The following is a 72089-nucleotide window of genomic DNA, read 5'->3' as shown; positions in this document are numbered from 1 at the left end:
CTCTTAAAAAATCTTGACTATGTACAACAGTCTGGTTACTGAGCAGGTATTTACTGAGCCAACAGCAGCAATTGCCAACCAAATGACTTTTGATTCCAAAACTGCTAACTGTATCTTCTGAAGATGACAATGTGATTTCTTTATTTTGAGTGGGGTCAGGCTGCCCCTAAACAAGCCACACAGATTCTGTGAGTTCAGATGCCAAGCTCTGCTTATTAGATTTCAGTAGAAGACAGCTCTGCTTTATCACAGAGACTAATACATCCTCTTGAACTTTATATTTCACATCAGATATATTGTAAGTAAACTTAAGTGACCTGAGATTTTAAATTCTAGAAGTCTGATCCCATGTTCGTAATATGCAAAGTAGCATGAATTTGCAATGAATATTAGCTTTTTGTGTTTAAATACTGGAGTTTTGCATCTTTTATAGTACAACTAATCACAAACAAGCCATTTTAAAAATAAAATAGTGTTTGGATGTTCAGAGGCAGATGTACACCATTAGCTCATCGCCAACTTGTGCTTGATTTATTGGAGAATCTTTTTGACAGTGCTGGGAAGAATTTAAATGAATCAGCTAGGATAATGTACTGAAGTAGTTTATTTTTCTTCAAAGCAGGTTTCTTTATCGTTTAGCCTGTAAAGCCTGCTCATTTATGTTTCAGCCTCTTACTTTGTCAAGACAGTTTTCACTCCCTTACAGATGTTTTATGGAGTAGGAGTCAATGTAAAGTCAGAATTGAAACACGAAAAGGAAGTGGAGTATATATGTATATAGAACTGATTCATTCCCAGAGATATACTCTCCCATAGATATATTTCCCTCTCAACAGACCTGGCCAATTCTTAAGCCTTGTGCACATAAAGCAGGCTTATCTGTCAAGAAGTTGGAATTAAGTATATGATTAGAAACCAATTTTCATTCTTGTATGACTAATTAGTGTATGTGAGAGACAGATGGCAATGTATGAATTTGTAAGGCATTAAGGCATATAAGGATGCTCTTAACATGTAATTTAATTAGGTCTAGTGTTATTTGTGCTGTAATAAATGGAATATTTTAAATCTCTTACAATTCATTTGGTTTATGCTATTTCAGAAATCACTTCCACTCTGCCACTCAGACTGATAATAAATAAAATTGCTGATCTTTTTTTTTTTAATGTCTTCGTTTCAATAATTAGATGCATACCATCTCTTATAGATGTTGCCATGCTTTTTAATATATTCAAGAGTCCTCCTATCTTACGTGTCTGTCCAGATAAAGAAGCAGAGAAACTGGCAGATGATCAGGAGAACTCTGAAATGCCATTCTGGGAGGTTTTCTGCTACCTCTCTGAGGTTTTTGCTTCACTGAGACTGCACATATATCTCTGCTGAGAGAAGGGAATTGATATGGTGTCAATACTTTGAAGGTCCTGTGAAACCAGCTCAGGGATCCTGGTCTTTCTTTTCTTATATAGCAGACCTTACGTGGAGCTCCTGCTGTGGCAGTGAGACTCAGGGTAATTCCCTTAGCTATTAAGGCGTATTGTAGGGTAGAAGGGAAAGGCAGTGTTCGCCACAGAGATTGATACCTGTTTCTTTTTAGGTTGAATATGTATCTTTTACATATATCAAGATACTATTTCATCACGTCCATGAAGGAATTTATACAACTTCATAAACGTGAATTTTCAATTTTCTGTTTCTTTGCAAGAGCAGCTTGCGTAGAGGAGATTAAACTCCTAAGTGCGAAACACCTGACAAATTACTGAGCAGTACATTTCATAGAAACTATATTATGCCAGGCTTCAGAATTTGGATGAAATGCCATTTACTTTACTGTCACTTGATTCATTGTAGGGTAACTTGTGATCATCTGACATTTCCTGGGTAAGAATTTGCAAAGTCATGTTTAAAGTGGTTGTTTTAAGTTTTGTAAAATTAAGAAGGTTGCTTGGTAAATCTAAATAATGTAATCAGTGAATATAACTCAGTCAAAAATAGTTCATTATTCATTTATAAGCCATATTAAATACTGATCTGATACAAAATACCTAGTTTACTTACCACATTTAATGAAACCACTAATAATTGGATGAGCATTCACTTATGTATAATTTTCCTCCAAAACTGCTTCCTTTTGAGTGTACTTATCCTACAAATCAAATATAATCCTGATACTTGCATGTAAAAATAAATTCAGAACTGCAGTGCTTTTAATAATAATAAAAAATTCTTTGCTATAATCTATTTTTAATCAATTAGTGGTATTACACTGGCTGAATTTCTGTCAATGATTTTTTGATATTCTGTACCTTTAAGATGTATGCATTTGTGTTAGTGTCAGTCCCTAATAAGAATTATGCTAATAACGGAAGTTTTAGGAAAATCAGCTTAATATGCCAGTTTTTTAAACACACTAATAAATCATACAGAAGGGTAAGAGGAGATCATGGAAAGGAAATAGAATATTTGTGTGTCTGTTGTGGGGGGAATTAGCGGCTTCCAAAACTGATTGTCCAATACATTCTACTGTACTCTGCAAAACGATGGAAATACTTCATAATTTGGGGGTTCTTAGCACAATGACAAAGGCTGCATTAACATTTTTTGCTGAATTCTGAGTTATGTTCTATGTGCAATGTATGGGAAAAGTTAGTCGCCTTAGAATAATAGAAAGATTAGCATCTGATGAATCAGTCAAATATATGCAAAAGGAAAGTAGTAGGAATGGGTGGCAGGTTGTGGGGATCTCTCTCATGGCTGTAATAAAAGACATGGCATGAGTAACATTTCCTGATGCTATATACTCTTACACAGTTAAGCATTTGTATCAGCACTGTTTTTTAAATATCAAAATAGATATTCTGTTCTCTAGTGTTCAACTCGGAATATAAGAAATTCAAAATGAAATCATTTTTTTTTCCTGCTTCAGAAAATGTTCATCTCCAAAGAGCATGCCTGAAATGAAGAGCTGCAGAACACACTGTAGTGGTCGCTTACCTCTCTAGCAGAATTTGCTGAGTTTCTAAAAGAGATTATATGACATGGTTGCCTGTGACAAACATAGAATACTAAGCTCTTTCCAGTTGTATGTTCCATTTTGCATTTAAATATTCATTGGCCCAAGTAGCAATGTACTGTGCTTTATAGTATTTGCTTAGGGCATTTACCTGTGGTGGGGGAGTTCTAAAATCCAGTCTATGTTCTGTCCTATTCCATAAAAACACAAATAGCACCTCCATTAAAATAAAAAAAAAAGAAAGAAAAAAACACAAGGGCACCTCAAAGGATAAATACCTTTTTAGACGTAGCATTAGGATGGTAATTTTTCATTTGGGGACAAATAAAAAAATCTGTCAGAAATTATGTTCAGGTCACCAAGTTCTTTCTTATTTTTTATTTTTTTTATTTTTTAATATGTTTGCAGGAAAATATACTAGCAAAACTTGAATTACCACTTTAATTACCTCTACAATTAGACATCAGTGGAGTTGGCAGTTATGAGGATCACACTGCTAGGTATTTATAGTGGGAATTGGTTAATCTTTTACATTTAATTTTATTTTATTTAATTTTTTTATTTTTTATTTTTTTTTAGAATTGTGATATGATCTTGAGTAAACCAGAACTGTTAGAAGGAAATGTCCAACTTTCTTCAATGTGAGCACATCAGGAAACACTAGAGGCTTCATATAGCAACAGCTGGGTTTTTATCAGAACACTAAAATGTAAATGAAAACAAGATCACTGGATGAGCTAAAAATGTTGAAAACAAAATGTTCTCTGTTCCCTGCATCTATTCGCTGCTTCTCCTTTGCAATTCAGCAGCTTTCTTTGATCTTGATTGAATGTCTCCAGACTGTCTCCTTGGTCCCCTCAGGAAAGTCTTCTTTCTGTGTCTGAGAATTATTTAGACTCATGCTGCATTTTCCCTACTCCTTGTATTTTTCCACATGTGCTTATTCACTTTGCAGTCGGGCTTCTCAAGATGAGTTTTCAGACTTGCTCTCAGGAAACGAGCTCCAGGCTTGTTGCACCTGACCCATAATACAGCAGCCAGGTGACATATATAAGCAGCTTTTCCTTCTGATACCCTTTAACATCCTTTTTCACAAAAAAAGAAACAAACAAAAAAACCCAACATTTGTACTGTTGTGTAATGCTTCTACCATACATTTCAGCTAGTAAGTCAGGTTGGGGTGGGATTGAAGGGTATATATATATGGAGATGAAGAAAGAGGCATCTTTTTAACCTCAGTTTAGAAGGATAGAAGATCAGGACTCATGTTTCTGAAAGCGTTTGGGATCTGAAAATAGAAATATTCATCTGGTTAGATTTTTTTTTTTCAACTGGATGAGTAACTATATGTACCTTCAGGTTGCTAGGTATCTGAAAATCTCTGTTTTAGATGCCCTTAGCACCATAGTTTCCTCTTTATTTACTTAAAAAACAATCCTTCATAAAATCTTTATAAATATTTGTAAATCTCATTCAAAGCAAATGGTTAAAACATCTTTTATTTTAATTCTAAAATGCTCTACAAGGATCCTTACTCGTAATATCGTTCAGCTTAGAAGTGATCTAGTATTGCATATAACTTAGGAATTGAAAACTGCTTCCATCTAAATAAAGTGACAGTACACTCTTTGTTCTCTCAGGCCATTTACTGTAAAGCTTTTTAACAAACCTATAGCTAATTTTAAAAGAGAGTTTACTTGAAGTTACTGGCCATCAATTGCTGATGAAATCCATCCAGTTAAGCAATAAATTTCTCTGGATTAATGTAATTGGACTTACTACAGTAAAAGAGAAACATTGTAGTGTAGTGAAAGGAAGAAGCAGGTATGTCAGTATAACTGTGTTGGACTTCAATTCCTGGCAGAAATATTGTAACTAATAACTGCAAAAGCTTTTGAAATCACAATCATTGTTTTGGATAGCAAGGAAACAGGTTACAGAGAAATAAAAGTGCTCTGTGACTTTCCAAAGGCTTCCATTTCTTGTTCTGTAGCAAACAAGTTGGTGTCATACTGAAAATGCCAGTTTGGCAAGAAGGGAGTTTCCACTGCATGCATAGAAAGAAAAACACCTGTAACTACTGTTAAAGAGCTGTCAGATTCTTGTTACTGTAACATAACATCATGACCATATGATACAAAATTATAATACAGCTTACATTGCTTTGCTGACTTACACTGAATGCAGAAGCAATTACAAAAATGTGGTTGGTTGTTAGCAAGACATGTGCAGCTAGTGCATGAAGTCTGACATGAGGAAATAGGGTTTTGCATACACATAGATCTCAAATCAAAACAAGGTAAGAACACCATACTTGCTATTGATTTCTTGCAGAATATGGATATCCACAGCATGTGGTATAAAATAGTGCTCAGCAGGTTTCTCATATGTAGGAAGGTGTGTGTTGTGAGGTCATTTGTGATCCTGTTCTCTGCACTGGAAGAGCTCGATGGTATATTTATTGAGATAGGAGGCTCCCGGACAAATTCTCAGTTCCAAGAATAGTGGAAAGTATTTTCTGCCTTTGAAAATCATCTGTCTTGTTCTGAATGCCACTGATCCAGCATCCACTGAAGACAGCAAATATTTATATATGAAAATAGAGTAGAGTTCAGTGATTTCAGATTCCTAGTCTCACCATGAAGACCATACTCTGAGTCAGGTCTTGAGGTGAAGAGAATGGAGAGGGGAAATAGGAGCCCTCCGTCATCTTATGGAAGTGGTAGTCAAAGCAGTTACTACATTCAGGAGACTGTGATGACTGCACCTTTATCTCATACCTGGGGCCTTCTGTATTGCTCCATTACCTTTCTGATTGCTAAGCATCATAACGCAAGTGTTTATAAAGGTACAAACCAATGCAATACCATCTCTGTTTCACCAAAAGACTGCATTTTGTCATCTCTCTGTCTTTAAACATTCAGGTATTGTATTCTCCTGGGAGTTTTCATTGGTTTCAAGCATTAAGATGATTTTTAAAAATAAAAGATACAAAAAAGAATAGAAGATATTAATTTTCAGATAAAATTAAACTTATTGAGTGCAAAGTCCAAAATACAATCTTCCTTTAAGAGTAATAACTTGAATTGGTACTGATAAAAAGATACTTTTTAATACTGTCTTTCCAGTATATGTATGATAGTTAAAAAGATTAGTCTAGTTTTTGACATTATATCATTCTAAAGATAGTGTACTTTATCAGAGACACTTTCTGGAAATACCCCTTACAAATGAAATTTATTAAATGGCATTTATTTGAAGTTCTCATATGGCATCTTTCGTACAGCTTATTGCAGCACTTAAGGAGATTTAAGACATTGTTTGTGGGTACATAAGTGAAATTGTCAGAAGCAGAAACTGATTATAGTAAAGGGTGAAGTGAAATGGAAAAATTGTCTTAGGAGTGCTTACTACACAGCATTTATTTTAATATTGTTCCTTGAATATTCCAAGGTCTTGTAGTAATGAGGATGGAATATTGCCCTGAAAAAGGTGTTGTCTGTTTTGTGTATTGTGTAACGTACCAGGAAAGAATCTTTCAGAATGTATTTATTTTACTCAAAAAATAATACAATTTAATAGTTATCCATGTATTTTGTTTTAAAACGGTATCAAAGCATGTATACTAAATGAGAAGTTGCTTCTTATTATACTACATGTGCCATCCGTCAAAATTTCCTGTCTCTTAAGGGCTTTAACTCCTACAAACTTCTTTAAATGCTGAAGGAGTGTCAAAAACAGTTTGGTTTTCATTTTAAATTATTTGGGGGGTGTTAGTTAAATGATATGTTCACATCCCTTCCAGAGCTGTATATCAATCATATATTAAGTAACATTGCCAAAGCTTTCCGATATCTCTGCGCAGTACAGTCACAGTAAATTCTCATGGATGAATAAGCAGCTTTTCACTCTGCAAAGTTGAAACGCTCCTCTTCCATGTGGATATGGCTAGACTGCTAAGTGACTGCTAGATTGCTATTACTGATCTTGGATGTACTCATTTCAGACTGACAGAAAACAAAGCTTAGAAGACAAGCAAGAAAATGCACAGATGAGGTAGCTGGAGAAGGATCATGTATATGCTCTTTAGAAACAGTATTATTAGCACTTTTGAGTGCCTAACTTAAATTTTGCTGTTGCTTTTGACAGTATCAGAAAAGAAGTATTCAGTTGTTACCCAGGGAAGTAGAATAGCTGCCCCTGCTGTTCCAGGCAGTATTGGCACCCTATAATAAGCAGGGGCAGGGTTTGACATCTCTCCTATGTGGAGGGTGAGTCAGACCATTTATGGTCCATAGCTGGGTTATCGTTTCTTGTACTTCTTCTCAAAAAATTAGGACTTTAGATCAGGAGCTGAAGTTTAAATGACTTCTAAATTAAATAGGTGCAAGATAGTGTGAGGAGAAAGAAGCCTGCAACAAAGTCCCATATTCCTGCTTATAACTGGGATTATTTGTTAGAAATTGTATGTGCCATCCAACTGCCTGCATCACTGAGGAGCAGAATACAACTTTTTTCTGAAACCCCATCCCCTCAAAAAATTTTTTTTGTGAGATCAGTAATATAGAAATGGTAAGATGAGGTGATTATCTTTAGCAACCTGTTGTGGTTTAGGAGATGCGCTATGACCTGGCATGCCACATCCACTGGACTTTTCTGGATAGCCAGAACTGTAATTGGAACTCAAGTATTAAAGAAAGAGTCTAATGTATCTCAAGCTATGCCAAAACCAGTTTACAGTGGAAGCTGCTGGGAATTAGGTAGATTTTTAAATTTTAGGAGACCAAGTTTCTTTATGTTTACCAGACAAGGCATCTGTTTGGATGAAAGGATTTTGATATCCTGTGATCACAGGTACTTCTAGACACAATTTATACCTGAAGAATATTTTTATACAGTTTATAAAGTTATGATATTTGATTAATTCCAATCTTTAACTTTCACCTACAAACAGAAATGAAACTGGATAATCTGTTAAGAATAGTTCTCATGAAATCCAGTTCCTTAATTCTGTATGGCTGGGTGAATTTTCATTTTCCAGCTCTTCCGATTTTCATGCATATGAAAGTCAATTATTTGGAAGTTACGCTGGTGAAATGGAATGTCTGCAAGATCAGAGACTGTATTTTCAATGCAGTTACTTCATGCTTCATTGCACAAAAGGTATACAGATTTCCTTAAGACTCTTTCTGTTGTTTGATGCCGACTATCCATTTCCTCAGATACACAGAAAATGAAAATATAGAGTATAGCTGATACTGTTATCTGCATGACACATTTCATTTCTGTAAAATCTTTGTATTTTATATATATGCTTCATAAAAAATATATTTTTTTTATTTAGCCTTGCACATGTCAAAACCAAAAAAACACATAATTAATATAAGGAACTACTAAAGAAACTGCTAAAAATCACAGGAAGAACATTTAGAGTGTGTAGTTATCCTGAATATTATTTTGAAAAATATGCTTAAGAGAAATAGTTAACACACTGAATTCCCTGTCACTATCTGTTATTTACAGAAGTGCCTATTCATGCCAATGTAACTGCTGGCAGGATAAAAGATTTAGTAAATCTAGAGTCTTTGTGCCCCTTCAGTAGCAGATGGCAGGGTAGTGTCAGTTGAGACACTTCCTGAATGCTCTAGTGGCATATACAAAAATTATAATTATTTAAAAGACTATCGTAGCATTTCTTTCTCAAAAAAGCTGAACACATGTAATAATATATAAATATACAAGTATAAACAAAAATAATTATTTCTTATCTTGTTGTGTTTAATGACAGAACAATTTCCTGTTTTTACTGAAGTCAACAGTAAACTCCAGTTGCCTTCGGTTTTACCAAGCTTTCATGCAAAGTCTATATACCAATGAAAACATTCAGAAAATTCACAAATAATATTTTCTCACATAGTCTTTACACTTAGCATCCTGTAGAATTAAGAAGTAGCCATATTTTTCTTTGTTGTATTTTTTCCACAAGATTATGAATGTTCCTCATTTATATGTGCTTACAAATATCTGTTTTTATTACACTGGTATAAATTCAGGTTTTCTTTGTTAATTTGGGCCCTCTTGCTAAAGATAACGCACTTCCGTACCTGATCGCTATTCTAAACATGTTTTCTTTTTCACATCAATCGGAGATGCTACAGATAGACAAGAGCAAGGAAGTCACCTAGTTCCCAAAGTCTCAAGGGATATTCAGAAAAGGAGAGCAGAATAAATATGCTACATTGTACATTTTGGGAGGAAAGCTTTTGGGAAGGGCAGAAGTTGGGTTTGATGTTAAGCTAAATGAACTAAGCTAAAAGTGTAGTCTGTTTCACTAATGAGAGTTGTGATAGACTTAGGCCTGTTCATTAGAAGACCATTTCCAGCCTTTGATTTTTTTCAACTGAAGTCTCCATTGATTTCGGTAGGAACTTAAGCACATGTAGATCAATGACAGGATATGTCCTAGTGGTGTAGTTGCTAAAAGCAACAGTAAGTGATGTATAGCTGGCTGTGTACTCCCAGCACTTTTGTGTATGCTTTTTCAAATTGCAGAGGCTTTAAAAAACAAAGGAAAAGAGCCTTTGAAAGAGGCACAATTGTTTGTCTAGGGAGCTAGGAGAAGGAAGCAGTAAAGAAAAAAATAGTTTTGTGGGAGGAATCTATAGGGGAATACAATAATTTTCTTGAAAATAAGAGAGGAAGTAGTAATTTCCTGAAATGCATTACTTTTAAAGGGTATGCCAAAACTTGTTTTCCATGTTTCCTACCATTTGGCAGTAAAGTTCTTTTTGTGAAAAATTTTACATTAAACATTTGCCATAAATGCCTCTACTGCATATAAAAGTTTCTGTTATGAAAGGACTTCTGTATGCTTCAGACCAACTCCAGAAAATTGATCCTTACAGAACACTTTCCCCAACTGAGTAAAATGATTGATGCTTTCTATAGCTGAACCATCATAAATACACACATACCTCTCTTTTCTATCAGTTTTCTTCCTTTTGTGTCTTCATCTGATAAATTCCCAAGTTGATTCTGGAAACAGGGTGTTCATCTGTCCTAATGAAAACTTCTCTACCTCCTTGCCTTTAATGCAGTAAAAAAAATAATTTTTTTTACAGATTAACCCAAATACCAGCCTCTCACTGCAACATTATGACAGAGGTATGTAAGATGGAGGTGTGAAGTTCTGAAGATGTAATCTCATAGCTGTAAAATCTCTAAGGGAAAAATTAATATGTATTGGCATGGGATCCCTTGAGTCATGAGCTCATTCTCCTTTCAGCTTCAAAACATTCTACATTTTTGTGGTAATGCGATGTTTATTTTAAACGCCTTTGAGCATTTTGCTGTTTTCATTTTCAGCTCAGATGCATGGACTCACATGTAATCCCCAGTTAACAAAAATTCCCATTGAAATCACAGTTACCATTCACAAAAACCAGGTAGTTCTTGCTCACAAAAAGTTACATGTGCATATGGAACACACTCATATTGAGGAGAAGATTGTCAGCTTTTTTATCAGACTACCTCTGGACTGCTTAATTTGCCACACCTGGCCTCAGATTTAAGAGACTGAGATGCAAGTATATTAAGATAATTCACAAGTAGATTTAAGATTTATATTATTGTCTAGTGCACATTGAAGAGACTGTTACTTATGCCAAGTAACACAAAGTTCATTTCCTGCCCCTCTCGTGGCATTAGAACAACCATGCAGAAAAAAAATATTTACCAAGTTAACCTTTTTCTTGCTGTATAAAGTTTGGAATCCATTTTCTGTGTGGATGCAGCAGAGAAAGTCAAGCATAAGTGATTCTAGTAACCCAAGAAGGCTTTTCATCATCTCTTTCCATGGTTTTAATAGAATTTCTGGTCCTTCTGAAAGAGGTTATAATAGAAGTCTTAGGTGAACAATTGCTAGGTGACACTATTATTGACATAAGGTATTTCAGCTTGACTGGATAACAGGGGCTTGTAATGCCAGAAGGTTTTCAAATACACTTCACAGTGTTATCAAGCTATCTAACAGATCGTTTTCTGGACAAGCATCTAGTGGGACTTTTGTCACTTCTGTGAGATATGTAAGTGAAGATGGCTGAAAGAAAACTAAATCCTCAGTGAGTGAATATTTGGAAAAGTAATTCCATTTGGCATTGCTGTTTGGGTCAAGGCCATTTATTGTAGGCAGGTTCTTTGTTTCAGTATATTCGTATTTCATTTCATTTCATTGGGTATCAAATCCAAGTGCATGAATGATGATAGTTGAGGAATGAAAAATGTTCTGATATTATTACTCTTCTTACATTTCAGATGGCAGTATATTTTCTTATTTGTAAGGCAGTATCACATGGTATAACATGAGTTATTAATCAGATATATTGATTTGAATCAAGCATCATTTGTTATATATAGCTATGCTCATACACTTTTTGTTGTACAGCTATGCCATTCCAAGCTAGTGTAGATTCTCTGTTGTGAGTTGTGTAACATTTTGATGGTTTAGATAAAGTTGTTGAGAAGACTAATCTTCACTCATAATCTGACTCTAAATTTGAATCCTTGTTTTCACAGAAGAAAATGATCTCGGCCTCTTTTTATTACTGAAATTTCAGGGGTGGAGGGAGAAATTCAAAATACTTAATTCCTCTTACATTATATAGTTAGGATGCCTCTGGGAATATCATGGTTATTGCTCTTGCACCCCATGACTACTCATCTGTAAATACATACCATCTTAGAACTAAGATTAGTATGCTCTGCAGGTTATAAAACTTTCTTGGTCAAGGGAAAAGAAAAACATTACTGTTCGTTTTAAATGCAGTTTTGTGCTATTTTCACTTGTTTGACATCATTATTATTCTAAAATACATGTACTACTGCCAGACTATGCAAAAACAAAATTTGGGAAATAGTTATAAATGGACTAGAATGGGAAATGTGAATATAGAACAGGTCAGGTTCCATTGCATGATTTGGCCATGGACCTGTTGCCTGCATGCCTGGTCCAAATTTTCCTGTTTCCACATCCATGCTCTTGCCAGCTCTGAGAGCTGAAGGCATTTGGGGAACAGAGAAGGAAGAGTGCAACCACTAAAATTGAAAGTTGTGGCCACCAACAGTCAGGGCAAAACAAATCGCTTTTTGCTGATTCCTGGTATAGCAGAATTTGCCTGCATGGCTGAAAAGACCTGAACTAGGCTGAGAGGGAACCATGAAGGTATGTGTACAGTTATTTTTTTCCTTATCTAAACCCCATTTATAGATTTCACTGATGGTTATAAATTTCCCATCTCTCTTTGGGACAAGTATGTGGGACTATTTCCTGCATGCTGTTAACCTTGTGTAATCATTCACTATAGAGCAAAATATACACCCAAAACTACTGTTCTGTTTTAGTAGCTTTTTACATTCCTACTGTGTATGAATTGACACAGTTCAGAATAACGGTCGAATAAAAGTGCATCTGTGTGTTTTTTAATGTTTTCTATGGAGAAAATAATATTTGTACATTTTAAATGGGGACTAGCTTGTGAATGAGAGGGACTACCTTGTGAATGAGATGTTAATGAGAAAATAAAGCCAATAAATGTAATTTTAATTTTTAATATCTAGTTTTAAAGCTGGGTAGTTTCTAAATAAACATTAACATTATTTTTATGATGTATCAGATTTCAAAGCTAAGATACTATCTTGCCGAAAGTAATTGTATGTGTGAGGAGAGGAATAGGAGAAGAGATGGTATTTTTTGTTCAGAAGTCGAATGCAATGTGTTCACACTCAAAAAACATAGCATTGAGTGTAAAGGTGAACTTGAAGGAAAGTAAAAATCCTCTGGAAATTTAGCTGTAAATAATGAGTTTCCTTGTACATTTGCTGATTAACAAATTAGAATGCCTGAAAATTCCCACATCATCTGAAATATTTGATAATGAGAGTTTTTGTTGGTTAAGCACCAGTACATCCAAACTAACATTAATAATCTTAAGTCATTGAAGTGAATTGGAAAATTAAAGCTGATTTATACCAACAAAGGAATGCCAAAATGTCTGCGTTAAAAAGCTGTATTGTTAAGGTGAGTCAGATGTTGAGTTCAATTTAAAATACAAGCCTACAAACATTTAAGGCATGGTATTTTTCCTACTGAAGTCAGTGATGACACAGCTCACAATCTCTTTACCAGTGTAATAGTTTGGCCTAAAAAGATGCTATTAGATTTTTGTGGTGAATCACGACCTTGCCATGATTACCGTTGATTAAGAAAATGAAGATATCATAAGAAAACTGAAGCTGTCAAAAATGCAAGACAGCTAAATAATTTATAAATTGCCATTCCTGTAGCCTTTATTATGCAATTAAATTCATAACAATAATACTGTCATCTAAGATACCACTTCTGGCTTCAAAAAGTCTAGCTCTCATGTCACATATTAGAATCCTTAACTACCTCTGTCTGTTTGCTGTTACCATTTAGGTACTCTTAATTCTTTGTCTTACTTCCGTGATGTGACAGTGTAAGTTACTTCTCTATTGCTTAACTGTTAAATGTATTCCCCATACTAGAACTGGCACATGGTTTATCATCTGTCATGTCTAAATGGAGAAAGGATCTTCCTACCATGTCTTTTTGGCTCTTTAACCTTTGTTTGGAAATCTCCGACTTTCCCTTCACACTACTAAAGAGAATGATTGAAATGTTTCTGTTGAGCTGATTGATTCTCTCTTCCCCCACCACTGTATGGGGTTCATGGGCAGCTAGCATTTGCATGCTTTGGGTATTTAATGCTAAATGTTAATCACGTAATATTTTTTCAAATGTTTTGAAGCTAACAAAATCTGAGCTCAGTATTTGCATGTCAAGGTCAGTTCATATATTTTTCTGGAGTTTTGTTGGAATTAAAAATCAAATTATTTATAGATGTATGATCTAATATTAGAAGCAACAAGCAACACTGGCTTCCTACTGATAATAGTAAGGTTAGGAGTATCTTGCTAATGAACATATCCCAATGGATTTGAAAGCACATTTTATTGCCTTTATCTTCACTACATAAAGGGCATATTATTTGGTCCAAGAGAAGGGGTCTCACACAAATCTGCTTAATTTGTTGGCTGAAGTTTGACTGATAATCTCTTTTCCACCCTAAAATTTTCTCCATGGTACTTGTTACAACCACCCTTAACTGGTGGACTACGTACTGTAAAATCACTGTTTGTGACCGTTGTGTCTCATTAAGCATATGAGTTCATTCAGCGTGTACCTGACAACACTATTATTCAAGTTGTGCTAACTTTCTGAACACCAGATCATGAAGGATGTTGGTTTTGGCTTGATTTTTCTATCCTCTTATGTGTCCCCCTATTCTCTGAGGTTCTGCTTCTAAGTTGCTAATAGCATGAGAATTGTTGTTTCCATTTAAAAAATATGAGCCAGGGTAACCCATTTGTACTTTTTCATAATTTAAGAGTGCTAAATATAGATCAGAGACACTGCCTATGGCCTCTGTCTTTGCTGGCTTTTTTTTTTTTTTTAATAACTCTTATTTCCTAACACACAGTTCGATGGAAAACATTTTCTGTCTTCCATTTTTTATTTTCATTTGCATCTTATAATTTTACATCAAAACAAACTGCTTAAAGTCCAGCCTGCCACAATGCAAGTTACATGGTATCCAGATATTACTGTATCAGCTATCAGGTATAGTTTGGTCCTAGAAAGAATGTCTGAAATTCACAGTAACTTCTTACTTCTAATGTAATACTTTATATATAATATCTGTTATAATATCTGTGGGAAATGAAAATAATAATCTAGGGCCAAGTACATAGGGTTTTTGGATTTTTTACAGAGTGTGTTGATAGTGTGTAAATATGTGCCCAGCCTTTTTTCATTTTTTAGTGGGCTCATTCAACTTTCTTGGCTTCTACTTTTATTTGTATGTTCATAATGCATATGTGTGCATACATCTTTAATACGACTTTGGAGAAGGTATAAAATGTCTCCAGCATTTTAGATTTTTCAGTGCTGAGAGGAGTTCCTTGTTAACATACATTTTTAGTGATGCCTTAGAAATTGCCATTCCTAAGTTCTTTTGGATAAAATCTCATTTACTTACTCAGTTAGTAAGAGGGGCTAGCAACATGCTGCTTGGGGCAGTCAGCACTAACAGTAACCATAATTGCTTTCGGTAGCACTTCATCCTCAGCAGTTTATGCAGCAGAAGCTCCAATTGATGAGCAGTTGGATTTTTCACCAACTTACTCGGACTTCAGTTAGGCAAATAGGCCCTAAGTGATTAAAGAATAACATGAGGTGCCAGGAGTTTGTTTAAATGCTCCCAGTGGAAGCATGGAGCATTTACAAGCCCTGCCAGAGCAGAAAATCTTTATATATGTGTGTGCCAATTTGAGAAAATTCAAGTAAAACTTCATTTTGTATCTGTACTGCGTGGGTGTCAGCATCACCAAGAGTTAAAAGATAGCCTTCTTTGCCTAAGCTGATGGTAAAGTCTTACAAACTTTAAACTTTTCAGAATTAGTTGTTGACAGAAATAAATCTATGAAACTGTAATACAGAAGTTTGAGCAGTTCATTTTATTAAAAAAATGAAATGGGCCTTATTTTAAAATCAAACAACAAAAAAGGTACAAAGGCCACAGATACTAGAATCTTCCAGGGATTTATATTTGCAGTTACTCGTAATGGACTAGGTCCTTCCAGTCACTATTTTTCTTTTCCAGGCACTCTTTGGATCACTTGGAGAAACCCAGACAGTTTATCAAATATATGTTAAAACAACTGACAAAACATAAATGAAAAAAAAATCTTTCAAGTTCATTGACATTTAATAAGGTTTTAGCTTTGCCTTATTTTGGTCAAGTGTGTTGACACAAATGAGTAATTCTTCAGTTATATATAATTGTCATTTCTGATTGCGTATGATTTAATTTTGAAACTAAGAATCAACTACATTCTTCCTGTCTTGATTGTAGAGATTATTTGTCATGTAGGTATTTCACACAGTGCTCAGTCATTCCCAGAGTGGAAATCTGTGACTGTGGTATTTGTGGCAAAATCTCTGCATTATTTAAGCATATATTCTGCTTTCTGTTAATATCCCTGGGTACAAAGTAACTGCACTAATTAGGTCCCGCATGCTCCTCCTATCTAGTTTACACATACATACTCAAAAAAAATTTTCAAGATCTTTTCCTATAATGAATTTTGATCAACAGCGTTTGTCCATGTCAAGCAGTGAATTTGAACAGGCATTATACTTGCTGATTTCCCCAGACAAAAAGTAAGAACAATCCAGAAACTAAAGAAAATTGTATACCCCAATCAGCACTTCCACTTGCATTTCTTAAACCAACACTAGAAAATCTAAAGAGATATTGTGTTAAATGTTTTGCTGAACAACACATAATTGTCACACAGTGTTGGCTCTCAGGTTCACTTATTGTGGTATCACGTTCCAACAGCAGAGAGTACTGGATTTTTAGAGGAAGAATAAGTCATATGTAGAGTGGTGTTTTCCCAACTTCCCAGCAGGAAAATCTGGGTATCTTGAACAAGAAGTTGCGTACAGTTATCTGTGTATTTAATAGCTAATGGTGGACTTATCTTCCTTGAATTTTTCTGATACCTCTTTGAACCCATATTACCTTTTATGTTCATGGCTTTACGTGGCAAGCGCATTGGTTGCATGAAAGAGTACTTGCTTTTATTTGTTCTAAACAGGCTGCCTGATGATTTCACAGAGTGAACTCCGGTTCCTGTGTTTTGAGAAGGAATATACATCCATATTCTGCCTTTCCCTAGAAACTTTCAGATCCCCATTATATTCCCCTCTGAGTCATTTCTTTAGGAAGTTGAACATTTGTAGTCTATTTAATTTCTCCTCATGTGGAAGCTATTCCATACTTGTTGCATTTGTCCATACTTTTTCTGACTCTCTATTAAACCCATTTGACAGTTCATAAAAATAAAGGGAAAGTGACTCAGAAAGTCAGGGACAGATCCAGGAATAGACTTTAGATCTCAAAACCATTCTTCCTAGATGGGTTATATGTTCAGAAGAACTGCAAAGTAGGTATTAGTGGGGGTTTTGCCTGCAGTCTTGAATCTTTAATTATGCCCTGCTGGTATAGATTAGTTGTTCTAATTTGTATTCTGATGTCTGAAGTAGATGTGCATTTCACCAGAATTTGATATTGCTGTGGCTCGGCCTCTGGTTACTCAGTGAGAAAATAAAGCAGTGAAGGTTAGAACATCCCTGGGATGATCTGCAACATCTGCTGAAGTGAGATAGATATCTAGCCCAGGTGAAAACTGACAAGATGCCCTATTATAAATAACAAGACACATTCCTAAGCTTATTATTTACACTGGTCTGATTTTTTCTTGGTGATATTTTTATGTGCTATGAAGTGATGGCATATTGTACACAAAACTCAGTAAAGGAAATAGCAGGGCCTCTAAGAAAAAGCAGATTATAGAGTGAATTGCAAACACCATACAAATATATTTTGAGGAGACTACATTGAGGTGAATTTTTTAAACTGGACTAGTTATATGTTTTCATTTAAGACATAAACTGAGGAGAATACAGCAGCCTCTGGAACCTATAAACCGGGTTGATAGCTTTAACCTATATAGCATTTCTTCATCTGAGTAGATAAATAGCTAGAATGAATTACATGAGGCAATATCACATATTTCTTGGATATCAAGACTTGCAATCTTCAGGATGAAAATATTGGTAAATGAAAAAAGATATTTTAAACAAGCTTTAGATGGTAGAATTCTCCACCAGCCAGGATGAAGGGAGGTGAAGATAGCCCCATTCTCATCTTACTTATCAGCTGCACTTGCATCACCTCTATGCGATTCTAGGCAACTACTTTCACACCTCTGTGTGGTACTGGATCTCTCAAGGCAAGGTACTCCCAGGTCAGCCGATCAAGCACTACTGAGTTCACAGTCTCTATCTTGGGCCATTCCCTTTATTCCACTGCTCAGTTCATCTTCTTGTGCTATCTTATATCAACAGGGACTTTCACAGTCTAGTTTTGTAACATCCAGTAATATTTCAATACTGAACATCACTTGGAGAAAAGGGGGTTGGATTTACATTCTCAAAACTGTTCATATACCTCCTGCACATCTGCAAGACCGGATTGCACAGTACACGTTTTGCAGACTGCCAGTTTGGCTGTACATGTTAGCTGCTTTCACTTGCAAGCTGGGTTTAGATATTACGCAAATGCGAGTTCAGTTTTCTGGGAATGCCTCTTTTTAGCTGGTTACTTCCCCAGTGAAAGATGGTATGCTAGGCATCAGCCTTTGTCATTGGCTCATTTCTTTTCACATGGATATGATTGCATCAGTTACATGGCTTGCCGTCCACTTCCAAATGACTGAAAAAAGTCAAGTGAAGCTTTACTGGAGCAATAAATACTCTATTCCATACTGCAGTAAAACTAGTCACATCTGAGTAAGATTTACTGTCCAAAAAAGTGAAAAATATAGATGTCTCCATAATTTACTATCAAACGATCTTGAAAAGGTTTAGCACACACTGTGGTGATTACCAAGTTCAGCTTGCAGAGATGAGGGATTTTGGCAGTATTGCTTTTTTACTTAAGTGGAGTGAGATGATACTCAATGTAATCTCATAGGCCGTTCTTGTTATCAGATAACCAGGCTTGATGTTACAGGTGTCAGGAAGAACAATAATTTAAATATCAGGAAAGATAACATAATTAGTTACTTACAGTATATAATATTATTGCTCTGCCTTCAAAGAATTAAAACAATTATAGAATGAAAGAAGAAAAAATATTAGTGATACCTGCTGCTCACCTTGTTGTAGTCTCTATTATACAAACTTCTCTTTCATGTGATCCTATAATTACCAAAATTGCAGCTGCAATTTACAAGTATGTACAGTCTTATTTCTACTTATATAATTCAAGTATGCATCAATGGAGTTTGTGTGTGTAAGATTTTGCTGTGAAAATTCACTGTATGTAAAGCATTTTAAGGAAAGAGACACATTTTGGTAGTGTTTGGAAGAGAAAGTGTTTCATATGAGTTTCAAACTTCTCATAGTTTATATTATGACAAATTCATGGTAAATACAGCATGTACTGCATTATTATTCTTAATAGTCTGTGCCTAAATTGACAAGGCCTATCAGTTTTATCTCTTTTTCTGTTCCATAGTTAAGAACCAGGACTAAGTGCTGTACACACACAGAAGAAGAACATGGCATTACAATTGTTAATATTAAGCACAGTGACTTAAAAGATTTTGTTTCAGGTTTCTAGATCACAGAAGCAGTGTCATCTCTCCCTGTACTTCCCAAAGAATTCACCATTATACTCCCCACGGACTGGCCAAACATATCTGAGGAAACTCCTCAGCCTTACTTTTTGCATGCTGAGTACATAGGAAGTGCTAAGCTAGTAATAATAAATCATTATTATTGCTGTTATCTGCAAGTAGAAACTCCTAGACAGTCCTCTCTTCTGCATAATTTGTTGAATTAATTTCACTGTCACAAGCATTTTCTTAAAATAGTTTTGATCCATGAGCTCCTGTCCTTCATGGGCACCTAATGTTTAATTTCTATAGCACCTGAAGACAATAAATACTTATCACAGAAAAAGATTTTTCTCCTGCTTTAGTAAGATTGAAGGAATCTTTTGAGACAGAAGAAAGTGGGTGACCTAATCTGAAAAGAAGTTGTCTAGAGATAACCTCATCCCAATTTATCTTTGCAAAACACTTTACAAGGCAGCTGACTGTTCATCTTTTGAAAAGTCAGTAGCAATTTCAAGCTAAGAAGAAAAATTACCAAGCAGAAATTCCTGTAAAGGTCAGTCAACAAACTGAAAATATTACAATGTGATTTCATTGTTCACAGGTATAGGAGGCTGGTTTAATTGCGTTTTAACTACTTCAGGGGCAGTAAAGAGATTGAATTATTAGGCACAAGTATGACTGAATGATGAAAGATTCGGCCTGATAATCTTAAAACTTCTAATTATATTTTCACACCTCTGAATTTTTAAGGTTGATTTTTTGTGGGCTGTGTCTTTTTAAACATTTGGTACATATATTCTCCTTTCCTTGCCACCCCAAGCTAACCAAATCACTGGGGTTGCTAGGGAATTTTTTTTTTTTTTAATAAATAGAAAATCTTGAAGTAGCAGTAAAACATTTAACTTAATTGTCTTCACAAATCCTACTTGATTGCTTCAATAATGACTTCCCTAGGTGCCAATGTTTCAGAGCCTATGTGCCATGGAAGAAACAATTACAGTGTATAAACCTGAGTTTTCTTACTAAAGGAATACATCTTTCATTTTTTATGTGCATATATGACAGTAGAAATATATGTGGCTGCCATATCATCACACATCCTGGAAATAACAGAAAAGGGGACTTAACTGAAAGTAGCAGCTACAAATGTTTTTTGGAGGCCCTGAACACAGTAGTGCAGCTTCATTATACTTACTTTCCAAGCCCAAATATAGGGAGTGTGCTAAAATTTTCAGATCTGTTCACCAGGTCTTCTTTAATGATTCAGTTGCTCCTGATTCTAAAGAGAAACTGACTTGGTTTAAATAGTGGGTTAAATGAGATGGATTGCCATTCATTCAAAGTGTATTTGATAAAGATCTAATTAGGAGGGATGTTGGTGTTGCTTTACAAGATACTGAAGATAATGAAAAAAACTTGAATAGTTCCACTTGGTAGGTGCTGTATCTCCCAAACCACTGCTGTATTCTCTCCTTGTCCTGCCCCTCCCTGGAGAATTCATCATTCTTATTCTTCATCAACTCAGTTTGAGTGGAGATTGCCCTGCAGCCTCTCGCAAGAGCTCTCTTTCCCAATTTTTTTTGCAAAAATGCCTCTCATGCCTTTGGTCTGAGGTGTGTTTGCCATGTGTTAAGATGATCAACGCAGAGGACAAGGAGCAGTGATGCTTCACTGTAACAGTGCTGAGGAGCATTTTACCTTACCTACCACTATATTTATTATACTATTATTATATATACTAATATTATATATACTGACGATACTAATATTGTATATACAGACATCAAAGGACCAAAGAAGGCCCAAGTGAGCTACCTGCCATAATTCTCATAATGAGGCAGGAGGCTCTTAAACAATGGACTTATTGCTCTTCTTGCAAAACTGTTGCATTTCAGAAAGCAACTGATGTAAGCCTACTATGTTCAACAGTTTGCCTGGGCGGAATCACTGATGCTGTTTCTGTACTGGAGGCAGAACGGCTGTGAGAGAGATTCATAGCTTCTTCATATTCCACAGCTATGCAGCCTGAGCACAAACACTGCAAATGTTTGGATTTGATACACAGTTAGAAATGTTCCTCCCCTTGTCACCTTTCATCAGTATGCATCAGCAAGAAAAACAATACAAAACACAACCCAACAAGAAGAGGAAACATTTTCGATTGTTGGAGGAAGGTCGTTCATTTAATAGTAAACTATTGCTTTTAGATGCATGTCAACCTGACAGCCCTCTTATTTTGTGTCTTGCAGTGAGACAGTTAATATCACAGCCTGCCATGAAGTCAAGGGAATGAGAGGGCAACAAAGGACAAAAAATGGGAGTTAGGTTATTGACACCTTTAGAAATCACTTTTTTTTTTCCTGTTATTGTGAAGGTGAAAGAGATAAGTTTCACAGGAAAGAGGCATTCTAGATTTACTCTCTTCCTTCACCCTATAGCTCTGTTCCTTGCTTCTCCCTAACTGCTTTAATAGTTGGTTTGTTGGTAGGTATTATTGGAAAAAAGGGGTAGAAAGAAAAGCATTAAAATAGTTGAACATCAATGTTAACATGGAAAAGGGATGTTCTTGCAAGGAAACAACCTTGAATTATTTGCCCTTACTTTTTTGTTGTTATGCTGTGTTTCAGATGTTAACACATTCCTATTTACAATTTAAATTCCTAATTACACATAACTACAAAAAGGAGGGCTTTGTACAGGGCTTACCAAGTGCGACTGTTGAAGCTTTTTTCATTTTATCCAGTAGTTTGCAAACCCAGGCCAAGCTGAACTTCCCAAGCTGCTATTCCCAAATGCGTGGGGCATTTGCATTATTTAAAATTCTTAGGCACTTCAGCAAGTGCAGATTTTATCTGTTAGTATGAGCCCTGAGATCCAAACTTTACACAATAAAGCTGTTTGTCTGGTACAGTACATCCAAGCCAAGCTGAGCAAGGGCACATGGTGTATATGAACTTTGCACTCTTGAATTCAGTGGAGTATAGAATCGGGACTGAGAGAGATCAGGCCTTTAATGTTTTGAGAAAACCACCTAAGTAATACAGAGTTATTTTATTCCCTCATAGCACTTTGACTTCCTGAGCATTCACATACTTCAATTCTCTTCAATGTATATAACAGTAGCTTGCATTGCCAGTGGTTCTTGATTTAAAAAAAAAAAAAAAAAAAAAAAAAAAAAAAAAAGCTTTTTCATGTCCTGTTTCAGAGTTTAAATTTAGGTTTCAAGTAGCTATAGAGCTATAGAATTCATTTTGCATTGCATGGCTTCTCTGGTCTGTCAATCCCCCTCAGATAGAAATCCAATGGGAAAAGTGTGATTTTAACTTAAATCAAATCACCACTTGATAGAGGTGTTCACCCTTCTGCCATGATACTGTTCTCCACATTCAGTCCCAGCTGCTCTGTCAGTGAAGGTCACCAAGCATGTAGAAAGAAAAAAATCTGACTTTCTTAGTTCTAAATCAAAACTTCTGGGTTCAGAACAGTCAGTTACAAATAGTGATTTCTATTCTAAACTGATTCTTTTAATAATGTATAAGAAGACAATTTTAATCACCATAAAAACAAAAAGGATAAATTTTATAATAATGTTATATTGTGAACTCTGTAGTTCAGCATCATTTAGAAGTCATGTGAAACTGTCTGTTTTAGCAGCTCAAATCTCATTTATCACCTGCTGTGTTTAGAAGACTAACAGACAATTTACTCTGAAGTTTCAGTTTAATAGTGTCTAAGAGACAAAAAATAAACAAAACTAAAAGATGCTAAGGGTTTGAAAAAAAAAAAGATTCAGTAAGGTGAATCCAAATAAACAAAATCAAAGGTCTTCATAGATTATGAAGACTTAATTTCTCATTGCATTAAACAGTTTAACAAAAAAAAGGGGGGTATTTTCAAGGACTAAGAGACTTCCTTCTTTTTATAGTCAGATGTATGTGTTACTCTGCATTTTAAGTTCAGTCAAATATTGTGACTAGTTCTAGGTTTAAACACAGATTAATCAGGGTACAGTTTCACATGTTGAATCAATAAATATATTTCTTGGAAATATATTTCTTGGAAAAAGTATGTCTTGTCTTATATTAGTATACGCCTTGCCTTTAAGTATGCATAAAATAACCATTCTTTGTATTTGCCACATCAAAGAGAAGGCTTTTATTTAAGCAGTCAGAAGTGGATAGTCTCATTAATGGAGGGCTATGCCTAAGTCAGCAAGTCCAGCTGAGAGATCATGGGTAACTGAGTGCTAACATGTCTAAATGGCTTTGGAATTGCCCATTTCCTGCCCCACTGCCTGGTTAGTAATTGACTGTATGAGACCTTAAAGACATCAGAAGTCCCTGAACCCACCTTGTTCTCTCATTTGTGCTAGTGTAAAGTGGGAATGACTTTGTCAAAGTCAGTGGAATTGTACAGGTATAGAGTTGTTAATAAGAATAACTATCTTTATCTTTTCCTATCTTTAAAATGCAAAATGTCAGAGTTAGTAAGAACATAAGAATGTGTACTTCCATGTAACTGGGAGGTTAGACGAATTCCAGCTGGTAACAGATATTTCCATTGAATTATAATCTACTCTCTGGACATGTCTTTTTAAATAAATAAGTTCATTTGAAACCCATGGGAAAAAATTTGAAAGGCAAAACTCAGTTCATCTGTCATGTTTATGGGCTATTAAAAAAAAGCTCTGACCCATTTGTTATGTATTTTTGAATGATAAAATTTGATTTTAAAAGATGACACATTAACATAGCAATTGAATATTAACATCTAATAGTATTTTCAGTTTTAGAATATCTTCCAGAGATTTTACAAATAGTATCAAATTCAGCCTAAGTATTGTCTAATCGTCTTTGCCAAGTTGTTTACAATTTTGTAGATGATTGTATTATTTACCTAAAATTAATCTGTTTCTATTTGTGTTCTTTCAGTAGTGACAGAGGGCAACTGTAGAGTCCCTTTGTTGACTCTACAGTTGTCTGTGTAAGGAAACATTGGAATTCTGGTTAGCTGTCCTGGAGGTTTATCACCCTACTAACTATTGCTTTGCTGCCACACAGTTTAATAATCATGCATTGCATTTTGCCTGTCTTTGAAAACTAAGTAATGTATTATTCCAAAATGGTTAAAGACAGGGAGTCAAGAGAGCATGCTAATAAAGTACTATGCACACAGAAAGGAATCTTAGAATAACCGTAATGCCTAAATCCCCCAAAGTAGTCAGATGTTTGACTCCTGTTGAAATAATAACCTAATATATAACCTTCTCAGTCAAACCCTTGAAATCTACAGGTGTTAAACTGTTAAACATGTCACAGATCTGGCCTTACATCCTCATGTGCTGTTGTAGGTAAGAAAACATTGTCATATGTATTTTCAGACCACAATGTATCAACAACAAGGTTTCAAGTTAGATTAGTGCAAGAAATTCTTCTGTGAATATATTCATATAAAGGTCACTACATCCAAATGTGGCAAGTTACGTTTTTTTCCAACTTTCTCTTTGTGACCTCATCACTTCTGCAAAAGTCTGCTACCTGCTTTAGTCTATGAAGAGATAAAATATTTACAGCAATTGGCATGATTAAAAACACCAAAGAAAGGACTTTGCACAATCATTCACTTTAAAAGTAGCATTTATTCTGCCCCCCTCCCCTCTTTATGTTTTGTTACTGAGCAGAGCTCAGGAAAAGAGGCAAATACATAGTGCTCAGCCAGCAGAATTGAAGGAGGGAATAACAGGCTACTTAACTGAGCTGGCTTCACTGTGGGTAGTGTGAATTTTGGTGTCATTAGCCCTGTCTGTTTTTCCTGGAAACGTGAGAATGTAAAGAAGAAAATGGTGATGGCAACCTACAGCAGTTCAGAGATGTGGAAGGAGCATTTTGTGGGTGCACTAACAGTCGTAAATACCTGATTCTGTGGAACAGCAACCAAGTGAGCTATTGTCAGAGGCTAGGAAAAACTTAGTTTGGTTGCTAGTAGCTTAAAACCAACGTGTTACATGCACCAGATTTGTATAAGAGGGGTATGGATTATGTTATTCATTGCCTTTCTCTTGCAAAACACATTATGCTGTTCAAGTAACGAAGTGCAGGTAACAGAAGTAGAAAGCAGACAGGTTAATCAAAAGACAAATGAAGTGCACACAACCAAACAAGGAGATTCAGATTTCCTGTATTTCTCCTGATGATCATAGCTCTAATGATCATACCTCAGCTCGTCTTTCCAGATGCAAGTAAAACCTTGATTTAGACCACTATGTCTATTGCTTCTTTCTTACTGCCTTCTGTCACAGAAGATACTGTCAAATTTTATGGCAAGGGAAGTGCTTGACTCCACAGAACACTGAGCTAATGAGTGGATAAAGTATTTTCTGATAGTATTTTTGGCAAGATGATGAAAAAGTCGTACAAAACCCAAGAAATGATATCACAACTTGTTAATCGATCTAGAGGCCTATTGATTTCTTTCCCTGTCTCCACCCTATGTCAATTTTTATTGACAGCTTAACTAAAGTTAGAACACCCACTGATGAAGCTAGTACATGATAAATGAGACTTATTTCAAAAAGGAAGTAAACTCAGAACAGCAAAGGAGTAGAAATTTAGGTTTGTTTGCTTGTTTTAAGTTCTTTATATTCATGCAGTGTTTTCACAGCTTTAGTCGGGGTAACAGACAAATGAACAACTATCACAGTGTCCAGGACCAACCAAGGCTAGATAATTATTAATATACTTTTCGCAAGCCAGTTGATTTGAGGTGGAAAGGTGAAGTCATAATGGGGCTTTTAGTTTGATAACTAAGTATAAATAGCTTTTCTGCTTTTAATAAAATAAAAATCCTCAGGAAAATTAATTTTGAACCAGAAACACTGGGGTTTGGGTTTGATTTAGTTTCTGGTTTAATCTTCTCTAAAATAGGGCTTTTCCTTTTTTAAAAAATACATTAATTTATAAACAAAAAGCAAGTAACTCTGTGAGCCCCCAGAGCTGACACCTGCTTTCCTATGGATTTTCATCTTCCAGGTTAACTTCACATTTAAGAAAGCACTGACATTAATTGAGACTTTTAATATTTATTTGGGGTCTTGCTTTGTGACAGAAGCCTTTTCATTAACGAGAACCATTATAAGGTTTCTTTCCTTCCCCACATCCACACATTCAGTTTTTAAGTATGGGGACTGAATTGTCTCTTTGAGACTTCGCCTTTGTCAAATTTGGTTTAAATTGCCAAAAGAATCAAAAATTAAAGCAGAATACACAAAAAATGGAGTCACACAAACCTAGTTTTCCCAAGCACCAAGCTAAAAATACACAGGTTAATTTGAAATGAAGTAAAAAATTTCAGTCTTAATTTAAGTTCAGTTTTTCACTCATTTTGACAAAAAAATGTGCTGAGGTCTAATGTCGCATATATTTTAATAGCTTATGTTGGTTTTGCCAACAACGTTTTTGGTTTTCTTATGGGAGACTGTCTTTCTTCCTAAAATTCTAAACACAGAGTCAGTTATAATCAACTGGTACAAGTGTTAAATGATTGAAAAATACAAGTTCTCGCCAGCCTAGTATTCATGCTCTCTACTGAATGCAAAGATCAGATGAGGGAGTGAAACTCCACATAGACTGGAGAAAGTTGAGAAAATTCATGCAGCGGAGGATTTTGAAAAAGAACTTCAGGCTCTGCTGCAATTCGATTATCAAAATCCTCTCCACTTCCTGTTCTTCTGCAGGTTTTTGGACTGCTGCCTCTATCTGAAAAGTTTTTAGCAATGGTTCCATTGTCTGTGCACTCAAATGATAGGAACAAAGCATAAAATGATGAAACTTCAAATAAGATCTGGTTAATACATTTACATCTATTTTTGCCCTTGCCTAATACATCTGAAAGGTTTAATTAAAACACATAGCTAATACCAGCTTTATAATAAATACAGGAAATAAGATTCCCATCATTAGTGTGAGACTCTTAAAAAAAAGATCAAAAGAAAGCGGTCTGAAAGTCTGTCTCAAAATGGAAAAACATCCTATTAATCAGTCTTACTGGGTAATGCATAGATACTTACCAGAGAAGCTTAGAAAATCCTTGCTTGTGAAAGTGCTCAGGTTGACTTTAACAGGCTTGTTTTCAGAAATAAAGTTTGCGGGTCACAGAGGACAGCTCTTACTTGTCAGTTAAGTGTATTATTCCTTGCATTATTAATTGGCATTATTACATATAGTATTCATGTAAGTCATGTACAGAGGTTTCTGTGTTGAGTATCCCTAGCCTGTTGTGACCATGATTCATGCTGTGCTTTGTGGCTTTCCTCACCTGTGTTTCTGTCTAAGATATGATAGCCTCAGTCTGATGCTTAATAAGTTTCAAGATTTGTTTGTGAATGATTAATTATTGTCTCTCTTCAGGGATTCCAGGCCAAGTATTTTTATATGCTAATGCATTCTTCACAGATATTTCTAGTCTAGTTTAAAGGTTACAGCACTAACTTTGAATATTATCGTTTCCTCAAGGGTTAAATAAGCTGAATCTACACACTTTCTCAATGTTCTGTCTTTTTTTCAGGAGAAAGACCATTCCCACCTTATCAGAAAGCAAATATGCATCACTGTGTGCAATACTTAAGACTGAATGGATAATTGCTTCAATTTAGGTGACTGTTCGATAATGTCATTTGCAGAATTGCAAATCATTTCAGTACTGAATGGGTGTTAAGAAGAAATTAGAGGTGTGATTCTCATTTGAGATGTACTCTGGGTGTATGCATGAAGCTTGATCAAACCTGTTCTGCAGAAAGGTGGTCAGTCTTTCTAATTTCAGTTTCGTGGACTTCTTCCTCAGATTTTGGAGTGGCTACAACACTGTAGAAATTGGAGTCTCTAAAACTCAGAGAAAAGGTGATGATGCATAGCGTCTCTGAATTCAGTTCCTGTAACACTATTTTTTAAAGACATTTTGGCTTAGATTGAAACATTCTCTGTTTCATTTACTGTATGAACATAACCTAATGAACAACTCCCATCTACTTCTCTGTACATCCACGTTCTTCATTCTTCCTCTGCCCTCAGGTAGCTTCTCCCTGCTTAGTTAGATCCATATCAACGCTTGCAATTGTAATCATATTCATTTCTTGACTGCAGATGTGTGCTCTTTTTGACTTACAGTTATATGATTGGGATTTAAAATCAGTTGTGTTCCTTCTCAGAAGCTGTTTAGCACTAGTAAGGTCATGTTCTTTGTGCACGATGGATGACTGAAAAAGTTGTAAGTTTTAAATAGAATTTGTCATTTGGTAACTACCAGAAAAGAACCGACCTCATATAATAATCTTTCCTCATACTCCTTTCTTTTAAAACAAGTAACTATCAGAAGCATTTAAATAATAGTTTCTTATTACTCACAGAATCAATATTGCACTAAGATGCATTTATTTAACAATTGTTTTATTCCACCATTTGTATTATGCTACAAGATCCTTATGATTAAACCCTATGCATATATATAACTGGTATGGATGCTAAGAACAATGTTACCACTTGAACAATAAAATGCTAAGAAACATCAAAGGAGCTACAGTTTTAGCCAGTGCAGTTTTCTAGTTCTGTTGCCGTACTTATACAATCACTATGTGGCAAAAAGGACTCTAGATGTAGCCATTTTAACAGGAATTTCTTTTGAGATTTTCTGTTCATATTATTCCAGCACATGTGAGAGTTTTACCAATAAAATCTGACTTACTAACTTGGAAGTTGGCCCTGTTTTGGGTAGGAGGTTGGACTGGATAACTGGCAGAGATCCCTTCCAACCAAAATGTTTCTGTGATTTTATCAGATTAAAGAATCAGCTTTCCTTACTACTACAAACACTAAAGCAAGTTCCTTCAAGTAATTAAAGAATCTCTAAACTCCTTCTCATCATAAAACAACAACAAAGAAATAAAAAACAATGTTCTTTGCAGAATTTTGAGTAATAATTTTAAGCACATGCTGCTTTTCATAATGTATAAGCATTATCTGAGATAAACTGAAATGGAGTGGCTGTTAAGGGAATCATCCAAATGATTTCCTAACCATTTGAGATACATACATGAATATATACATACATATATATATACACACACACATATGCATGTATCTCCTCATTTGTTAAAGTTAACCATTTTCTAAAGTGAAGGGTTGTTTGGAAACAAGCGCTAACTGAAGTAGATCAACACAATGAGAATTTGCTGACCAAGAAATAATAAAAGGGGGGGGGGGACTGTGTGGGCTGAGGAATTGTAGTTAGAGAAATAAAATGTTTCCCAAGATTACTATACTTAACTTTTTTTTTATACTCAGTGTAGAGAATTCCACCTCTGTTGATTTGCTGCCAACAGTGTTCTTGCCATTTCAGCATCTGGAAGGCTGGCTGTTAAATAATCAATATTTATTATTAAGTACAGGGCAGCATTTACTAAACTCCCTTGGAGAGTTTTCTAACATACCTTAGAAATCACTTTGTTAATGAAAATTCTCTGTGCTGCTTTTCAAAATTGTTCAGCATATTTGCAGAGGAAAGGGGCAGGGAAGAGACATTTCTGGTTTCATACATCTTAAAATTAGCCAGACAAAATAAATATTGCTTAGCAAGTCAACAACTTGAAATTAGTGTAAAATGTTATGATATACCTTTCTTAATGTTCTTCTACTATTTTCTTTTTTTAAAAAAAACAGTCATTTTGAGGATTGATCCAGTACCAGCTGAAGTCAGTGGGAAAATTCCCATTTCCTTTTTTTTGAGGGGTACACACTAAAGTATTTGGACTTAGATTTCAAGACATACTATGTTGTATGTGAATAGTTCTGAGTTCTTTCTCTGTTTTTTTGTTGTAGATAATTAACTATTTAAACTTGACCCACTTCTCCCTTTCTAGATACAATCTCATACTTCAGTTTTGACTGATGTTAAAAGAACTACTGTTCCTTTTAATTTCTGTACTCAAATGAAAAATTCGAGCATTTCATCTTTATTCTTGCATAAACAGATTTTATTTAGAGAAAAAATAAGCATATTCTAGCTATCTGCCACCAGAGGCAGATGACTGACTTTCTATTGTCACGGAAATATTAATCTTAACTTTTATAAAACCTCATTCCAAAACATGTCTATAATACTTGCCATGTCCATTTCTTTTATAAAACTGAAAAATAAAGGGTTGTCTGCACAGTCAAAGGAGACATTCAGAGTACGCCATGGTTGCACTGGCTCTGAAACAATTTTCTCTATCCAATTAAATATTTCACTGGTTTTGGGCAAAGTCTGGACTTGATCTTAATTATATAGGATCTTGTAATAAATGTTGCTTTAGCCTATGGAAAATACCTTTAGACTTCAGTCAAAATTTCTGTCCCTGTCTTTTGTTTACAGTTATGCAAATAAAATTATTTCCCATGTAGATACAAATTGACTTAAGGTTCTAAATTTGTAATATCTGTGAGTTAGCCCTTAGACTTGTTCTTTAACTTATGTCAGCTAGCACTGAGGCTCCTTGAGAATCCCGTTGTTTATCCCTAAATAAAAATAATTTAGGTAATTTAAGAGGAATGGATAGAGATGGAGAAGGTTGCGTGTCTGGAATTCTTGAATAAATTCCTTATTTAATCAGCACCTTTCAACTGGTTATGGTGAAGCAAATTTTCCCTTTATTGTACCTGCCTTACCCAAATAAAGCTATTCTGTGCTGTTACTTGACAGTATATGAGCAGAAGTGCTCTAAGGAATTAGCTAAAGGTAGAGCTCACTGAAGTGTGAGGAATACCACTGTGTTAATGCTGAATGTTGGAAAAACCCAACAAACAATAATTTACCTAATACTTTTTGGAGGAGAGAAGCAGCAAATTGAACCCTAGACCTTCTTCAGAATGAGTGTAATGAGAAGAATAGAGAGGAAAGAATTTTGTCCTTCGTCACAGTAAATCCTACCCATTAGTGCTTATGCACTTGGGAATTAGGCGGCCTCTTTGGTCTTCACCTGTATTACAGCAAGCCATACAGAGATAACACTGCAGAGAGCCCAACAGTCTTGCTAAATGCCTGACAGACAAGACTGACCACCTCCTGACCCATGCTTTGACTCTTTTTGCAACAAGGGAATATTTAAGGTGAGGAACGTGGCATTTGCTGTAAATCCCAGAAGGAGAAGGCCAGAAGTGTGTAATTGTGTACTTACGAAAAATCCAAAAGATTTAGTAACTTCATTGAGATCTGAAACTTTTAAGAGCTTTACTGATGCTGCAGTAGTCAAGATACCCTTTAAATCGGTCTTGTAGAACTGTGATGAGAAGCAATCAGCTAAGGCACAAAGTATGCCCACCTGTACTTTACTGAGATAGTTGATAGATTTTGAAGAAGAATAACAAATCAATAAAATCCCTGGTGTTATTTTACTTAGATCTTAAAAATGAATTATTTAGCCCAGTTGTGGGGTCAAAGAGTATTTTGCAGTATTCTTCTATGCATTTATGCAGATTTGGAGGGTTTTTTGGAAGGAGAAGTGGAGAAATTTACACTGATTTAATTGGTTAGTTGGCTTATCTTCACATGTGAGGCAGCAAGCTTCAGAATCAAGATTTTGATTAGAGGGGTCTAGCTGGGAAAACAAAGCAGTTGGGGTAGTGTAAAACTGCACTGGTAATTGTAAAGTTTTAGCAAATATAGGTCCACTTTTATGTAGGATCATGTGTTACTGTTTATGGATGGAGGTCATGGTTACTGCAGAGACATTGTTCAGTTTAAGTGCTCCATTATAGGTACATTTGCCTTCTTTCCTACTCTCAAGGGTGGAACACTGGGGCTAATCATTTTTAGCCTGCATCCTCTGGTTAAAGTCTTCTATTTTAAAAATGTGCTTACATGACAATCCCAGTTGAATTTGCCACGAGTAGGACAATTTCCACTGGGAACTTTTGTTAATTCGAGTGACTCATAACAGTTCATTCAAAACAATGGTAGTGTTTATTCACCCGAAAGAGCATACAAAGGCCTGGTCACCAGAGAGTTATGTTAACTTTCCCTGTCTTCTGAAAGTTTAGGAAGGTTCATCTTGACCCAGATACCTTAAGTTCAGGGCTCGGAGACGTAGTTTGGCTGCGTTTCTCTCTATCAAGTTTGCTTGAAAATGGCCGTGCAACCTATTCTTTCCTTCCCACTTTGGGATTTTTACATCTAGCAGTCTAATGTCCCTGCAAGATGTAGCACAATCCATTTTTGCCAACTTTGTCAAAAATAGAGAGTAATATAATTTAGGAACATATACACAATAGTTGATAAATAAGCAATCAACTTCAATTTCTTATCAGGGTATTTATCAGTAAACTAAATCTAGAATTAAGAGTCTTTAGTGAAGCTGAAAATTTTAAAAGTCTTAGACACTATTTAAATTGCTATGATTATTGTAATGACATTCATTTTAGTGAGGAGAATGTACAGACAGATGTCAGGATATTTTTCAGGTACTTTAACTAGAAACTGCTGAAATTTTCTAGACATTTTCTAATACAAATTTGTGTAACAGAAGGGCTTAGAGGGAATCAAATATCTGTTCTTTGCACAGTGTTCACTGAATTTAAAACAGATCGGCCATGAAGTTCACTGAGGGAAAGTGGCAACTGTTTTCTCATACAGAATTGATTCAAACTTCTAAGTGGGAGTCCAGCTTTGTTGCTTGTTTTATTGCCCTCTGCCCCCATCTTCTCTTTTTCTGTTTGCCTTCAGAAAGTCAAAAAAAAAAATTGGAAATGAGATTTGCCACTGATTTCTAAGAAACTAAGATATGGTCCTTTTCAAAACAGTGCAAAACTAATACTCCACTTCCCAAGATACCAAGTTAGAGTTGCCGCTCTAATAGGTCAGAGTCATGGTGCCATGTACTCAGGTGTAGTAACCCTCTCATGACTACTGCTACAGAGAGCCAGGACGCTGAAGTACTTTATTTGTGTTTTTATTCTTGGCTGTGTTTCTGGCACAAGGGACTGACATACAGAGATTTGCTATTCTGACTCGGAGCTCTTCAAAATTTTTTCAATCTGCTGGATCCACTGTTCCACAAATTTCAGTTTTGGAAATGTAATTAAACCTAATTCACAAATGCCGGGACATGTACATTCATTCAAGAGGCTCTGTGCTTCTTATCTTAAGCTACATTAGGAAGTCAGGACACCTCTGATTGATTAAGTTTTTCTCATGCTGGAACCATATTGACAGCAGTATGTGCCATGCCATCAGTTCATCTTCTACTACCACATGATCCTTTGTGCCATCCTTAATATACTTTCTTTGGCTCCATTATTACATTTGCTTTTTCTTTAATTTTGTGCCCTGAAGTATTAAAGATGCCAGATTTAAAAGTATGACTGATGATAGCAAATACAAACCTCAAAAATGTCTGTCTTGTAGGCAGCTTAGCACTTTTTTGGTGTTAAAAAAAACTAGCGCCACCACCTATTTTTCTTCCTTCTTTTGGATGAACTCAACTTTCTTTAAAAGGTGGCACTTTTAAAGTGTGGTGAATAATTTCACCATATTTTTTTGTAATAAACGAAAGTGCTTACCCCTCACCCAAATCTATCCACAACTGAAGAAAATGGGATTTCAAATATGTTGTATCTAGACTTATCTTACTGCAAAACAATACTTTCTACTTTAAGTGGTGTATTTGTTTAAGTTAACTTGATAAAAGCCAGAAGTGGTGACAAGATGATTTAATACAACTCTTGCTAACAAGGTGCAGACATTGCTAGTGTGTCAAAACAATATTGCTAGAGGCATTCTGGCATCAGACCGGACTGATAACTACAATACAGTGTCACAGCCTTTTGACATCTGTTCTTGGATGCTACTGATTAAGGGGAGCTTGAGTTAGTGGGGAATTTTTTGCTTTTTCTTTTCCAGATATTTTGATTCAAGCACCATTTTTTTTCTCCCCAAAACAAAGATACATATTTTAAAATGAATACAAATGAAAAGCTAAAAGTCTAGATCAGAACTAGATGTGGAATGGAATTTTAGATTTTTTCTTCTACAGTTGCACTGTTGCCTCTCTTTCCTGATCTGCCTCCCACCTATAATCCACACTTGTTACAGGAATTTTGGGGTATGTACCCTGTATCTTTGTCCATCTCCTTCAGGAAATGTTTACAGTATATGAGCAAAAAACACAGGACTTACATGGGAATAATTAGTCTTATCATTGCAATTGAAGTAAAATGGCATTTGCTGAATAAAAAATATCCATTTATGAAGACTCTGTGAGACTTGAATTCTGTTCCCTTGAGATTAGAAACCTATTGCACTTAACCACCAATGCTGTGCGAAACGTTCAATTTTGATCTGAAATGCATAGGGCAATTTAATTTTAAACTGTTCTTTAATCTATTTCAGTTATATTCACTGTGTTGATATTGTCCAAGGATTCCTCCTATAAACAAAGAATTTGAACCTGACTAAACCTTCTAACTTTACTTTTCATCAAGTGCTTACAGAGAATACTTTTTCAGAAAGTTGCTACTTAGTTTGTATGCTTTATATTAAGGTTTCAAAATACATAAGCATTACAAATAGAATCAGTGTTAAAAAGTTGTTTGAATGTATATGAAACTGCATGTGTTTACAGATAGCATACAGAATCATTTGAAAGAACTCTAGAAGCTGAAATTATGCAGAATTATTAAGGATTTATGCTATTAAGGATTTCTTCTTTTTCAAGTAGGATTGCTACGTTAAGTTTTTCTTTTGTTTTTTTTTTTTTTGGTGTGTGAGACTGCGAGAGAGAGAGTTGTGTTAAATGGGAAGGAAGTTTCCTGTCTGCCAGAGGTTCTGAATAAAAGCTTGAAGCCCTGAGATTCCTGAGGAATATTTGTTCTGCGTGTCGTTAGTTCTTCTCCTTCCGGGAATGGCATAGATAGGTAATAGCCAATTTCAGGAAACAGCCAGTTTCACATATGTGCTTATGTAGACATCTATTATTCCTGGTGATAAGCCCTTGCTCCTGCTGAGCTAGAACAGTAGGTGTTAGAGCTACAATGATGCCTTACATATATTAGGCTGTTCAAAGCTTTGCTTTAACATGCCAGTGCTGCTTGAAACTGAGCACAATCGCTTCTGACTAGAGCTGTTTATGCATGCCTTGTGATTCAAGTGCCAAAGTGTAGATAGCTAGTGCTGTGTCAAACACATTAGTTTAACCACAGTATCCACTATGGCCATGGCAAATATGATGTGGGAGGTCCATACTCTTCTAGAGCAACAGCTGGAGATCAGATAGGATACTTAGGTGTCTGAAGTGTCACTAGACACTTACTCTAGGCATCTGAATTATTCCTCAAAACTTGTTCAGAACTAACTCAGGAATCTGTATTAGACATGTGTAAATTATAACTCTTAACTAGCCACCTCAGTGGATAGAAATGCAAAAATTATTTTAAACCAGTGTAGACCAAAAACGATCCATGCATTGTGAAAGTCTATGAGGAAATGAAACCAGAGCGGGATTTTTTTTTTTAATTATTTCCTCAGTTGAGACATGGTGGCTGACACATGGTAGCTTTTATGTTGGTGTGGCTTATTTTCAAGTGTGGGTGGATTTATGTTTGAAATTGGTGGGATATCGGTTACAGCAGATTATCTAGTTCCAGATGTTGCATCAGTAGTCATATGTTTTAAAGGTAACTCTTGATATTGTCAAAGGGCTTATTCATCTTGGTTTGCCATGCTCATTTGTGTTTACATATATGTGAAATGTCCTATTTCAACGTGATGCTACATACTTGTATTTTAAAGCTTTGTATACATCTAATTACAGAACCAAATGCAAAAGGTGTGACAGTTGTATGGCCTAAAAAAAACAAAAGAAAGGGGCTCTTTGCTTGTACTCTTCACTTATCCATTCAAGCATTTTAACTGGCAGACTCCTTCTAATCCCCTGAGAGCACCTGGAGGGGTGCCTGTAGAAAACCAAAGGGATGGTGGGAAGATATGACACTGGGGCAAGATCTGAACACAGACAAATGAAATCTGTCAGCCAGCTCCTCAAAGGCTGCCACAGTTCTTATCACTGCTTGGTTGAGCTGGCTTGATACACAGACTTACTGTATTATTCAGCTGGTTTGATTTTCCTTTTTATGACAACCTTACCCTGGAGACCATCCATCTCTTTGCAGTCTTGGAGAACAACTATAACTGAACAATATTTCAATATAATTTATAATCCTATACTGTAAACAGAAGTGATGGTTCCTTCTAAACACTGTTAAGAATTCTAATAGGTACATTTGGACCCTTTTTTTTGGGGGGGGGGGGGCGGCTGGGAAATACTCAGGAATTGGGAATTTTTTATACCTCAGCTAAATAAGTCTTATAGCAAAATAGGTATGAAAAACCCTGACAAAAACAGGAAAATTTTCAGAATGTTTCTCGGCAGTTAATGATGCATGTGAACAACTACAGCTGCAACAAATTATTTGCCAAAAATTTAAATAGTAGTTTTTATTACCAGCTTTCTGGATAATGTCCTGGAATGAAGGGCTTAGGGGTGAAAAGTTGGGCTCAAGTGAAATACCGTAATCTAAAAGCGATCCAAGACTCCAGTAACTAAATTTGGATCCTAAAATCTACACTTTAAATAAAAGCTCCATAAAAATGTAAAGTATAATGGTTATATTACTGAAATAGCAGTTTACTTAGGATACACTGCCTTGTATTTTACTTTCTCATTTGCATCAGGAAAAAGTGAGGGTAAGTGTTAGAAAACTGCTTAGGGAACACTCCCATCAACACTCCATCCTCCTTGTTATCCAGTGGATTTGAACAAACCAGATCTGTCCTAGATAGGGAAATGGCAGACCATGTCTTCAGCATATGCTGAATTTTTTATACAATTTATGTTTCTAATACATTACATGCAGTCAATTAATTACAAGAAAAAGTCTAACATGAATAGCAGAACTATGTTGTTTTAGTTGGAAGTGAGGGAGTAGGGTTTTTATTTTATCTTTAAAATGGCAATAAACATGAAAGTGAAAATACAGACATAGTAAGACTATGCAGATGCTGAGAAATGTTATATTTGTAATCAAATTTTGGATGAATGTATGCACCAAATATCATGTGTACATTCTTTCTAGAAGTTAAAATTACTGACCCCTTTTTTAAAAGAAAAAGTGGAAAAGGCTTTTGTACTACTCTGTTTCGAACAGTTGTATATTAATTCATCTTTTGGGTGACTCCTAAATATTGAGGATTCTCCAAGGTATTGCTGCCTATAGAATGTTAAGTGTCTTCAATATTCTAATGAAGGTTGATTAATTAAAAATAGTTGTTATCTTATTTTCCACTTTATTTTCCACAGAAGATACTAAGGATTTCCTTAAAGGAACTTAAAATGTTTCGTTTGAGAAACACTGCACTAAAGTAAGTGAAAACAAATTCTTGGTGAGATTTCTATTCTGAACCAACGAATGAATTTACTATAGTCTACAGAATGTATCACAATGGATTTTAATCACTGGTTTTCATGACCCATGTCAGATTCCATTCCCCTTAGCACTTTCAGGCAGTAGAAAATACAAGACATACAAGCCCGTCTCTGTTTTTGTAACTAGCAAAAACTGGCAGCTTATACAGGTGCTGGTTGCAACAGTAAAATTAAGAACTAACCTCATCATTTTTTTCACTATGGCTGTTCCTATATATTGTCCCCAACAAACCCCGAAACACTGTACACAGTGGCCCCTGCAAAGACTGCTACTTCATGCCTAGGCATGTTTATTGTTGTAGTTTTTTCCAAAGCTGTATAATAACGCCTTAGTGAAGTATATAGTCTTCCATTTCCGAGAAGAAGACAGGTGAAGAACAACAACCCAGTTGATGAAAAAAGCATTAAATTTCCTACTTTATTTTCTAGAAGTTCTCAGAACATTAATTATTTGTTTAGTTTTACCATCCTAAATTTTATACTTATTACTAGTTCACACAAATGGAAAGTATACTGATGTGCACACTAAGTGCAAAAATACATTGCTACTGGAAAGTCACGTTAGCCCCTCCCATTCTAACAGGCATTTGCTTAAAAGTTTCTGACAGTGACATTTTGGCAGAAATTATCCCATTTAGCAGTATGGAAAACAAAGAGTTTTACAGCTTTGTGCAACCTTAACCTTGGAATTGCTTACAAATACTTGTAATTCTCTCCAGCCCAACTCCTGTTGGGCCAAGTATAGTTTGGAGAAATGGATGAGTGCTACACTGAAGATTCAAAGAACACATATTGCCCAACTTCGAGTGAGGAAAGATGATTTAGTTAGTGTAAGATTATACAGGAAATTGAGAACAGAATCAGAGAGTGCTAGGACTCTCTGCATAATCCAGCAAACAGACAATCCTGCAGTGACTAAAGAGTAGTTGGTTAAGGGTATTAGGTTTTAATCTATGTGATGCTGCTAGCTGCATGAATCCTGACTATTGTAACCATTAAGCAATGGAACTGTGAAATCCTTTGTGGTCCTGAAGACCAGCAGAGGCCACGAAATAAAGTATTAATGTTACGCATCTTAAAGGTATCCTAGAGGTAGCATCACTGCATCTTCAGTAATGATGGGAAACTGGAAGTAAGTAAGAGGACATGATCAAATTAGGTAAAGGGTCGCTTTCCTTAGTTCTTTGTCATTTTGGAGAGTCATGACTAAGCAGTAAGTAATCTGAAGGGTAGAATGATAAGTTATTGTTCAACTTAGATTTTGTCTATAATCTAGTAATTTAGCTGCTGCAAAAGGGTAGTTCTTTATATCACCCCCTCACTTCCCCAGCCTCTCTCTTTTCCTTTCTTTTTCAGCCATTTTTTTACATTTGAGGTTAGATAAAGCAGCAAGGAAAAAAAAATCGGTGGGCACACCTGAACAAGGTAAGGAGTAATCAGATTTGGCATCAAAGGCTTCCCCATTATGTGTTTCATGAATCTTTCTTTAAGTTTTGCTCCAACGTTGATAGATTCCATATGAAATAAGGCATTAATGGTATTAAATAAGGTCATTCATGTGGCAGTTATTATGACGTTATTTCTTACTTGTTTGTATCCATGGCATGGGAATAGAGATTTCATATTTTTTAAAAGAACTGTGAAGCACTATAGTGTCTGTGCGTGAATTTGATGAGGATTTGACTTCACATCGCGTGTGACACCTAATTCAGTTTACACATTTCATGTTGTAACCACTTGATATTTTACTACTACTTGCCATTCAAGAGCAGGCTTCAAAACTCACTTTCTTTTAAAGGAATAGGCTGCTTTGTACTTTTCTGTCAGCTAAGTCAGATGAACCATTTATGTGGTTGAAAATTAAATGTTAAAACCACTGAGATACATAAAAAACACTCAATCAGTTGGCACACATACACATGCACCTACTGGGAACAAACATTCTTTACAAGACATTTTTCAGAGTTTCACTTTGAAACAAAACAAGTCCAAGTATGCCTTAATTTTCCATTACTTAGAGCTTTAGCATGTTGTAGCAAAAGTAAATAAGGTCAGGTCAGTCATGGATTTGGTCAATTTTCCAAAATATATTTTGTATCATAAATACTATGCACCTTTCAGTGACTAATGATATTATTAAATTTACTGTATTGCCCCCTTAAACTTTATTTTTTTCCTGTATTTTATTCCAGAAACGCTGTTAACAAATATCTTCCTTTCATTGTCTACTGCCTCCTGGAAAATTTGGTTTCTTTGACATGTACTCAGTTAATACTCATGTAATAAATTCTGCCAGTCAGTAAACTCATGGAGCCTCAGGTCACTGAGCATAAAGCTGGACAGATCAAGTTAATTGAGACCAGAATTTGCTCCACTGGACCTTAAGTGAATGATCTCAAGAAACTCCAAATACGTAGATAGCTGCCATACAGTGAATATTTCATGTCATGAAGATTGGACAAGGTAATAAAACGAGCTACTTCTTTCAACTGGAAGAAACAAATAGTATACCGTTATTCATTTATTTTTATTATACCTTTCTCGAACTGTAGAGTGCATCGCAGAAATATAGGAAAAATAGAGGACCCTTTCAGCTCAGGTTTCTGTTCAACTTGGAACTTACCATAAGAAGGCTGGGTGTGGGTAAGGATTAGAGTAGAAGTGCTGTGTGAGACAGAAGGATGCTGTAAAGATTAGCTCAGAATAATATGATAGAATGAATGAGTTGATGTGCAGTTACTAGCAGTGGAAATCAGTATCATCTATCTGCTATTAAGAAATGTACTGCTTTAGAGGCTTGTTTAGAAAAGACAGTGTAAAGCCCTGTTGAACTGATCTATTTCCTTCCTTTCTTTGCCCCCTACACCCAAAGAATATCCCTAGAAAAGGATAATAGGGGAGTTCCTGTACCAAGAATACTTCTGAAAAATCAGACTATGGCTTAAAAAACAGCAGAGAATTGAGAAAACTGAGAAAGCAGGTACAATAAATCTTCAGAGCGTGTTTGCGTTAATCTCAAAGAAATGCAATGTGAAGGAACAGTAATGTTGACAGAGATATACTATTTGGCTCGCCTTCTGTAAAATAAGTGTAATAGCACACAATTAAGCTCACTCAAGCTCTGGAGAGTTTATCCAGAGAGGCTTCCTTTAAGAATGATGGTATGCTAGCCTGACACTTGTCGCTAGCAGTTGTCAGAACTTTCTTTAACTTCTTTCATGCTCAGCAAGATTCATTTCAGAGCAGGAGGTGCATCAACTTAAAAATACAACTGTGATTGGATAGTCTTGGCAGTATGCGACATCTCTGTAGCCTACCTCTGGGTTATGCCCATTTACTGCCAAGCAACTTTAATTTTTACTCGTGCCGGGAAGGAAGAAATGTCAGGAGGGAATCGGGTTTTCCAAATACATCATTGAGCAAATGGCCAGCTAATTTGCAGAGCTTTATATTATCAGTAACTAACTTAAGAAGCAAGATTCTGTACTCCAAAGGATCACAAGGTAAGAAATAGACACTTTCTAGAATCATAATTTCAACCCCTCTGCCTTACACACAGCTTACCTTTAGTGTTGGCCAGTCACTTCAGTTGCTTCACACTCCTCCTCTTCATCTTGGTCCTGTGCTGTTGTCTTTGCAAGGAAATATTTTTTCTTTTTTTTTTTTTCTTTAGTGCCTGCACCTAAAAAGATCTCTACTTCCTAGAACTGGAAGTCTGAGAGTCTGTTTTCACTCTGTTTACTTCTGGGTGTAGGAATCAGACTAAGCAAAATAATGATCTCTGCCATGAATTCAGCTGAGCCATCTTTTTTAACTAGATTGCATAAATAAGAGGAGAGGAAAAAAAAATATATATATATTCAGTGTTTATGTAACATTAATAATCAATAATTAAAAATACTTCTTAGCATGTGATTCACTGGAGTTTTGTTGTACCATCATTGGTTAAGCTTAATGATATTTTTGAAATATACCATATAAAATACTTAAACTAAAATGCCTTTAAAGTTTTATTTTTATTTTTAATATTATATTATGGTTACCCTTGTAAAGTACAAAGAGAGGCAATGTACAAAAATTGTTACTGACATAGAAGTGTGCAGTATAGCTCACTATGGTCACTATACTGCTATACCACTCACTATATTACTATACAATTCACTGTATTACTAGATCAATCCTATTAAGTAATTCTATTTGCTGATGCAATACAAGGCAAATCAACAATACATAGTCTTTTTTGTACACATATCAAATGGTTCAATAATAATTCAAATGCTGACAGTTGGCATTGTTCTCTGCCTGGCAAACAAAGCAACTATTTCAATGTTTGATCCATTTTTTATGGTGACTGTAAAATGACAGTGCATCAAACGTTTACAAATAATAATAGGGAAAAGTTTTTTCTATTCTATGTTCACTAGCAACTGCTGGCACATTCATGTTTAACAACAACAGCAAATCCACCAAAAATATTAGAACTAGAATACTGCCTCTCGCCAGAATCTGGTATTTTTCTCTGACCAAAGGTGAGAAGTGTATGTGTTTTCTAATTCTGTTGCTTGATCTTGCCTCTGTTGACACAAGTAGCGCACACAGCAGTGTATCTCTTCTGAGATCCCATTTCAAGTTTTTTGTCATTGGGCTTTTCTCGTATGTTACAGCAGTCCCGTATCACTTAGCACATACTCAGAATTAGTAAAGTTCCTAAAAGCCTTGTTTCTCTGATGTTAAAGGAGATTTAAAGAGAGAGATTTCTTGGGAAAGGAAGGTCACTGAATGTCACAAGCTGGTATTTCAACACCATCACAGTAGGTTATGCTTAGATGCTAGTCTTGTTCTGAAAAGTTAACCTGTTGAGGCAGACAGACCAGAAGATCTCTTTCCATTGTTTGACATTTATACTTATTTGGATGGCAAATCTTAGTTGTTAGTAACTATTACATGTCAGTGCATTTGTCTGAAGTCAGTGTAGTTCTTCTTTCCAGTCTTTTTACAAGGCCATCCTTCTCCTTGTTTTAGGCTGGATTTTCTTCCTAATTTAGTCAATCCCAACAACATGCAGACTTCAGCCAAATCAGTTGTTCCAACTACATGATTTTTGATTTAACAAGTTACATGGCAGCAAGGCAGAGTTCACCAAACAAGGATGTGCCAAGTGAGTCTTTACAAGCCTGATGTGAAAGCATGTAGCAATAACCAGATAAATATGGAGATTGAGGTTAGAGTGTTAATAACAATGATACTAAAAGTCCTTTCACATTGAAAATATGCTTATGTCTGTAGGTCTGAATAATAAGGCTCAATAGTAATAGTTGGTGTAATCTTTTTTCAGTTTAATTTAAAAAGCAGTAGTCTCAATTGATCACTTAGGGGACTGACCATTCACTCAAGTGACAGGAAGAAAATTAAAGCGTAATCTTGCCACTTGAATGTCCCAGTTAGTGCTGGGTGTGAGATTTTAGTGTTGTCTCAGACACTGAGCCCATATGTATAAGCCATGTTCCCTGTTTTTTCCAGCCTGTTCGGTGAATCATATACTAAGCATGCATAGGTGAGCTTCTCTCAATCTCTCGTGCTGAAACACTTTCACAGTTAAAATAATTAATCAGTAAGGCAGAGAAAAAGGAGATGAGATTGACAGTTTCGTAAAGGTGGTAGTTTGGGCTCAGTCTTTTCTCTTTCTCTTCCTCAGACTAAGTTTTGAGCCAAGGGTAAAATGCAACCAGTATTTCTTTAACCAGTAGTTTGAGAATATAACCTCTCTTTTTCCTTTGCTTTTCAAAGTAGTCCCTGAGACAAAGCATCTCATATGAGGTTGCACATCAAAATAAATGGAACTTCTTAAGTTCTGGATTTCGTGAGGAAGAAGTGACAAGTTTTAGTTCTAATTCGATCTGCATAATTTTTATCAGTTTTTATTGCCTGGTTCAGTGGCTGAATCAAAAAGTAAATTTTTCAAACAGCTCTAATAATACTCTTCTTCAGATTAAGCCGTACTGTTCCCTAAAGAGATACTAATAACTGTGCTGACCTAGAATGGTGATAAGACTGTCAGCACATAAATGGAAGTTAGGTATATAATGTATATTGCAAGAAAAAATAAAATGTTAAAGGGACCCTCTCCCACCTCTGTCTAATTTGACTGGAAAAGAAGAAAATCTTTTTAAAAATAAAATCATTCTTACTGCTTATCTGCCAGGACTTGACAAAAGGAAAACCCAAGTATTTAGTCTTTTCCATAAAAATCCACATATAATAAAATGTCTCCTCTGAGGAAGGCTGTTTCCATCTTGTCTAGGAGGGTGGTTGATTCTTGCATGACCATTTCCTAGCTGTGAATAAGCATAAGCTACTGTAGACTGGAGTGTTGTGAAAGCAATGTTTGTATGGGGCATAGCAAATAAATCCAATTATATGTCAGGTTTCAAGACCCTTTTTTTACAGAGTATTATTGATAAATTATGATAGCTTTATCTCTGAAACATATCTGAAACAAATCATTTTTTTATTTGGAAATCTATGATGTGAAAGGCTCTTCTTATATAGGTTATAGTAGGGAGAACACTGGGCATGTCAGGAATGTTTGGGAGGAGGACAAGCATGTAGGCACAAGACAGTCTACTCCAGGAAAGAAAGTGGGACATACATACACTCAGATATGGGAGGTAACTGGGCCTGTGCACTGACTGTAGTCTAAATTAAACTATAGATATGTGGATTGTGGGGAGAGGGCTTAAATACTGCATTTAATCAAATCTACAACCAATTCCTAACCCCTTTCCCTGAGAAAACCATGAAAGATACTGTGTGTTCATAGTTGCATGTCACCATACTTCAGTGTTAAAGTGTAAGGAAATGTTGCAGTTAAGCTGGTATTGCGAACTGAGCAAAAGCTGTGACTATTACCCTGGAGAGTGGCAAGATGCTGCAGATCTCTACACACAGAAGCTCCCATCTTCTGCTATCACAAGAACCACTGCCTCAGAAACAGGCAAGTTGCATTTTGCTGTTTCTGCAGGAACTCACCCATTATCAGAACCTGTAGTCTGAACATTCAAGAGCAGACAGAAGAAGAAGGGGCTAGTGGGAAGAAGAGTGCTATAGGGGGAAGATGGAATAGTAGGGGAGTATTGGATTGGCATGTTAATTTGAGACAGGTGAGAGGTATGGTAAAATAGCATAAATATTGGGTCCTAATTCAAAAATTAATCTTCCTAAAAATAGACCAACACACTCACTCTCTACTTTAAAATATTGAAGTTTGGAGTTTCTTTATATTAAGTAAATGTGATAAGAACTGAAAGCCATGTTTTCAAGGCTATATGGATTTAAAAAAGGCAGCAAAGTATACCTACCTTATGCCGCAGTTCCACCTTCGCTTGCTATGTAGACATGCTCACTTTTGGATTTCAGTTTCCCTCACTGATGAACATTTCCTTTCTCAGTATACAAGCATGCACCATTCTCATTTTAAATCTCTTCCCCCACAAACTTTTATTGTAATATAACTGTGAGCAACTCTTTACAGTTCAAAGAGCTTTAGCAAATTCATGCAGCTTCACTCAGCACAGGGCAGTACCACACTGTGATAGTAGCTGAGAATCCAAGAGAGGGCAGCTGCAATTTTACAGTGTGCTCCAGTAAATACACCCTGTACCCTGTACCCTTCCATGCTCTCAGAGCTCCACTGTAGTTCTGAAGCTTGACATAAGTTATCTTGGACATCTCAGCTCTGGATATCACTTTGACTGATAAGCAGCCAACACGCTTTCCTTCCTGCCTACCCCATCATAAAATCCTCTCTGTCCTCTGAGACCTTGAGTTAGTTTTGTCCTCTTTTTCTCTCTTTAGATTTTAAATTTTTGAGGCAGCATTATCCGTTTCTCTAGTACTCTTCTCTTTCCTTCCTTTCCCTCCCCAAAACTGAGAATACTGTCAGAACATTAAAAAAGAGTAAGAAGAAAGAATGCAGTAGCAAATACTCCCTTTTCAAATAGAATCATTACCATAGCACAGTTATCCTTCAGCTACTAGCAGCTGCAAATGGAACAAGGAAATGTTAGTGTTCACTTCTACTGATCTTATTATACAAACCACTAAGAGGAGCAAGGGAATACATTTGGAGAGCTTTCATGTGGTTAAAACGACAGGGAAAATTCATTCTTTGATATCCCCTTGTTCAGTGTATCTGCCACACTTTGTGCCTGCCCCCTCAAAAGGCATTGCTGTAAAAATATTAGAGGATCATTGAAAGGGATTGGGAAAATGAAAAAAAGCTCTAATTAAAAGGACAAAAATATACTTGGAACGTGTTTCTCAGTGTTTTTAAGTTGAAAACCAGACCACCTATCCAAACCATCTCATTAAAAGTCAGATTCAATTTTCACACAGAAAGCTTGGTACATGGTTTCTACCATCTAGACAAATACTTACGGTTTTGATTTCTGTACTCTCAAGGTGATTAACAACCACTGATTAATACGTGTGTATGTGACGTAATGATCTTTGTAGGGAATGGTCAGCATCCCCATTTATTAAGTTGCAAATGAAAGCTCAGAGCTTGAGAGATTTGTCCACTATCGCATGGAATGCAGGACACAGTATCTGTCTCTGGAAGTCCATGTCACATATAAAGCCAACTTTCTACAGCTTTTTTGCATTTTAATTTGAGCACAGAAGTCTCTCTGCCTTGCTGACTCACTCTCCTGTTGGCAGTACCTTAATGTTGCATAAGAACTCTCGGCAATTTAGGATGGAAAGCAAAGCTAATACTATCCAAACTTATTTGTATTTTTTGGGTAGATGTGGTAGATAAAGTCATGGTAGAGCTTGAGTAAAAAAGTAACAAATCCTGACAGGATATACCCTGGAGTCCAGATAAATAGGTGTCAGAAAGTAACAGTGGCTATGTATAATTCATTGCCTTTCTGAGTATGACAGTGTATATAGCGTAGTGTATCAAGATGAAATGTAGCCCTTCTACATTTCAGACTACTGGAGAAAAATATTTTCTTTGGCTTTTGTTTTCATTCTCCATTAGAAATTGTAGTTTGTTCAGTCCCTGCGCAGCTGATTCTTGCTCTTTGGAGAATTCATCTGCACAGTCCTTACTTCTACAATGTTTCCAACCTAAGGGGATATATGGAAGTCTGACAGTAGAAAGAGATATGTGCATGGCCACTTTGATGGGAACTCCAAATTATCATCATAAATAGCTATGTCGTTCCCTTAAGAATTTAACTAGTCATTTCACTTAAATTATTCACTTGGAAAAAGATCGTGCACTGGATAGCTTTTAATCTAATTAGGCTATTATCTAGTAGAAGATGAACATCTCCAAATAGAAGATGAACATTATATTTCAGTCAATAGGAGTACTAGTCTTTGAGGTAATACAAGTGGCTTTGTACTGCTCCTGCTAGCCATTAAAACAGAGTAATCATAAAAAAAAAAACCCTGGGGTTATACTATACTTTGTGGAATTTAGTTACCTGTTGTAAAATTGAGTGACAAATCATATATAAGGAGGAACTGACCTGTAAAGGTAAGAATGTGTTTGTTTGTTTGTTTGTTTTACCACTGCCTGGTAAAACTTTCTCTAAATATGGTATAATTGTTAGCCATCACATGGTAAAAATAAGTAACAACTGTTTGAAAATACTGTGATAAATGTAATAATGAGGCTATACTTTAATCTTACTGAATTATTGGAAATAGTTGTACAGATTTATTTCACAGAACAAAAGCATTTAAGCAGGAGTTTATATTACTGTTATACATCAGTGATGGTAACACTGGGACCTCAGCCTGCGTTACTACAATGATTAATTAAAGGCCTTGTTCAGGATGAGTGAACATCATTATTGTTTTTAAATAGGAAAGGCAGATAACCATTACTGATTATTCCTCAGTTCCCAGTCTCACTTGTGAAAGACTAAAGAATACTAAAGTAGTTTGTGTAGTTTCCATGAAGCTATAAAGTGGAGCCTAAAATAATATGATTAATATGCAACACATGCAAAGAAAAAGAATGAGAGCTGGATTAGTTTAAAGATTAAAGTTACAGAAATGATGCACTCCTGTAAGTGCAAATAACACTGTCATTTTTATTAATTTGTTAAAAACAAATTTAGGATATAACATACATTTAAACAATTTTTTGTAATTGCACAAGAATTTTTAGAATGCATACACATATGCAGTAGAATTATTTAAAGCATATATGCAAACCAAAACTAGCTAGCTTCCCATAAGAAAAAATATGAACATAGATATTCTGTAATCTTTGCTAATTTTAGTATGTAAGAACACTGAAATTTAAACCTGTCTGCTAATTAAATGACCATTAGAGATGACACACTTGCATATTGTTTAAAATCAAAAATGACTGAGAAGTGCTGTTGTTGACTTGGCTGAAGGCAAGGCTTGCAGCCACAGGAAGTTTATACTAAGGCTTCCAGTGGGCAAAATCATAGCATTCTGGAGAGATATGCAAGCAGAGCTCAAGAAAGTTTTTATATTAATTTTGCAGAGGGCACTTTATTTTGCACCTGTGAATGGTTGGCTTTGGTTTCCAGGTTGGAGAATAGAGTGTATTTCTTAGATCAGTCAGCTGCATAATCAAGTGCAAATGGTGCTCACAGAATGGTTGAGGTTGGAAAGGAGCTCTGGAGATCATCTATTCCAGTCCCCCTGCTCAAGCAGGGTCACCTAGAGCATGTTGCAGAGGATCATGTCCAGGTGGGTTTTGAATATCTCCAGAGAAGGAGACTCCACAAGCTCTCTGGGCAACCTCTTCCAGTGCTCTGTCACCCTCACAGTAAAGAATTCAGATTCATATTCAGATGGAACTGCCTGTGTTTCAGTTTGTGCCCGTTGCCTCTTGTCCTGTCACTGGGCACCACTGAAAAGAGTCTGGCCCCATTCTCTTGACACCGTCCCTTTAGACATTTGTAGACATTGATAAGAACCCCTCTCAGTCTTCTCTTCTCCAGGCTGAACAGGCCCAGCTCTCTCAGCCTTTCCTCATAGGAGAGATGCTCCAGTCCCCCAGTCACCTTCATAGCTCTACGCTGGACCCTCTCCAGTAGCGCCATGTCTCTCTTGTACTGGGGAGCCCAGAATTGGACACAGTACTCCAGGTGTGGCCTCACCAAGGCTGAATAGAGGGGGAGGATCACCTCCCTTGACCTACTGGCAGCACTCTTCCTAATGCAACCTAGGATAGCATTGGCCTTCTTGGCCACAAGGGCACATTGCTGGCTTTTGGTTAGCTTGTTGTCCACCAGGACTCCCAGGTCTTTCTCCGCTTGCTCGCCTTACAATTCAGAGAAAAATATATGTGCTATGGACAAAACTTCTAATCCCATGATGCCGATAATGGAATTAGGAAGACTTGTATAGGCACCTGTGCAATTGCAGTGAGTAGAAATTTATGCCATGGAATAGGATTCAAATCAGTCAGATCAAAGCTGATTTAACCATTAGAGAAATTACAAAGATGGGAAATTTTACGTTTTTTTTGTGAGAGGCCTCATGCAAGGCTATAGAGTCTTGCTCAGGATCTATAGGTGCAAATGCTTTACTAAAGAAGGTATCTATCTCTTTCTTTCAGAGAGGAATCATGGAGAAGGTAATATTCATTCTAGTTTTTATTATAGTCTGTGGTCAGAGCATCAGACACCGTAATTGTGATCAGTAAAGAAGAATAGTGTCAATCTTCTTTCATTCTTCTCCAGTAGTTCTGTGATAGCAGACCTTCAAACAACGATCTCATTGTTCAGGCTCTGAGCCTCCATAGATGCTCTGATTCAGTAATGTAATTAAATAGATATCAAGTCTCCTGCTTCATGTATTCATTGGAGTATTAGCTCATGTTCTTCCACTACAGTGTCCTGGCCTCTTTCTGACACAGAAACCCTAAATGGCACAGCCAGGAGTGGTGTATAACAGCTAGAGAGTAGCTTCCAACAGGGCCTTGCATGCGAAGGAACAGCCATTTTTGCACCATGACAGGAAGTGGAAAGAGCTTGTGTCCTTGTGATGTAACATGGGGAAGCTCTCCCCTTCGTGCAGTCCTCTGCGGAGAGCCTTCCAGACAAGTAACAAAAACATGGGAGATCAGAGTTCTGCTTGTTATTGCATTAATTGAGAGACATCTGTAAATCTGTAAATCAGATGCTTTCTGAAAGAATCCACTTAAACCATACATGGTCTGAAAAGATGAAATTTGTATTATGGGAAATGCTTGCAGCAGTAACTAACTCTCAAATCATTTTTTTTAAACACAGAGTCATGTTAAGAAGACTTTCTGGGCAGATGTTAAGAAGAACAGTAAATAAAATTACCTTTTTGGTTCTTACTGGACCATTATATTCTGTCCTTTAGGAAAAAAAGAAAGTGCAGCTGAACTGAAGCTACTCACATAACAGTCTCAATGACTCAGAATTCAATTTAAAAAGTAGATGCAAGCAAACAAAACATCACCGAAAGATGTAACTTGACAGATATAGGCAAGTAACAGAGATAATGTGTTCTGTTCCCTTCCTCTCTCTCCTTCAGATGGGAAGGACTTGTTTCCTTCAGCAATGCTGAAGAACAGCTCCTTAAAAAACATAGCACCTATGAGCTGTGGAGAATATAGAAAGAAAACAGAAACATATCACCATAGAAGCATGGAATTTTTCTGACATTTGGTGTGATACAAGGAAGTTCTTTATGCGTTCAGGAAGGACACTAAGTTATAAGCTTTGCACAATAGCAAAAGAGTTAGTCTCAGAGAACAAGCCACACTTCTTCTATTGGCTACAAGAGTTTGTCAGACAGATGCAGTTGCTGTTCATGTATATTTGATACAAAAACAGAGTTGTAATGAAAATTGCTGGGGAGAGCTGCTTTAGGGGAAGGATGACTAAGATCTGTACCTTGTGGCTGCTTTTTGTTGTGGTGTGCCTCGCTGTTGACCTGCCAGATACAATGCCAGATACAACTGAATTTTGACTCTTCCTCCAGGCCTCCTGGGAATAAATAACAATTAATCTTGTAGGTTTTGCTTCCAGACTGTGGGCTCGCTGAGAAGGACTGGGTATTATATCTGTGTGTGATGTGACTCTCAAGAAATAACCCTGACATTTAAATGCTTAAAAAGTAATGTTTTTCTGACCTCTCTCCTAATTTAGAAAATACCCATTTAGATCCCACAGCTGCTTTCTCAAGACAAGGAACAGCTTCCCAATTCTTTATCATACACAAGTCTGCAAATCTTTATGAAAATTTATGGCATATTTTTGGTTTTTCATTAGAGAAGTTTGGGAGCTCTAGAAAATTCAGTTATTCAGCATCCAGTGAAGTCACTGGTATCCATGCTCTTCTTTTTTCAAGGCGTAGAATCAAGTTTACTATTTTTTGCTAAGTATTTTGTATTGGATTACTTGAGTCTATTCTTTGTTATGATAATTTGCTCTTGCAAAGGGAATTTTCCCTTCCACCATGGTAGAATTTTATGAAATTTGGAGAAATTGTACATGTTCTGCCCCATGCCCTGGTACTTTTTTTTCGCTCATCACTTCTATTCTTCTTTCAAGCTATGAAAGAATTGAAGACTTATCCCTGAAGTAGTCTGTCCACTTTTTACCTATGCAGAACTGTTGTCAATGTCATACTTATACTGACAAGAATGTTAGCTGTGTATCGGTGTAATAGGCATAACAGGTAGACTGTCATGAGTTAGCTGAATTTTCCATTAAAGCCTACTTTTTTGCAGCATACACAGGATTATGTTAAATAAAACAACTAGCAATCAGAATTCCGTGCCTTGAAAAAACTGATGAGAATGCCAAGGTAATTCTTGCCAATTCTGAATCTCTTGCAAGCAGTTTTCTTCTGAATGCCTTGGCCAGACAGAAGGTTCTCTTATTTTGAGTCAGTGCTGTGGGTTTGTAAATTAGATCATCTTTGACACAAAAAAAATGTCCTTTTACTTGAGATGGATAGCACACAAGGGTCTTGATCCAAAGTGGGTCTGTTCACTGGTTTGAGTAGGCTTTAGATCAGTCTCTCATAGTACCTGTTTTGAAGACAAGATGAGGAGTCTGCCATACAAGGAATTGTATGGTCTCTCTAGCAGCATTATAAAGAAATTTCCCATCAGACTCTGGGATGCTGCCTTGTACACACTAAGCTTTTTTATGAAGAGCTCTAAGAGGATTTTTTTTTTTAGCTTTTACTAAGACCTTTTACATTTTATTATTGGGAGATTCAGACATCTTTGTGGGTTTATTCCGGATCATGACAAGGAGTGGGAGGAACTTGCATCTTCATAATGTAACATGGGGAAGCTCTTGTCCTCATGCAGTCCTCTCTGGAGAGCCTTTCCACAGCCTTCTGAACAAGCCCATGTTCTGTTGGCACATCAATCAATTATGTACAGAAAGAAAAATTCCAATAAAACAGATCAAATAGCTGCAAAATGTAAATTCAGATGCACTCAGATCAGTGGCATTAGCTGATAATAAATGATAGCATTTAATCTGTATATGATTATGTATTTGTAAAAAAAGTAGTAAGTAGGGGACTTGTAGCCAATGAAGAACTTGTCTCAATTATTCCTGCTTATAAATAAAAAGGTCTCTCTCACCCTAATGCAAGGAGAACTGCAGTGTTTAGTATCTTTACATCAAAATTAGTGAATATCTCCAGTCAGAAATAAGGGTGTTTAGTCTTTCATTATTACCATTTTCAAAGTGAAATCTCAATTTTTAAATAAAGCTTTACATTTCAGTATTCCTGCACTAATTCCTCAAAATAGCAAATTTTTCAATATTTCTGTGTGGTATTTTTGCGTTAAGTATTTCATTCTTGGGTAAGCAATGTACTTCAGGCTGCCTCAAGAAGGTGCTTTTTTGTTTTTTCTCACCATTTTCTCTCCTTTTCTTTCTCCCACCCTTAAGTTCTCTTACAAGTCAACCAAAGCACTCTGTTTTTTGACAGTTTGGGTGCAGAACTGAAACATCCATTATTTTCCCACCTCTAGTAATGTGCCCTATGGAAGCCTAAGTTACAACTGTAGAACGAGAGGTGGAAAATAAAACAAGTTCATTGAATGTCATTTCTGCAGTAATGCACTATGAACGCTGTACTGTTCTACATTTACATTAATGTAAATTAGAGAAGAAACAGGCTAACAATATTTTAGAGCAGCTGTCTGAAACAGTTTGAGTTCTGTGTTGAGAATGACAAAAGGTGCTGGACTTTCTTCATACTGTGCAGTTGTGTATTTTAGCTAGGGAAAAGGTTTGTGTGATAGCACTACCATCTTGAGGCAAGTCAGAGTGTAACAGCAGAATTGCATTTAAACAAAGGGTCAGATAGTAAATGAGACTGAATATCAATCATTTCATCTTGTTCAGCCTTTGTACTAGGTTATAGTTAAAAATTTGGGATTCTTCCTGCTGTCAAAGCCTTCATATATTTGTACAATAAAAGTAGCTTCTTTAACACATGTGCAGTCACACAGCTTTAATATTTGGGAAGAAAAGGTGCATATTTTTTTCCAAGTACAGAGTGAATGCTGGCAGACTAACGGTACAGCATTGAAAATTTGTTGTCAGTGCTCATGTTTTAATTTAAAATAAGATACTGTTTTTAACATCCACCTTGTTAAGCACTGAAACTCCCTGCTGCTGGATGTACAGCAGTTAGTAGTTTACATAGACTTAGATGTGACTCAAAATCCATTAAAAGCGATGAAGTAAAAGACATCCCCTCTGGCTGAGGAAATCCCTACATGTAAATTGCTAAGAGAGAATTCTGGGCAAGTGTCATTATGTACTTGTCCTCCTTTTATACTCATTCCTAAATATCGGTTTGGAAATATGACAGTTGGAACATTAGGGTAAATGGGCCTTTAACCTGAGCAAGGACAGATGTTCTTGTTTGTGTGGGAGTGTTGTTGATATTCAGGTGTTCAGAAAGCACTTGGATAATACAGTGATTGCTGCATTATCAGAATCTTGATGGAACAAAATACTAGTAGGCTTGTTCCCACAGATGGGGTTGGAAACCTATCCAGCATGGTTTTCCTGGTTTAATTCTGTGGTTTAAAGTTTTCAGGTCAATTGCAGAATCAACAGTGAAGACTTGAGAGAAGAGAATCGGAGTGAAGCAATTCACATTAGTCACAGTAATTGCATTCAAAAATAGTACTTTTTTCCTAGAAATAAAATGACAAGCCATTCCAAGACAAGGTAGTTAGATATTACAGCCACATACTTTCAATATGACTGTCAATACAGGCTCCTCTACTTCAGGCCATGCTATTGATTACTGTCTGCTTCCTGTGCTTCAGTTCTGTTGACTTCAGTTGTTGCTGGATCTCAGTGTCTCCTTAGCCTTGCTCTGCCCTCCTTGGCACATATGTATGTCTTTGCAGCGGATCGATTTGACACACAATACATCATAGTGGTTGGCTGTTATATACTGTAGGAGCTTGGCACTCTCTAAGTACTCTGAGAAGACTGTGCTTGTATTTACAGTAATTGCACATCTAGGACCTTTTCCTCCTCTGCTTTTAGTTTCAGTATTTTTTTCTTTTATTCGATTTGACTGGTTATACTTCGTTGCTTAGCTAGATTCTTAACTTTGTAACAGCTTAACTTCGTTACTTAGATTCTTCTGAGAAAAATCTTTTTTCACTAAAGAGTTTTTTCTTTCTTTCTTAATACTCTGTTGTATCTTGTCTTCACAAGGTTTTGAAGTTTTGCTGAAACCAGTATTTAAATGCTGCTGCTAGAAATAGTCTGCCATTGCCAATCACCTTATTTGCTTTTGGATAATGCATGGTACATTCCAACCTTTGAAAAAGCCCAGTAGATAGAGTTGCTTTAAACTTTTGTTCTACACCCCTCAAATTCAACATTTAGTATCAATGTACTTCATGGTCTAGGACATTTAGTGCTTTGTCTCTCTACATTATAGTGGAATAAGGTGATTTTTAAATACAGTTTTTTTCAAGATGAGAATAAAGGTAAGCAAGGTCGTACTTAAGTTGTTCTGGTTTTTGTATCTAATGCTGTATTTTAATGAAGAATTATGAGTATGATGGTGTCAGAGTTGTATAAAACTTTGCACTGTAATTCCCAGGAGATTTAGGGAACCTTTTTGAGCAGTTGGCTTTTGAAGTTTTATTTTCAATTTCAGAAAGGGAGAACTCATTTGAGGCCTTCAGAGTTCAGTGATTTTGAAATTAAGCTGCTCTATGGAACTATCACAGCGCTTCCTATCCTAGCTATGCCAGAGAGATGTTTCAGTGCCAGTATGGAAACCCCTTTGTTAATATATTTGCTAGCCCTTCAAACTGTTCACTGCAAAGTAGGCTTTCCTGAAATCTTGGTTCATTTTGTGTCGGCACCTGCGTATGGCAGTGTTCTGAAGTTACTCCACACAGGCAGATTAGGAGCGCTTTGTAAAAATCTGAGCGTGTGAGTCCTCTGTGCTTACACTTGCTGAGGGCATATTCTGCTACAGTTTGCTTCCCATGTGTTTAAAAATCATATGGACTTATGCTTTATATTTGAGCTTTGGTGAGGAAGAGGAGAAAGCTTGCTATTTATGCAATCTTTTTGTATTTTGGGGGAGTTGGCAGCCTGCTAGTCTCTTCTTCCTGTCTAGCACCAGTTCTCCTTCAATAGCAATTGGATGCTGACACTAGATATCACCAGGCTGTTGTGGATGCATTCTTTGCAGTTCAGTCCTTAATGTAGGCATGTGCCAAAATGATTATTCATATTACATATGACAACTGGCGGGGAAGCTGTCAGCTACTACCAAGGTTTTTGACGAGGCTAAGTGCTACTGATAGATAATGAAAACAAGGAGCCTGTAGCTTCATTCAATCCGAGCTGGACTTCCAGAGACTTTCATCTGTATACATTCACTCTAATTCAAAATCCATTTGAAAGTCACAATGAATCTGGCTAACCTGTGCCGATCATGCCCCGAATATCAGCATTTGATATGAATGTGCATGAGCAGCCTGAATAACCTATAATATTCATGTCTCTTATATGTGCATATGCTTTATTTTTTTCTATATGTAGGAAAACAAGTCTGATAAGGTTTGTAGTCTAGGCTCCCCTGGTCATTGTTTGGGCAGCAGTATGTATGGGTTGTGCTGTTTACTGGACTGCTGGCATAGAGGAAAATGCAATGGCAGCTCTCATATGAAGACCTTTAAGGATCAGCCAACTCTTAACACAGCTAGTGAGTAGATCATGACTTTCTGCTTGTTTTCGTGAGAGCAAAGTAATCCTGCCATTAGTAGAAAGTTCTCGATCATGTTGTTAGGAACAGCAATTTAAAACTTTCTGTAAATATATCTTAAACTAAAAATGTTTGGCGGTAGTAGAAGACTATATCATAATTTGCAACTGTGTTGGAAAATGATCAGTGAGTTGTACATTTATGATGAGAATCCTGAAACAAATAAAGTATAGTGCACAATAATTGTCAGTGCTGTTTATTTTGGGGAAAGGCCACCGTATTCTTAGAGTATTTTGAATTACAGAAAAAAAAAAAGATAGATAATATTCTTACTTAAAGTTAACCAAGAAAGCCAAAGGGGAAATGGTAGGAGAGGTTGTGTAGAAAATGAGGCACTGGGGGAAAAATCATGCTTGGAAGAACACCTAGAGATGCTGATGTGTGAAAATGAATACACGCGTCAGCAGTAGTTCACTGCTTTTTGTCTCACAAGGCACTGCATGGCATTTCTGTGTGTAAAAATGTGTGGCACCCTGTGGCTTGCCTGGATGTAATATATACAACTCCTTCCTGTGGATATGGATTGCTTTCTTCCTTACTTAGTTAAAACCACTTCCTAAATTATATGCACTGAAAAGAATATAAACTATTCTTCCTGGAAGAAGTTCCCAAGTATAGTTGGAGGTTCGTTTGTGTATTTCTTTTTGTGAATTTGTGTATTTCTTTTCTTTTTTCTTTTCTTTTTTCTTTTCTCTTTTCTTTTCTTTTCTTTTCTTTTTTCTTTTCTTTTCTTTTCTTTTTTCTTTTTTCTTTTTTCTTTTTTTTTGGATGGCCTAATAAGTAGATGCAAACTGTTTTCCTGTACAGAGAAGAACCAAAATTTATTTTTCTCACTATAAACAAAGCCACTGTCAGATTAAGGATGTGAACAGGGAATGGATAGAATGAAGCAAGAGAAGAAAAACAAAGGTCTTTCGAGATGAACAGGCGGCTTGAACTGAGTATTTTGGAAATAAGGAATCACTGAAAGATTTCCTGAAAGACAGGAAAAACAGAATGCAGGAAAGATAATCTAAAATGGTCATTATTGACTGGCGAAGTAAAGAGGGTGTAGAAACCAGCCTTGCAGAGCTTAGTTACAGTTCTAGATCAGTTATTACTTTGTTTGACAGGAATAATTTAACTGTTATGTTTTTGCTAAGCATAAGAAGTGAATGAGAAACTGGTCAGATGATAGTCTTCATTAGTGGTAGATTGTAATGGTAAGCAAAAGATAATTGCCTGGGCTGCTGGGCACAGGGGAAGCAGACACACTGTTACACAAACAAGGCTAAAATAAATCACTTCCTTTGGTAAGTTAGTGTTTTGTGTTCTCCTGGAGCCATATGAACTGAGGACTGGGGAGTTATCATCTGTCTTTTTAATACTATATTGGTGATGCTGTGCAAGCAATTTAACAGTTAAAACCAAAACTATAACTGACCAGTAGCAGAGAATTATATGCATTAAATCAATTATCTTCATAATGTACCAATGAAGTAAAGAGTTTGATGATTAAGGTTCAGAAAATACTATTGTGTATATAGTGAGCGCAGGAAGACTGGTAAGTCCTTTGCAAGGTAATTTAGCATATTAAATGATTAATAACAAAAGCAAACACACCACAGTGGTATTTAAGAAGAAATAACATTGACAGAGATGGGTGGATATTTCCATCTTGCCAGTGGCAAATGTTCTCACTTTCAGAATGCTTACGATGCTTGAAGGTGAATTGCAATAGCTGAAACTACCTCTTTGGAGTAAAGTTATAAAGCAAAATTTAGACCCAAAGATATGCTGTTACTTACCATTTCATGTGCTAATTTGTCTTATGATGTTGAAGACAGTCTGCTAATTCTGAATGATGTCATAGTTAGAATGAAACAAAGAAGTTGTGAAGCCAACAATAATTTTTACTTTTCTGTTCTGATTGCCTCTTCCCCTCTTCTGTGGGGGAGGAGGAGGAAAATTGGACGAAATTACAGGTTTATTTTAATGTGGATTTTTCGTTTGTAAAATATTAAAGGTGGCTGTATTCTATTCATAGTCCACATTAGGTTCTTCAGTCACACTGTAATGCAGTTCAAATACCTGAGGGGAGTGAGGAGCATTTTGTCTAAAAAAGTGCCTGAACATTCATATGAATACAGCAGAAAGCTGTGCACTTCTGGGGCTGAACTGTGAACTGAACCTATATGTACATTAGAAGGGATAAGAAAATCCTGTCCTTTGCTTTAGGTCTGAAGTAGTGAGCACACAGTGCTCACTATACTTCAAACTTGCGGGGGAGGTGTGTGGACGTACAGTCAGAATAGCTGCAGTGATGGCTATAATTTATTTGCCAGCAACATTTCATATTGCCTTGAATTGGTAAGACCAGGAGAGGACAAATTATAGCTCTAAGTATATAACCTATAAACACCTATAATACCTCCCTTTAAGCTAAGATTTATATAAAGACTGTCTCCAGTGTAATATGAAGGCTTAATTTGGGCATTCAGCCTTCTTGGATGGAAATCAGTGCAAAGAATTAATCTATGTACAACAGGAGTTTTTCTTTGCTACTATACATTTAAAACTCTCAAAATTACTCTAATTCTGGAGAGTTTGTTCGTATTTTTATTCGTATAAAAGGTATGGTTCTTCCCCACGGAGAAAGACTGCAACTTGATTCAGAGCCTTGCTAACTGCTTTCAGCGTTTCACAGTTGTCTCAGGACTTTAGCCTCGTGATACTGTTCTGAATATGCAGCATCATCAGCGCTACTGTAAAGGGCGAGTTGTAGAATTCAGTTTCATTGTTGGATCTGCTTTCATCAGAAATTCTGGCTTGAAGGATAACTGTTGGAGTTTTATTTAGCAGATCTGATGCTGAATATCTGTTTTATGATAGGTTGTGTTCCAGATGATATAAACTCTGATGGAAAGCCCTTTAAAGTCACCAGAATTTTCTGTTGATATCAAGAGTCTTTGGTCCAAGCCTTTAGTGTCAATCTCACTTACACTAATTTGTGTGAAGATACAAGAAATCTAAGTTAATGGGTAAGGAGGAGAACAGATTGTGTGATAACTGCATGGTTTTTGTATTAATGTTTTTTTTCCATGACTTTACATGTCTCTGCATTAATCAAAATCTCTTAACACTGCTTCTAATGTAGTCAGCAGGAGTTGCAATGAAGTCTAAACACAGAGAAAAAGCAGTTAGGTATTATAGTAATTTTAGCTGTCTTCTGCAGTACTTGAACATAAAGGAGTGTTGACTAAAACCAGCCCTAATTCAAACAAGTATTCTGTGAAAATATTATGAAAGCTTCCAGTAATCTGGCAATCTTATGCTTAATTAAGGTTGTAGACATAGTTTTGTAAAGCCTGTGAAATAACACACAAATCTAATATGACAGCAGATACAAATGATAGATATATTAATACTTAAATCCTTTTATGAGAGACAGTATATAAGAAAAATACGTAGAGTTGTTTACTTTCTAAAGTGCCTAGAATTGTGGTTCAATGCAAATGTAATGTACAAAGTTCCCCAGCGTGAAACAAAATTATTTTATGAATATGCATTTTTAATCATGAGAAGAAAATGTCTAGTCTAAAATTCTTTGTACTTAATATTATGGTGATACAGAGAATAGAAGTGATAGTACTTGCAAGAAATAGTCTCTACCTAGGTTTCTTTTCTCTACCTAGGCTCTCACTGGAGATCACCCAAATGGGTAAGTGTATGCGTGAAACATGTTTTATCTGTGCATGTGATTATTTGCACAAAAAAAGGCAGTTGATAGTAGGGAGATACTGATAGAAGGTAGTTGATTGTCCATTTATTTTACAGACAGTATTTAGTTACTTGTGTTTGAAAATCTGTTCTTTAAGATTCTATGATTGAGCTCTTTATGCCTAAGTAATTCTCTGGGTTGTTTCATTCATATGTTCTTTCTGCTTGAGTTTAGTAGACTTTTCTATACTTGGTAGAGAGCTGTTTTGGATGGTTTGATCAGAGGTGAGAGGATGACTATATTTGGTATTTTTATCTCTGTATTTTTCATTGTAAAGAGTTGCCTGGTATATCCATGAACCTCCTTGAAGAAATGCTGAGACTCAAAGTTTTAGTGTCATGTACCAGAGTAGTGATTGTTTTTCTTTTTTGATTTTTAAAAAATGCACATTTTCATTTGACCTCAAATTTGTTATATGAAATTTTCACAGTTTAATATACAAACATTCTGCTTTCTTTGTGGACTGTATAATATTGCTGTTCCCCTGCTTCCTGTAATAAGCCTGTGCTGTTGCACTTCTGGAGAGCAAACTTAAGATAAGTAGAGATTTATCAGAGTATTCAAGGAAAATAATTTTTTCAAATAGCTCAGGATTATGAGAAACACACTATTTTTCCAGGCTCCTTTTATAACGTGAACTGTATATTCCTTTCTTTAACCACTGAAATCCTACTTGTTCTTGCATAACAGCAAGAAGGAGTTTAAGAGCAGAGACTGAAAATGGAAAATGCAGCTAAAACTAGTAAGTGGTTTTCTCTTTGTTATCAACTTGGAAAAAAAGAGTTAAGGCAGAGCTTGGGAAACTACCTTGCTTCTCCAAAAAGTTAAGGTACTAGCAGTGTTTGTCAGCCTCTTGCAAGGAAAAGAAGAAAGAGTTCTCCAAATTAAATCCCAAAGGATAAATATTTTAAACCTAGTAGTACTATCACCTCTTCCATCACATATAGCCTCAATACTTCTCTCAGCTGTCATCATATTATTCTGCTGCTAGAGAAGTGTGCTGGTTAGAATTTGGTTTTACATACTTGGAGTGCCCTAAGTGCTTTACAAGAGATGAGTTTAAGTGCAGTCAGCCGTTATGCACTCAGTAATAATTCACACCAGCTCTAAGACTTCAGAAACTAACCTTTTATGTTCCTTATAGCTATGGGGAGATTTGTTTAGGCTAAAAAGTTGTTTGTGTGACAATCTGCTCCTTTACTTCTTTTTTTGGTACATTGTAATAGCAACTCCATAGAATACTGGTAGCATCTATCTTTTTTTCCTACTTGCCTAAAATATTTTGCTGACTTGGGATCCCTCACCACTCCTTCTTTACTGACACTAAGCCTATCTAAGCCTGTTTGATATTTTAACTCTTTACAATCTAAATTAAATAATGCTATTCTCATTGAAAATGAGACTATTTATGGAACAAGACATTATTCTAGTGTGACAGCCTTCAGTGTGTAGAGGAGCAGTGGAGCCCTCCACCTCCTCCTACTTCTGCATGTTGTCAATCTGCTAGTGAGAAGAAGCATAGAAACCCATGGCTCCTGTTTATGAGCAAATAGGCATAAAGGGAGGAACTTTGACTCTGCCTCTGTTCTTACTGGTTCATTCAGTCTGTGCTACAACTCAGTTTATTCCATCCAAGAGAAGAAGAAATGTTACTCATCTGTAGCCCAGCTGAGTCTCCAGTCTGTTTCAGATCTGCAGACAGTGTTACTATATAAAATGTTGAATACGGAATGGAAAAATCAGTGGAGCAGTAAAAGGCTGAGGCCACTGAAATACCAGTTAATTTTTTTACCCCAGCTTATACATTGGTAATGATAAAGGTTAACAATACAGGAGTTTATAAATACCTGATGGGAGGGAGTAAAGAAGACAGAACCAGATTCTTCTCAGTGGTATACAGTGAAAGGACAAGAGGCAATGGGCACAAGCTGAAATACAGAGAATTCCATTTAAACATAAGAAAAAACTTGTTCACTGTGAGGGTAGTTAAGCACTGGAACAGGTTGTCCAGAGAGGTTGTACAGTCTCCATCCTTGGAGATACTCAATACCCAACTGGATACAGCTGTGTGCAACATACTGAAGCTGGCCATGCTTTGACCAGGGCAGGGCGAACTAGATGATCTTGAGAGATTCCTTCCAACTTCATCCATTCTGTGATTCTATGTTGATACTTCCCATAGGTACTTTCCTACCCATGAATACCAGCACAGATATAAAAGAAATATATGTAATACCAACAATTAATGCAAGGCAATGCCACTAATGTCTGTAAAAAACCATCTGAAACTGCCTGAAAAGATGGCTTTTGAAAATAAATTGCACTCAAATCACTCAGCTGCAGACAATTTTAGTAAAAACATTGCTGAGCTGATATGTGGGTTGATGATGTTTTCATTGGCTCTGGTTTGCAAACCTCCTATTAATTTCTCAACTGAAGCTGCATAGTCATTCATCTTCAGAAAAGCTATTCCAAAGATTTACGAAAACATAATATGAAAATAAGACTGATGTATTATCTAAAAAGAAAAGGACATTTATATGCATGATATCCGCAGCATAAATCGAGGTCAAATGATCATTCACATCAAAATGAGTAAGACTGCCTACAGCTCTCCCTTACTTAAGTTCATACCCCCTAACATTTTGTTACCTGCATTAAGAAATGAGCCAAAGTACATGCATTCCTGTGGCCTGAACCTAAAAGTATTATCAAAGATAAGATCACATAGAATCACAGAATGGTTGAGATTGGACTCATGGAATGTTCTCTGGATCTCTGGAAGGGACATCTGGAGATCATCTAATCCAGCTCTTCTCAAGCAAGGTTACCTAGAGCAGGTTGCCCAGGACTGTGCCCAGTGGCTCTTGTTGTGTGACAGGGCACCACTGAGAAGAGTCTGGCTCCATATCCTTTACATCATCTCTTCAGATATTTATACACCTTGATAATATCCCTCTGAGCCTTCTCTTCTGCAAGCTGAATAGTCCCAGCTCTTTCAGCCTTTCCTCATATGACAGCTGTTCCAGTCCCTTAATCATCTTAGTGACCCTTTGCTCAACTTGCTCCAGTAGCTCCATGTTTTTGTTGTACTGGGGGGCTGGCACTGGATGCAGCACTCCAGATGTGGCCTCACCAGGGCTGAGTAGTGGGGAAGGATCACCTCCCTCAAAGCACTGGCAGTGCTCTCCCTAATGCAGCCCAAGATGCTGTTGGCCTTCTTTGCATCCAGGGCACATTGCTGGCTCATGTCCAGCTTGCTGAGGCAACACAGAAAGACTAGAAGAGAGGAAGGCAAATATACTGAAGAGAGGGTTTGGTCATTTGGAGTTAAATGCTTATTCTTGCACATAACAGAGTTTTGTTGAGAGCTAAGAGATGCTTTTTGTTCTGAAGCAGTACAGCAGCAATAGGGTTTTTATGCAGTGGCTACCAAGAGTGTTCTGCATTCCTTCATGGCAACTGAGGTAGGGAACCCAGCTGATAGGGGTACCATAGTTGTATTAATGGGATTAAGCACTCCAAAATCTTGATCGTGTGAATCACAAGAAATTCCTAGAGTTTATCCTGAAATCCTGTCCTGTTATATATTAAAGTAAAACAGTTGTAATTATGCTGATTTGAGCCTTTAAAGAATGACAAGAATGGAAGTATTTTGTTTCAGTATATATTTTACATAGATGGTAAAACTGCCTTGCAATTTTATGTCTCTTTTCTTTCCAAGATTTTGGGCTTTTTTTATGTTTTGTGTGTGTGCCAAGAGAAGACTGTTTCCAGGCTTACAGAAATGCAGCCACCTCTAAGGTGAAATGCCGTCATTAAAACAGAGAGCAGGAAAGCTACAGTATGATTAGAAATAAGAATGTTAACAAATATCCTTAAAAAGTTGTGTGTGTGAAATGGCACAAAGCAGTAGATATCCCAGTTGGATTGAGAGCCAAGAATCACACAAGGCAAGACAGTTACCTGAACATGCTTCAGTTTCCACATTTTGCACAGTGAGAAAAATGCTTTTGTAAAGAGTCTTTTAGAGTTGAGAGATCCCAGGAAAGAAGTGTCAAGTTAACACAGACCCTGTGCAGTAGGATTTTACCAGTACACCAATGTGAATACCTTTTCACAAAAAATGCCATGGGTACTCTAATGACTGCAAATAGCAGTCCATCCCATATCTATTTCAGAAATAATCTGTCTTGACAACAGCTTGACAAGCAACTCTTCATGGCCCTTTTAATCAAACTGAGGTATTAGTTTTCTCAGAGGCAAAACTGTAGCTTACTGAATTTGCTTATTATTGCTTATTTCTATTATTTCTATTATTACTTTATTTCTTATTATAATGCTTACCATTGCTTATTTGTATTTCCAGGGATTTCCTTAGAGATCTTCTCCAAATAGTGTGGAAGCTTGCATTTGACTTTGTTCATTAGATCTGAAGAGATCATATCTAGAGCTGTCCTAGCTTCAGGAGTCTCTTTGCTCCGAAAATGGGAACAGTGCACTGGGCCAAACTGAACCTAACCGGTTGTTCTTTTGAGTGCCACATACAGATTTCCAAATGCTCTAGCCATTTCTGTAACTGTGATTTATCCAAGAGGTTCTTTCTTGAACAGCTAGGAAAAGATTAAAATTGTGATACTACGAAGGACTATGATAGTCATACAGATTAGCACGGATCTGTAATTTCACATGTAGAATTTTTTCATATGTATTCTATATTCTTGAAGCAGGGTCCTGAAAGCAACCTGAAATTATGAAGCCCCTGCAAAAAGCTTTACCCCTTCATCTTGCATTGTGCGGTAAGAAGTTTTTAAAACAGTGATGAGGAAAGTCTAGGGAACCTGGGGACTAGGCACTGGATAAGGAATCAAAGTCTTCCTGTATGAAGTTCTCTGTCCAGTTCTCCATGTCTTCTAAGGCTGAGGAGAATAAAGAAACATTTTAATAAGCCTTTTTTAAACATATCAAGCAAGCCTTTGAAAGAAGAAAATTCTTGAGTACCGTGGGACTGACAAGGGCCATTCAGTAAGCCACACAGTTGTGGCAAAATTGAACTAGATTTGCGGTCTATCTAGACCAGTACTCAGGCTTTGGTATGGTGTTTATAGGCCAATATACGGTATTTTTTAAATGGTGCAAAAAATCCTCAGTGGCATGTCTTGTCCCCAGGGAAAGTTTCCTTCTAACATTGTCTATAGTTAGAGTTAATTTATATCCAGGAGTACGCCTCTTCCTTCAGGAAACAGATTTAAAGGGGCACAGAGTGGTGCGGAAATGTGAATCTTCTGACAAAAACACTGCAGGCTATTCCTGGCAGAAAGCAAAGCTAAAGTTAGCTCCAGTTCTGTGTGAGCACATAGCCAGCGTATGTTTGATAACAATTCTAAAGGTGTGCTTTCATGTTACTGCTAAGTCACCGTTGCTGCTTGGAGAGTGGAACTATTTTCACCCGCCGTAGCCCCACCTGTCGTTTTTCTGTGCTTCCTTTGTATCAGATCAAATATTCATGCTGCCACAGGATAATTTGATTCAGCTGACTGACTGGGCAGAAACTAACCCTACTGAAAAACGTCTTCTGTCAGCTCAGTCAGCTGATCTGCCTGAACAGTGGCTTCATAATTGCTAGATCTAGCACAATGAAGGCAAGCTCAGGGGACGGTGTTTTTTTGGCAGAAGCTCACTATCAGATGAGTTATTATGTGACACTAAACTCAGAAAATCTGTTTCTGATTGGGAGATCTGGGTTTGGGGTGGTTTTTTTGGTGACTACTGTAGCCACTTGGTAAGATCTTTCGTATATTTTTCTATTTCAAGTGGAAGCTGTTCTGTCACATTTTCTAGTTTTCCTGAAAATATAAAGTTGTACTGTGTTCTTGTCATTTAGCTTTCTCTGCAGTGCTGTAAAACATGGAATGTGATGTTTTCCAGATGGAATTCAGAATCAGATGCAAAAGTTCTCAAGGGGTTTGGTATATTTCTCTCTATGCAAAACCCCCCCCAATCATATAGCTTCCTCATAATTTGACCACAGGCTGATTTACTTTTTTTGATCTCTGTTACAAATAAAGATGGTCTTGACTATCTAAAATAAAGAACAAATTGTCCATTTGTTAAAGGCTAACAGCAGTGGATTCTTATCCTCGTGGTCTAATAGGCAAAGGTTGGTACAGACATGTTCCACTAGTTGTATCATATGTTACTTAGCATGTTTCAAAATAATATTTTCTATAATACTGCACAGTGAACAAATATTAATTTTATATGTGTGTGTATATACCTTGTTTTATTAGCTTTAGGTCTTCAGGTCTTTTCCTTGAGATGAATTTTTAACTAAGCTAGACTGTGGCACACCAACAGGTTATACAATACAGGCAGCCCAATTTTGAGCATTGCCTGGGGATATTAAATCAAGAACTGGCAAGAAGATGGATGTTTGGCAGAAGTGACAAATTTAGTTTCCTGGAGAAAGTTGCTGACTGCACTGTTCCAAATAGAGCTCCTTATCTGCCATTCCAGATGTTGCAATGATGACAGCTGTTTAGAAGGACCTTGAAAAGGTGAGGGAATGAATGAATTTACTGGAGAAACCAGCTTCCCTGTAAGTTTAAGAACAAAGCAACACTCATATGAATCATAATTCATGCTTGTATTCTGTGATTCATGTTTGTGTTCTAAGCTGTGTCTTTGCACAGACTTCTGAGTACCAAAACATGCATATTAATAAAATATTAATAATCATTATGTGTTTTCACACCTAGAGAATCTTAACTGCATGTGGACAGAACAAAGCAGTGATGTTCTGAAAAGGAAAACTTCTTTCTGTGTGAAGTATTCTCCTGTCTGTGCAAGGTTCTTCAGTTTAGTAGGCTGAAATAGGTGTGCAAACCCCAAAACATGACATGGAGCTCTTGTGTGAAGTGGTTGAACCATCCTGTAAAATAGTTTGCATTCTTAATCTTACACAGCTTTGTGACAACACATCTTTCTAGTCTCTTACTAATGTTACCTCCTCCCAGTCCATCTCTGTGACAGATAGAATTTCTCTTAGTGGATGTCACTTACTAACAATAAAGTAATTTCATCTTTAGTTACTCCTTTATGATGATCAAAAGCAGAAACAACACTCATAAGATATTGGAAAAAAATATATTCAACCCTTATTCCAAAGATATGAGCTAAAAATACTTGACTTCTGACCAGAGTACTGTTGGGTTCATACTCTACTTATATGAAATAGGAGGATTAAGGAGAGAGAAGAGGAAATAGAGAGATAGAAAGGCATGTTAAGCAATGAAATACCAGATCAAAAAGAACTGGGCTAAAAGCAGAGAGCAAGAAGAAAGTATAGCTGCAACCCCAGAACGTGTTATAGTACAGCCATAAATTTCAGATTGTATACTTATCATTTTTAAGCAATCTTTGAAATTTATGCTCTTTTTGAAAGCTTCTTAACATGGCTGATGGTATGACATACATGCTTGAGTTTGCACAAGAAATTGTGTTAAATTATTTAGCGTTTTCTGTGACTGTTCAGTATTTTTCTTCATGACTTCTGTTTGTATTTCTATAACTATATATTTCTACACATGAAATCTCTGTGATAGTAAAAATTTTGCTGTCTTGTTAGTGAGTTAAGCATAGTCACAGAGTTGTAAAACAGACGAAGGCTGTAAAATCAAACTACACAGCTAATACCAGCAGGTTTGCTTAAGAATCTCTTTTTAAGTTTTTAAATGTGTCAAAAAATCTAAGTCACAGCATTTATACAGCATCTGAGATATATTTTTGTCTTTTGTTGTGTCTCTTTTGATAAGATGCTGTTATTTATGGAGACTGTGAATAGCTTTTGGCTGATAGGTTATTTTGCTGATCCATGTTGCAAAAGGCTTATTCACCTATTCTGTAATAAGCAAAGTGACAGAAGTTGCCAAATTTGTGCTCTTTGGGATATAGTTAAAAGAAGCTAGAAGTCCAAATGAGTCATCAAGATATTTGTGATTAATATTAAAGTGAGGACTTCTAATTAGGGAGATTGGTCCTCATTAAAATTCTTAGATGTAACAGTTTACATAGCTTAGAGTCCTTGCATGCCATGCAGGTAAAAAATTTCAACAACAGACATACCATTTTTAGATTTTTTAGATTTGGCACAAACTTTTTATTGCACTAATGTTTCTAGCAGGATTATTATTATTCTGATGCAATCATTTTCATTCTGGGAATATCACTTAGTGATGAATCCTATGCCATTTTAATAATCATGAACCTTTTGAGAAAATAATTACAATATAATGATTTCTACAGAGGACAATTTAAATTTTGATCAGAGGTTATACAGGTCAAACATGATATATTGCCTATCAACATTTTTCTGACATGCCCGATCAGTAGGGATTTCTTGCTCCATTTTCTCATTTCCTTTATTTTTTGAAATATTTCCATTTAAGATTAAGATAACTTAAGAAGTAAGAATTGCTCTTGCCTTGTTAAAATGTGACAGATATAATGGGGTTTTGTCTGCTCTTTAAAGAAGTTCTGTAATAATTTTTTCTGGATTTTGATGCAGCTTTGATCAGTGGCTTCTGTAAGTATCCACTTACTGCCAGTGATTTTTTTTTCATCTCTTAAATATTTGGCATTTTGAAATTCAGGCTGTATTAAAATTCATACCAGTGAAATAATTATGTCTAGGAGTACTTCTCTTCCTTCAGGAAACAGATTTAAATGGGTATAGAGTGGCAAAGAGTGGTGAGATATTTGGTCAGCAAATGCATAACAGAGACAGGAAGTGTGAATGCAATGCATAATCCTGATCCTGTAACTATATCTCTTTATTCAGATACTTTCATCAATGCGAACCAAATTTAAAGCTTACATTCCCCTAAAGTCAGTCAAACTTCTAGGTTAATGTTTAAAGCTAAGCAGTCTCTTTCTTACTTTGTGAAATGAAGGACAAAGGTGCATATTTAACTATTTTCAGATGTTTATTTTTTCCCTACCCTAATTTAATGAGAAGGATATATATCGTAAGTGTTCTTCTGTTTGTTTCTTAAAGGCAGAGCATAACTTTTGCACATGAAGACATCACAAGCAGACTTTTTTTGACTGTGCAGGTCAAGGTACTCTTGAGAAATTTCCTTTATCCTTCAGGAATGTATCTGAGCTGTAGAACTTATTTTCTCCAAGTTGTGCTGTGGTCTTGAGAGGTCAGAAAAGGAGAATACCTGCCCTCTTATTATCTGATTTACCAGATGCCAGTGCATTTACTGATTCAGTGAACAGATATCAAACATCAGTTCCAGTTAAAAAAAAAACCCTATTAGTAAAAAAGGCAAAATAAATGCTGTTTTATTTACTAAGACATTTGGTATGCTTTGGGATTGTATTTAAGTCTGTACAATGCTTACTTACGCAATTAACCCATGTATTTGCCTGCTTTATCTCTTAATTAGCACATCTAACATAATCTGGATATACAGTCTGTGTGTTACCTAATAGAATTCTGCTTAAAAAATTCAGACATCATCATATAATGATGAGTAGAAATATTTAAGTTATGATGTCCTAATAATTCTTGATCCATGTGAAGTATGTACCCTTGGTTCATGGTAATAGATTTTTTCTCATTTATTTCCTTTCATTGCTAAAAATCTCACAAGAACAATTGAAAAAAACATGTGAACAGGAAACGTTGAATGAATTTTTGCTTTCTGACTGAAATCCCAAACCAGCCTTTTGAACAGATGATGGCTATAACTGTAAATGTGAGCTTAGTAGCCTTTTTTTGAAGTTGATGTTTATTTAAGAAAAAATGTGAATAAAGAAAAAAGATGGGTTTCCTGAAAGAGGAAATAAAAACAAGAGGTATTTGTTGTATGTTGATGTGGAAACTTTTGCTTTAGTTTAATGGAAAGGTGGTATTTTGGTACTGGATGTCAAAATGCTTTCCACTCTGTAGCTACTCACAAATCTCAATTACCTGACAACTATTGAATTTGTTATGTTTGTCCACTGAGTTGTTAGAACAACTGCTCACATTCAGACATGGGTGGACTGTTCAGATATATATTTATGGATTAGCAGTCCTTTCTTTCCTTAAATTTACTATTTTAACTTGTCATGTATTTGTCCTAATGACTGTCCTGATCACACAAATTCCTGTATGGCTGAATTTCTGTATGGCTTGCAATCTTAGTTCTGCAGAGATGGAAAATTACCTGTTTCCCTCAATAGTTTGCTCCAACTGTTCCATTACAGTCACTGTTAAAAAACCAGTTGTTTCTTTTTTCTAATTTTAATTTGCCTGGCTTCACTTTTGCATTATGCTCTGCTCTGCTCAGTTAGAGCCCTTTTTAACTGGTGTTTTCTCCCCAAGAATGTGAGATCTCACGTGAATCGCTGAAATACTGTAATCATTTTTAATTGCTTTCAGTCTACTTTTTGATAAGCTAAATAGATCAAACTCTTTATATCTCTCACTGCAAGTATTTTTCTTCAGCCTTCATATAATATTGTCTCTTTCTCTGAGCTGACTTCATTCTTTAAGCATGATCTTTAACATCTGAACACCCAATCTCCATGAAGTATTCCTAGATATAGGAATAAAATAATTTTTTGCTGTTCATTTCCTTTGGGATTTCCCTGTAAATTACCTACTCACTCTGACCTCAACATCCTATTTAGAGTCCCTGTTTTCTGGAATAGCTTCCTATTCTGTTTGTATGGCTTGTATTCACTGCCCATGGATGCTTAGCTATATTAAAATACATCTTTTATTAATGGAACCATCTTACGTAGTCATCAGGATTATCCTGTAAAAAATCTTGTCATTATTATTTACCACTCTGCTGCTCTTTGTGTGGCCTAATTCTATCTAATTCTATCAGCAGTGGTTTTTACATATATTTCCAGATGGTACCTCCCCTTCTTAAGTATATGATAATTACTTGTTTGTGCTGATTTGCTCTCTTTTCCAGTTGTCCACATCTTCCCTTTCCAGCTATCCTGCAGAGTCACTTTCTGAAACATTGATCTTTAACCATATTCCCTCTTGCTCCGTTGGTGATTCTAATAGTTTTTTTAATAGTCTAATAGCTACAACTGCTATTTCATACCCCACTTTCTCTACTGTCTCTTGTTAAATCTTGTGACTTCTGTTTTTAGTATAAACACGATCTGCCGTCTCAGTTCTGCAGGAAAAGTATATGTCCTTACTTTGATTATATCCAACTTTGATTCCTCTCTTCTGATTTCCTTGCCTTTCATCTTTGTTTGCATTTCATTTTGTCCAAGGTCCTGCTATCAGAAGAAAATGTTGTATTTAGTCCAATAAGGTTAGCCCTTCATTTGAGTCTTCTTAATATAAAAGAACAGAATGTAAACAAATTTTCAGTTTGTTACTCATTTATACAAACAAGAATCTTGAAGAAGTCCATGTAAGATTGAATTAGATCTGGTACAAATTAGTGTAAATGATGACAGTATATATGGCATACACATTTTGGCATTGTAACTATGAAACTTAACTGGGTATAAACACTCATTACTTTTCAGTGCAAACTTTGCAAAGATAATCCTTACAACTGTAGCCATTTAATATTTTCCAACCACAGGAATCTTGTAATATTCTTACAACATTAAGCTGCAAATGTTTTCATGCTGCCAGAAATTTCAAATGTTGAACTACTGACAGTGGTTGTATTAAACTAAATAAATGTTTCCACAACCCTATTTGCTTCCCACTCAATTACAATGGAAGAGTTGGTGAGTGGACTTCTGGTGTCTCTTATGATAGAAAAATTATACTTCTAGTAAGAAATGAGTGCCATGATTTTCCGTACCATAAATAATGTTATATTCACAAAATGTAGAAATTCTGCTCCCAGAAGAGGTGTGCAGATCACTTTTGCAGTACCTTGAGGTGATATTGTTGAAGACCACCTCACCTAGTTGCAAGTATCACTGTTTGCTCTCAAAAGACCTCCATGAAGTTAACTGTATGATTTCTTCAAAGTCTATGGTTTATTGTGCTGTAAGAACGTAACCTGAAATAGAGCATACACTAACATAATACAGAAGTGTTTTTAGTAAAATACAGCTTAATACACATGGGGCAAAAGCTACAAAACCAAGAAAGAGCTAAAGATCATTTTTGTGTGTGACAG

At 36.1% G+C, this 72089-nt stretch overlaps 1 long non-coding RNA gene across 1 annotated transcript; it reads left to right on the top strand.

Moving 5' to 3' along the window:
* The first annotated feature begins 37723 nt into the window (after positions 1-37723).
* On the top strand, positions 37724-41770 carry LOC112987661 (uncharacterized). The gene is made up of 3 exons (XR_003260337.2): positions 37724-37780; positions 39201-39269; positions 40037-41770. It is a non-coding gene; the product is annotated as an uncharacterized LOC112987661 (long non-coding RNA).
* Positions 41771-72089: the final 30319 nt, after the last annotated feature.

This window comes from Dromaius novaehollandiae, chromosome 13 (genome assembly GCF_036370855.1).
Source record: "Dromaius novaehollandiae isolate bDroNov1 chromosome 13, bDroNov1.hap1, whole genome shotgun sequence".
NCBI classification, from domain to species: domain Eukaryota; kingdom Metazoa; phylum Chordata; class Aves; order Casuariiformes; family Dromaiidae; genus Dromaius; species Dromaius novaehollandiae.
Note: the sequence above shows the minus strand (reverse complement) of the source record. Positions and strands in the feature narration are given on the sequence as shown.